Here is a 70,509-nt window from a genome sequence, read left to right on the forward strand (position 1 = left end):
TAGTGTCGCAACTTTCGCCGTGTCAGAATCACTGCGTACAGTAGCTTCTAGATTTGTGGGTAGCGGATCTTGGTCTCGGATAGCACCTCGCTGATGAAGTAGACCGGCCTCTAGATGAGCAGTGCATGCCCCTCTTCTCGTCTCTCGACTACGATCGCGGCGCTGACCACCTGAGTGGTTGCAGCTATGTAGATCAAGAGGGCTTCTGCCTCAGCGGGTGGCACCAAGATGAGCGCATTAGTAATGAGTGTTTTAAGGTTTCCGAGGGCTTCTTCGGCCTCGGGGGTCCAAGTGAATCGCTCGGCCTTCCTTAAGAGGCAGTACAAGGGCAATCCTTTCTCGCCGAGGCGCGAGATGAAGCGGCTCAGAGCCGCAAGGAATCCCATGACTCTTTGTACTCCTTTTAAATCTTTGATTGGTCCCATGTTGGTGATGGCTGCGATTTTCTTCGGGTTGGCCTCGATGCCTCGTTCAGAGACGATGAATCCCAGGAGCATGCCTCGGGGGAATCCGAAGGCACACTTCTCGGGATTGAGTTTTACGCCCTTTGAACGCAGGCACCCGAAAGTTACTTCGAGGTCGGAGAGGAGGTCGGAGGCCTTCCTTGTCTTGACAACGATGTTGTCGACCTAAGCCTCGACCGTTCTGCCGATGTGCTCCCCGAACACATGGTTCATGCACCTTTTGGTAGGTTGCACCTGCATTCCTCAAGCCAAATGGCATAGTAGTATAACAATACATGCCAAAAGGTGTGATAAAAGAAGTCACGAGCTGGTCGGACTCTTTCATCTTGATTTGGTGATAGCCTGAATAGGCGTCGAGGAATGACAGGGTTTCACACCCAGCAGTGGAGTCCACAATTTGATCGATGCGAGGCAGAGGGTAGGGAACCTTTGGACATGTTTTGTTTAAACCAGTGTAGTCTACGCGCATCCTCCATTTCCCACCTTTTTTCTTTACAAGCACAGGGTTAGCTAACCATTCTGGATGGAATACATCTTTGATGAACCCTGTAGCCATCAGCTTGTGGACCTCTTCGCCTATGGCCCTGCGCTTTTCTTCATCAAAGCGGCGCAGGGGCTGCTTCACGGGTCGGGCACCGGCTCGGATGTCCAGTGAGTGCTCGGCGACATCCCTCGGTATGCCGGGCATGTTCGAGGGACTCCACGCAAAAATTTCAGCGTTTGCGCGGAGAAAGTTGACGAGCACTGCTTCCTATTTGGGGTCGAGCTCGGAGCCGATCCTGACTTTCTTACCAGCGTCGTTGCTGGGGTCGAGAGGGACAGACTTAACCGCCTCGGCCGGTTCGAAGCTGCCGGCATGGCGCTTCGCATCTGGTGCCTCCTTAGAGAGGCGATCCAGGTCGGCGATGAGGGCCTCGGACTCGGCGATGGCCTCGGCGTACTCCACGCATTCTACGTCGCACTCGTAAGCGTGGCGGTACGTGGATCCGACGGTGATAGTTCCGTTGAGGCCTGGCATCTTGAGCTTAAGGTACGTGTAGTTGGGGACGTCCATGAACTTGGTGTAGCACGGTCTTCCCAGCACCGTGTGATAGGTCCCTCGGGACCCAACCACCTCGAAAGTGAGGGTTTCCTTTCGGAAGTTGGAGGGAGTTTCGAAGCAGACAGGCAAATCAAGTTGCCCAAGCGGCAGGACGCGCTTACCGGGGACGATCCCATGAAAAGGTGCAGCACCGGCCCGGATCGTGGGCAGATCGACCCCAAGAGCCCTAGGGTCTCAGCGTAGATGATGTTGAGGCTGTTGCCTCCATCCATGAGGACCTTGGTGAGCCTATTGTTGCCGATGATAGGGTCGACGACGAGCGGGTACCTTCTTGGGCTTGGTACGCAGTCGGGGTGGTCGCCTTGGTCAAAGGTGATGGGCATGTCGGACGAGTCTAGGTAGACCGACACTGCTACCTTCACCGAGCAGACCTCCCGGTGCTCCTGCTTGTGGCGCCGAGCCGAGGCATTCGCCACTTGTCCGTCGTAGATCATGAAGCAGATGTGGACCTCCGGGAACTCCTCTTCCTTGTCGCCCGCATTCTTGTTGTTGCCTTGGTCCTTGCCACCTTCTGCCGAGGGTCCAGCCTTGTTGAAGTAACGCCGGAGCATGTCGCATTCTTCAAGGGTGTGCTTGACGGGACCCCTGTGATAGGGGCACGACTCCTTGAGCATCTTGTCAAACATGTTGGCCCCTCCGGGAGGTTTCCGAGGGTTCCTGTGCTCGGCAGCAGCGACGAGATCCGCGTCAACGGCGTCGCATTTTGCTTGCGCCTTCTTCCTGGCCTTCTTCTTCATGCCACGCTGGACGGACGCCTCAGGGGCGTCTTCCTTCTGTCTTCCCTGAGGCTGCTTATCCTTCGGAAGATGACTTTGACCGCCTCCTGACCAGAGGCGAACTTGGTGGCAATGTCCATCAATTCGCTCGCCTTGGTGGGAGTCTTGCGTCCCAGTTTGCTCACCAGGTCTCGGCAAGTGGTGCCGGCGAGGAATGCCTCGATGACGTCCGAGTCGGTGATGTTAGGCAACTCGGTGCGCTGCTTTGAAAACTGCCAGATGTACTATCGCAGGGATTCCCCTGGCTGCTGGCGGCAGCTTCGGAGATCCCATGAGTTCCCAGGGCACACGTACGTACCTTGGAAATTTCCAGCGAAGGCCTTGACTAGGTCGTCCCAGTCGGAGATCTGCACAGGAGGCAGATGCTCCAACCAGGCTCGGGCAGCGTCGGAGAGGAAAAGGGGGAGGTTGCGGATGATGAGGTTGTCGTCGTCCGTCCCTCCCAACTGGCATGCCAGCCGGTAATCCGCAAGCCACAACTCCGGCCTTGTCTCCCCCGAGTATTTGGTGATGGTAGTCGGGGCTCGAAACCGGGCCGGGAACGGCGCCCGTCGTATGGCCTGGCTTAAGACTCGCGGACCTGGTGGTTCGGGCGAGGGGCTCTGATCCTCCCTGCTGTCGTAGCGTCCTCCGCGCTTGGGGTGGTAGCCTCGGTGCACCCTTTCCTCGAGGCGGGCTCGACGGTCGCGACGGTGTTGTTCGCTGCCGAGGTGGTCCGGGGCTGCAGGCGTCCCGTCCCGTGGGCGCTCGGTGCGGACCGAGGCCTCCCGCATGCGTCGGGAGGACGTTGCGCGATGCTCCGAGGGGCACCCTCGCCTTCGGGAGGCAGAGCTTTCGGCCCGTCGAACTGTAGCATCTTCCAGGAGATCCTTGAGTTCGCCCTGGATACGTCGCCCCTCGGTGGTGGATGGCTCCGGCTTTGTTCGAAGTAGCATCGCCGCTGTAGCCAGGTTCTGGCCGACCCTGCTAAATGTCGGGGGCAGTCCTGCCCTGGCATCGTCAACGATACGACGCTGGACGTCCCGGGCCCGATGATGCGCTCCTCCGGCGAGTTATAGGTGTACATTCAGGCCACCCGGCCCGGCCCGGCCCAAGCCCGAAAAGGCCCGTATTGTTTGAATTTTGGGCCGGCTCGGCTCGTTTGAATTTCGGGCCATGCCGGGCCGGCCCATGGGCCTAGCCCTCGGCCCACGGCCCGGCCCGTAATTGCTTAAACGTGCCGGGCTCATTTCGGGCGGCCCAAATTTATAAAAGCCCGAAATTCACATTAGGGCCCGAAATTCATTTTTTGGCCCGAAATGCAGTTTTTGGCCCGAAATTCACATCAGGGCCCAAAATTCACATCAGAGCCCAAAATTCAAAACAATTTAATAAAACAAATAAAAGATAAGACAAATAAATTTGACCAAAAGCAAACTTAATATTTGTATTAAGTTACTAGAGCTCTGCAATGACTACCTCGTTTACAAATCATTTTGTTAGAAAGAAAAAGAGTATAATCAGCTCTAAATAAAGTTTGTAAGTTCAGTTTATTATCTAATATTCATAACAAAAATAAAATTACATCACATACTCTAATTCAAAGCTACAAAAAACATCTAACTAACATTATCTATAGCTTTGTGTTCTTTATCAAGTACATGAGAGTGCGGAATGAAGTGTGATTTTAATAAATATATGGGCCTTTTCGTGCCTCTATATGGGCCATTTCGTGCCTGCCTTAAACGGGTCGTGCTCGTGCCCGCCCATGGGCCGTGACCTCGGCCCAAACCCGGCCCGATATATCGGGCCGTGCCGGCCTGACACTAAAATATTTCGTGCCATGTCGTGTCGTGCCTGGGCCGTGCTTTTTTACCGTGCTCGGGCCGGCCCATCAGGCCCGGCCCAAATGTACACCTATACGGCGAGTGCTCGGCCTGCCCACTCCTGCTCGATGTTTTGTCAGAGCTGCACGAGTCGCCCTGCTTCTTCGTCAAGCTTGGCCTGCATCTCGCGGAGTTGCTCGAGCTGTGTGTCCTGACCCCCCACAGTGACTCGGACCACAGCTAGCTCCCGCGGGATCTCAACGCGAGACGCAGGCGCAGGGGCGTCGTCATCCTCTGGTATGCCGAGGTGGTTGTCTTCGTCGTGATCCCCCTGATCGATGTGGAAACACTCGCGACTTGGGTCGTAACCCTCGTCGTCAAGGCTGCGGCCATCGTCAGAGCAACCAGAGAGGCAGTAGTCACATGCGGACATGAAGTCTCGCATGCACTGGGATCACTGAGTCCGGAAAAATCCCAACCTAAGTCGAGGTCGTCCTCTTCCTCGGAACCCGCGAGTCTGAAGGTTGAGACGGCCGTCAGTCGGTCCCAAGTTGACCACATATGATACCCTGGAAGGTCAGGATATGCCCTTGCGAAAGCGCTCACCGAAGCGAGGTCGCTTGGTGGATCGAAGCCGAATCTAAAGGGAACAGGGTGGAAAGCGGATGGTACCTCTTGGTTGATGGACGGTGGTGAAGTCGCATCAGGGACGGAATGCACCGTTATCTCAGGTACGAGGCTGACGCCTAATAAGTCCTTTGCGAGGGTGCTGGCGTCATCAGTCCGGTTGGGGTTGGCACGTTGCTAGGAAGCGACACCCGTCGTTGTCTCAGGTGCGAGGACAACACCCGACATGTCCCCCGCAGGGGTGCCGGCGTCATCGACTCGCTCTGGCCCGACAGCCGACGAGGTGCCGCCTCCTGCCTGGCCACGGTTGCCCCGTCTTCTCCTCCTCCGGCGAGGAGGGTGGCAGGACAAACCCGGGTGTTCCTCTTCCGCCACGGGGAGATGCCGTCGTTGAGTTCGCCGCCACTGGGCGAGCCAACGACCGTTGTTGTTGTCGTGCTGCGAGGGGAGGAGTATCATGTCATAGCTACCATCACGGAACATGAACTCGAGACTCCCAAAGCGGAGCACCGTCCTGGGCTGAAGAGGCTGCTGAAGGCTACCCATCTGGAACTCAACGGGAAAGTGTTTGTCAACACGCAGCAGGTCCCTACCTGGCGTGCCAACTGTCGACGTTTCGGACCCGCGAGGACCGTCAACCGACTAGTGAATTTATCGCTGCGTGTCCCTGCCCAGATGGGTTGATGCAAGATGGAACACAAGCGGGAGGATGAGACTTATATTATCTTGCACCGGGGTGCTCGTAGTAGGGGTTACAAGCGTCGCGAGAGAGCGAGAGCGAGAGAGAGAAAGAGAGTCTAGCCCTAAGGTGAGCTGTCTGAGTTAGCCTCCTCTGCGTTTCTCCTACTCTGCCTGCTCTCTTCGCTCGCCCCGTCCCTGTGTCCCTCTCCCCTTAGGAAGGCCCTGGACATCCCCTTTTATAGATACAAGGAGATGCCCAGCTGTACAATGGGGGTGTAGCTATGTGCTAACGTGGCTGGCGGAGAAGTGTCTTGAGCCCTGTACACGTGCTATCGTGGTCGTCGGAGAAGTGCTTGAGCCCCGTAGAAGCGTAGCTGACGGTGCGGCCCGGGGTCCTGCTGACGTTTCCTTGCTTCCGTAAGGAGCTGAGAACCATCGACGTCATGGTCGCACGCGGGGAACCATCATTACCTGCTATCGGAGTAGTTTGATGTGACTCCAGTCTGGTTCCTTTGTAGCAAGGAGTGGCTAGCTAGCGGTAGGGTAATGATGTATCCCCTGTAGCGTAGTCGGTCCGAGGCCGAGGTTGGGCGAGGCGGAGACTTTTCCTCAGGCCGAGGCCGAGGTCGGGCGAGGATGAGACTCCTCCCGAGGCCGAGGCTGAGGCCGAGGCCTAGGGTCGGGTGAGGCGGAGACCTTCTCCTGAGGCCGAGGCTGAGGCCGAGGCCTGAGGTCGGGCGAAGCGGAGCTCCTTGTTGCGCCCGAGGCTGAACTCGGGGGAGGTCGTGATTCAGCTTTACCCTGGTGGTTGGCACATGAAGCGTCCCCAATCCTCTGGGACTCAAATGTGATACAATTACTAGTCCCAGGAGGCTAGTAAACACATTTATACATCAGATGATTACAGATCTGATTAAACGACAAACCTATAAAGGTGGCAAACAACTTTAAGAGTTGGTCCACAACTCGGGACATATCATCAGAGTGGGGCTGAAGCAGCCCGATATACGCAGTGAAGCAAATCAGCGGTCCAACAGCCACAGGCAAGGTTGGGAACAGTCGTAACTCTTACCCGATCTCCTTTTTCTGAAAAACAACAAATAAGCAAGGGTGAGTACAAACGTACTCAGCAGCCCACCTTCACCCACGGAATGGGGAAATCAGATATAATGCATGGAATATGTGGAGCTCAGGATATTTTGCAGAAACAACAATATTTTATGCAGGGTTGTTTTGTAAAACATTTTGTATTTTGCAAAGTGCATCCTCTCCCAAAGGAGCAGGAAGTTTTTCACTATTAGAACAAAAATCCCCTGGACTAAACCATCCAGGTATCTCAGCAGTTTCTCACTGGTTTTCCTTTTCAAAAACAGCTACTGGACTTCCCGTCCACCATAGCTCACGGCTCAACCGCCGAACCTTTTAAAAACCATTTTTCTCAAACGCAGCCTTTTATGAAAACCAAACATTAATTGTCATACCATACCAGACTCGTCCATTCCTGTGGACACGGACTATTCGAATAGGTTTTCAAACTCTGCGCAGAGGTGTACACTTTACCCACTAGTCCGGTTTCTGCGATCTCACCGTCGTGAGGCCCGAATGCCGAATCTCTTTCTTTCCTCGCATGTCCTAACCTTAACGGTTATACCGAAAGGAGTCAGGCCACCGCCATGTCCAAACCGGACAAAACATTCCCCCTCCTTATCCTCCCGGTGCTCCCCAGCCTTCCTAACCCTGGGGTTGGACCGTACGAGTTCAGATTGAGTGACTGCCCACACAGTCTCGAGTGGTTGTACTTATCATGAGTACAGGTAGTGAAAGATGACAAACCAGTCCTTATACGAGGGGACAATCCTTCTGCTCACGCCTAAACCAGCTGAGCCATCACCTTAGGCCCTCCCCTAAACCAGGGAGTCCCTGATTATCCCACTCACAAGGTGATAAGGGTGAAAACCCTTCATCATACACATTTTGAAAAGCATTTTCTTTTGAAAACTCACACCTTTCCTCAAATCATTTGTAACAAATATATCAGGGATTGATTGCAGCAAGCGGCTAGGTGGCCATAATAACTTGTCTCAAAATCATATCATGCATAAAATAACAGGCTGAGGGTTGTGGTTGAAAAACATAGGTAATTTATGCATCAAAGGGATCCAGTGAGCTTGTCGTGCTTATTCGGCGAAGGGGGAAGGGGAGCTCGCGGAACTGGCTTCTGGCTCCACCGCCTGGCGTAGACTTACAGATCTGGCCTCCACGAGACGACACGAACGCTCCGATAACAGGAGGGTGGATTGGAGGCGAAGCGACACTATGCGTGTAGCCGGCAGAGCGGAGTAACTGAGTGGGTGGGGTGTTTTCCTTGGCTGAGGGTGTTGAGTGTGTGTGGAGAGGGAGAGGGTAGCTGGGTGTATTTATAGCTAGGTGTATGTGGTGTAGCACAGTGAAGTTCACTGTTGGTGAGAATAGTGACGAATGAATCGTCTGACTTAGTATGAACAAGAGAGTTATAGGCAGAATATGGGACGAGAGTATTTTGGGAGTTTTCTGGAATATGAACCATGCTTAAGGGATGACATGGTTGGATAGGGAATAGTTTGATAAGAATTTAGAAACGAGAATTATTGGAATCTGAGTTTGGAAGCCTGGTTCGAAGGAATCTCAAGTTAAGCGTGCTCAACTTAGAGAAACCTAGGATGGGTGACCAGATGGGAAGTTCCCACTGGAAGGAAAATCACAGTCACCGGAGTTTGTATAGCTGGAATATGGGTCTGGCTGGTCTTAGGTAGACTGGACAGCATGATGGATGAGTAGTTGAAATTTGGGGTGATTGGATGATCGATGAATAGTAACGGTGAATACTAACGGTAAATAGTGACGGTAAATAGTGATGGTAAATAGTGACGGTAAAAAGTAACGGTAAATAGTGATGGTAAATAGTGACGGTAAAATAGTGACGGTAAATAGTAACGGTAAAATAGTGACGGTAAATAGTAACGGTAAATAGTGACGGTAAATAGTAACGGTAAATAGTAACGGTAAATAGTGACTGTAAAATAGTAACGGTAAAATAGTGACGGTAAATAGTAACGATAAATAGTGACGGTAAAAAGTAACGGTAAATAGTAACGGTAAATAATAACGGTAAATAGTAACGGTAAAAAGTAACAGTAAATAGTAACGGTAAATAGTGACGATGAACGAACGATGAACGATGAATAGGAACTATGAACGAACGATGAACGATCGAATGATCGAACGAACGAATGATCGGAATTTTGGCAGCATAACGGCAGGAAAAGGATTATTTGGACGAACGAACGAACGAACGATCGAACGATCGGACGAACGAACCATGAACGATCGGACGAACGATCAAACGATCGGACGAACGAACGATCGGAATTTCGGCAGCATAACGGCAGGAAAAAGATTATTTGGACGAACGAACGGACGAACGATCGAACGATCGGACGAACGGACGAACGAACCATGAACGATCGGACGAACGATCGAACGATCGGATGAACGAACGAACAACTAAGAACAGGGGGACGAACGATCGAATAACGACCGAACGATCCTTGTGCTAGTGTGTGCTTGTGTGGAACATGGAGTGGGTGTGTGTGTGGGGGGGAGTTGCCATGAAATGGCTTGGGGTGGGATGAGAGGAGGCCCTTGCCCCTCTATTTATAGCCATAGTGGGGGGATTAGGGGGAGGGATGAGAGGATTAGTGGGAGATTAGCATGGATTTGTCTTATATGAGTGTAATTAGCCTGTAGAGCTTAACGTATGACACTGTAGGCATACGTATACGTATGGGCATGAGGAAAGTTATGAAGAAAATATTTGTAGGGACTTGAAAAATGATTCTGAAGGTATTTCTCAAGAGGAAAATACTTGGAGATATATCGGTGGAATATTTGGACAATATTTCTGGAAAGAACTTCAAGGGGATTACTTGGGAAATATCTGGGCGGTATTTCTGGAAATAATTTGAGGGGGGATTACTAGGGAAATATTTGTAGGATATTTTGAGGAGGATTTTAGAGAAAATATAGACCACTATATTTTACTTGCTGATATCAACTTGCAAACAACCATCTTGAAACAAAATTTGAAATTCATTTTGAATTTAGAGCAAGTTTGAGAATATTTCAGAATTTGAATTTTTGGGATGCTACAGCACAGTAGTCGGAACAGGGTGAATAGTGTTGTTTTCCTGTCAGAACGGTCAGTGAAGGGGCGAAGTGACTGCGGTCACTTCGACCTTGCCGACTGAGGCACGCGTGTCAGGATAAGGTGGCAGGCGATCCCCGCATTAAATGCGCATGCGATATGGTCGGTTGGTAAGGCGATTTGGCTGAGGTCGCTGCACGACAAAGTCTGCCCGAGCTGGGCTTCGGGCGAGCCGAGGGTGCGCCCACTGCCTGAGGAGGCCCTCGGGCGAGGCGTGAATCTGTCCGAGACTACTGTTCCCGCCCGAGGTCGGGCGAGGCGAGATCGCGTCCCTTGGTAGACGAGGCCTTGACTTGAACCATGCTTATCAGTATTTGCAGTTTGTTTTGAAGATGTTTTCCAGCCAGGTTAAGGAGCATTGGGGGTACCCCTAATTACTGTCCCCGACACTTAGGTACCCAAACGGTCCTGGGTCCTTTCATATTAGAAACAAGCACCTTGGGTACCCAAACACAAGTCTTTGACCCTTTGTGTTTGCCCCCAACATATTTGGAAACTACTTTGCCTGATTTGTTAGTAAGCACATAAGATGCATCAAAAGTCTTAAATGAAATATTAGGTTCATTTGATGCAATAGGAGTTGTCTTCTTAGGCGATTTAGCACGGGTTGATTGCCTAGAACTAGATGCCTCACTCTTATATATAAAAGCATGATTAGAACCAGAGTGAGACTTCCTATAGTGAATTCTCCTAATTTTATGCTCGGGATAACCGGCAGGGTATAAAATGTAACCCTCGTTATCCTAAGGCATGGGAGTAGTGCTCGTCGACTTCCTCCGCGCAAACACCGAATTTTTTGCGTGGAGTCCCTCGGACATGCCAGGCATACCGAGGGATGTCGCTGAGCACTCGCTGGATATCCGACCCGGTGCCCGACCCGTGAAGCAGCACCTGCGCCGTTTTGATGAAGAGAAGCGCAGTGCCATATGTGAGGAGGTCCACAAGCTGGTGGCTGCAGGGTTCGTCAAAGAGGTATTCCATCCCGAATGGTTTGCTTACCCTGTGCTTGTAAAGAAAAAAGGTGGGAAATAGAGGATGTGCGTAGACTACACTGGTTTAAACAAAGCATGTCCAAAGGTTCCCTACCCTCTGCCTCGCATTGATCAAATTGTGGACTCCACTACTGGGTGCGAAACCCTGTCATTCCTCGACGCCTATTCAGGTTATCACCAAATCAAGATGAAAGAATCTGACCAGCTCGCGACTTCTTTCATCACACCCTTTGGCATGTATTGTTATATTACTATGCCATTTGGCGTGAGGAATGCAGGTGCAACCTACCAAAGGTGCATGAACCACGTGTTCGGAGAGCACATCGGCAGAACGGTCGAGGCTTACGTCGATGACATCGTTGTCAAGACAAGGAAAGCCTCCGACCTCCTCTCCGACCTCGAAGTAACTTTCGGGTGCCTACGCGCAAAAGGCGTAAAACTCAATCCCGAGAAGTGTGTCTTCGGAGTCCCCTGAGGCATGCTCCTAGGGTTCATCGTCTCCGAAAGAGGCATCAAGGCCAACCCGGAGAAAATCGCAGCCATCACCAACATGGGACCCATCAAAGATTTAAAAGGAGTACAAAGGGTCATGGGATGCCTCGCGGCTCTGAGCCGCTTCATTTCGCGCCTTGGCGAGAAAGGATTGCCCTTGTACCGCCTCTTAAGGAAAGCCGAGCGCTTCACTTGGACCCCCGAGGCCGAGGAAGCCCTCGGAAACTTAAAGGCACTCCTTACTAACGCGCCCATCTTGGTGCCCCCGCTGCGGGAGAAGCCCTCTTGATCTACGTAGCCACAACCACTCAGGTGGTCAGCGCCACGATCGTAGTCGAGAGACGAGAAGAGGGGCATGCACTGCTCGTCCAGAGGTCGGTCTACTTCATCAGCGAGGTGCTATCCGAGACCAAGATCTGCTACCCACAAATCTAGAAACTACTGTACGCAGTAATTCTGACACGGCAAAAATTGCGACACTACTTCGAGTCTCATCTGGTGACTATGGTGTCATCCTTCCCCCTAGGAGAGATCATCCAGTGCTGAGAGGCCTCAGGTAGGATAGCAAAATGGGCAGTGGAACTCATGGGCGAAACGATTTCATTCGCTCCTCGGAAGGCCATAAAATCCCAAGTCTTGGTGGACTTCCTGGCTGAATGGGTCGAGACCCAGTTGCCGACAGCTCCAATCCAGGCCGAACTTTGGACCATGTACTTCGATGGGTCGCTGATGAAAACAGGAGCAGGTGCTGGCTTGCTCTTCATCTCACCCCTCGAGAAACATGTGCGCTACGTGCTGCGCCTCCATTTTCCGACGTCAAACAACGTGGCCGAGTACGAGGCTTTGGTTAACGGGTTGTGCATCGCCATCGAGCTAGGGGTTCGGCGCCTCGACGCTCAGGGCGACTCGCAGCTCGTCATTGACCAAGTCATGAAGAACTCCCACTGTCGCGATCGAAAAATGGAGGCCTATTGCGACGAAGTTCAGCGCTTGGAAGATAAGTTCCACGGGCTGGAGCTCAACCATGTTGCTCGGCGGTACAACGAGACTGCGGATGAGCTGGCGAAGATAGCCTCGGGGCGAACGACGGTTCCCCCGGACGTCTTCTCCAGGGACATATATCAACCATCCGTGAAACTCGACGACGCGCCCGAACCCGACGAGACCTCGGCCCAGCCCGAGGTACCCTCGGCCGCCGAGGGTGAGGCCTTGCGCATCGAGGGAGAGCGGAATGGGGTTGCACCAAACCAAAACTGGCAGAACTCGTACCTACAATATCTCCTCCGAGGAGAGCTGCCCCTCGACAAGGCCGAAGCTTGGTGACTGGCTCGGCGCGCCAAGTCGTTCGTTTTACTGGGTGATGAAAAAGAGTTGTACCACCGCAGCCCCTCAGGCATTCTCCAACGATGCATATCCGTCGCCCAAGGACAAGAGCTGTTACAAGAAATACACTCGGGGGCTTGCGGTCACCATGCAGCACCTCGGACCCTCGTCGGAAACGCTTTCCGACAAGGTTTCTACTGGCCGACCGCGGTGGCCGACGCCACTAGGATTGTACGCTCCTGCCGAGGGTGTCAATTCTACGCGAGACAGATGCACCTGCCTGCTCAGACCCTGCAAACAATACCCATCACTTGTCCGTTCGCCGTATAGGGTCTGGACCTCGTCGGTCCCTTGCAGAAGGCACCCGGGGGCTTCAAGCACCTGCTGGTCGCCATCGACAAATTCTCCAAGTGGATCGATGTCCGACCCTTAACCAGCATCGGGTCCGAGCAGGCGGTGGCGTTCTTCACAAATATCATCCATCGCTTTGGGGTCCGAAACTCCATCATCACCGACAATGGCACGCAGTTCACTGGGAAAAAGTCCCTGGACTTCTGCGAAGGCCACCACATCCGTGTGGACTGGGCCGCCGTAGCTCACCCAATGACAAATGGGCAGGTGGAGCGCGCCAACGGTATGATTTTGTAGGGACTAAAGCCGAGGATCTACAATGACCTCAATAAGTTCGGCAAGCGGTGGATAAAAGAGCTACCCTCGGTGGTTTGGAGTCTGAGGACGACACCGAGCTGGGCCACGGGTTTCTCGCCGTTCTTTCTAGTCTATGGGGCCGAGGCCATCCTACCCACGGACTTGGAATACGGTTCCCCAAGGACAAAGGCTTACGACGACCAAAGCAACAGACCAGCCGAGAAGATTCGTTGAACCAGCTGGAAGAGGCTCGGGACGTGGCCTTACTACACTCGGCGCGATATCAGCAGTCCCTGCGACGCTACCACGCCCGAAGGGTTCGACCCCGAGGCTTCCAAGTGGGAGACTTGGTACTTCGACCGCGACAAGACGCCCGAGGGCGCCACAAGCTTACTCCTCCCTGGGAAGGGCCCTTCACCATCGCCAAGATTTTGAAGCCCGGGACATACAAGCTGGCCAACGATCAAGGCGAGGTCTACAGCAACGCTTGGAACATCCAACAGCTATGTCGCTTTTACCCTTAAAATGTTTCAAGTCGTTCATGTATCTCGCTTTCTTTACATGCATAAATAAAGTCTAACCATCAAGGAAGGATCAGCCTTGCCTCGGTAAAGCCCGACCCTCCCTCGGGGGCTAGAAGGGGGGAACCCCCTCTGCGTCAAAATTTTCCTCGGAAAAGTCTTTTACCAGAACGTCTTTCGCGCTTTTCGACTGCGTCGATAACAGAATCCTAAAGACGAGCGAGAGAGACCTTGAACGGCAAGGTCGACCGAGCCGAGGGACTCCTACGCCTCTAGGATACGGGTACCTCACTCATCACCTTCCGCGAAAAGTAACTCACGCTCGGATAAGCGATTCTGCTACCGAACAAGTCCTAACGCTCGAAAACTTTTCTGCCAGAACGACTTTCGTGCCTTTTCGACTGCGTCGATAACAGAATCCTAAAAACGACGGGAGAACACGTAAGCAGCAAGGCCGACCGAGCCGAGGGACTCCTACGCCTCTGGGATACGGATACCTCACTCATCACCTTCCGTGAAAAGTAACTCACGCTCGGATAAGCGATTCTGCTACCAAACAAGTCCTAATACACGAAACGAGAGGAAAGAAAACACAACTTTATAATCCGACGTTAAAATGTTTAGGCCTCAACGGCCGCAAAAAAACATACGCATACTTAGAACAAACTGTTCTTACAGGCTCAGACATTGGCAGGGGAGCCCTCTCCCATGGAGTAAAGACAACGCACACGTGTTCCGTTCCTTGAACAACTCACGCACGCGCAACAGACGCCCCGCGAATCACCCGTCCCGTCGCATTAACTCCTTGGCAGGGCAAGCGACACCTCCGGCAGGAGAAGCGGGCGCTGTTTCGCCTCCGTCATGATGTCCGCATCAAAAAAGGTGTGCCACCTTATTTAAATTCATGTCCTTTTTCTTTCCCTCTATCTCTCTTGCCACACGGACCGGGAAAGGGGATATTTCAAAAAAGGATCCTTCTCAGTGAAGGAAACGGGCCCCGAGCCCTCCTACTGATCAGGGGTTTGAAAGTTGCGCCCTCCGGGGTTCGGCAACCGCCCCAGAGCACCCGGGCTCCGAGCCCTTTACTGATCAGGGGTTCGAAGGCTGGCCCCTCAGAAGGGTTCGACAGCCGCCCCAGAGCATGCAGAGTCAGGGATGACCCTCGGTACGTCCGTTACATGGACGAGGCTCGGGCTATGCTCCCGAGGTACCCTAGGACATTTCCGAGACCAGCAGGAACGGTTTGTAACGGAATCCCACCGGAGGGAGGCATCGAGCCCTCGGACCCTATCGAATGGGTTCGGGTCCGACAAATCACATGCAGGTACTTTTGGAGTGAGCCTCTGGGCCACTAGCCGACCCTTATCGAACGAGGCTCGAGCGTCCACTCGGATCACCCGCTCGCAACTCACTAGAAACACCATGTTCGGTGCCCTCCGAGGGTAACATGGCGCTTTCGCCCCTTCCTCCTTGTGGAAAGGCGACAAAGGGGCGTACAATAAAAGTCGAGACGGTCCTTGATCGTCCTCTCATCACTAGAATTATCCTCATCATCACTAGAATTATCCTCATCACTAGAAGTTGCATACTTAGTGGAGAATTTTGATTTTACCTTCTTCCTTTTGCCGTCCTTTGCCATGAGGCACTTGTGGCCGACGTTGGGGAAGAGAAGGCCCTTGGTGACGGCGATGTTTGCGGCGTCCTCGTCGGAGGAGGAGTCGGTGGAGCTCTCGTTGGAGTCCCACTCCCGGCAAACATGGGCATCGTCGCCCTTCTTCTTGTAGTACCTCTTCTTTTCTCTTCTCTTTCCCTTCTTGTCGTTCCCCCTGTCACTATCACTTGATAATGGACATTTTGCAATAAAATGACCGGGCTTACCACACTTGTAGCAAACTTTCTTGGAGTGGGGCTTGTAGTCCTTCCCCCTCCTTTGCTTGAGGATTTGGCGGAAGCTCTTGATGATGAGCGCCATCTCCTCATTGTCGAGCTTGGAGGCGTCGATGGAGACTCTACTTGGTGTAGAGTTTTCTTTTTTCTCCTCCGTTGCCTTGAATGCCACGGGTTGCACATCGGGTGTGGAGGAGGCGCCTTGCTTGATGATTTTCTTGGAGCCTTTGATCATCAACGCAAAGCTCACAAATTTTCCTATTACTTCCTCGGGAGACATTAGTGTGTATCTAGGATCACCACGAATTAATTGAACTTGCATAGGGCTAAGGAAAACGAGTGATCTAAGAATAACCTTGACCATTTCATGGTCATCCCATTTGGTGCTCCCGAGGTTGCGCACTTGGTTCACCAAGGTCTTGAGCCGGTTGTACATCGCTTGTGGCTCCTCCCTGTTGGGCCCATGCTTCGTTGCGCCGAAGGTCTTGCGTGAAGAAGCAGCTTCGGCTGAAATCGTCCCTAGGAAATGGCCGAAGGTTCCTTTTTATAGAGCTTCGGCGTTGCAAACCGACATAAAGATAGAATGACCTTTTTATCCATAGAGGTCTAAGATAATGTTGTAAACTTTTGTAAAGGGCATAATTGTAATTCGTCACAGGCTGCGTCCTGTGTCTATAAATAGATGAACAGTACCCCCGTACTGTTCACGCGAACCTGTCATTTGCCTTCACATCACACTTGTATTCTTCAAGACCGAAGGTACATTTGTAATTTGGAGTCATTTACATTCATTTATAATAATAAAAATGGAGATGATTTTATGATAACATTTAAGTATTTTCATATCTCATGATTTATATGAATGCTTCGTTCCTCATTGTCACGCTTACGAAGCTACGTCCTTCGTAACCTTCGTCCGAGATGCTTTATATCCCAAAGGGATATAATGTTGTGGAGGACGAAGGATTTTTACACTTAACATTTTCTATGTTGCCTTGTTCTTAATTCTTAGCATTTGAGAACAAGTCCCCAACACTCCCCTTGGTGAAGCATGAAGCGACCGAGCTCCCCCTCGATCGTCTCTCGCTTGGTGATCTTGGTCACCTCGTCTCCTTCGTGCGCGGTCTTGAGCACGTCCCAAATTTCCTTTGCGCTCTTCAACCCTTGCACCTTATTATACTCCTCTCGACTTAGAGAGGCGAGGAGTATAGTAGTGGCTTGGGAGTTGAAGTGTTGGATTTGTTTGACCTCCTCCGAGTCGTAATCCTTGTCTCCCTTCTTTGGTACCTACGCTCCATACTCAACAATATCCCATATGCTTTTGTGGAGTGAGGTTAGGTGATGCCTCATTTTATCACTCCACATAGAATAATCTTCACCTTCAAGCATAGGTGGTTTGCCTAATGGGACGGAAAGTAATGGTGTGCGTTTTGAAATACGAGGATAGCGAAGGGGCATCTTACTATACCTTTTGCGCTCATGGCGCTTAGACGTGACAGATGTCGATTCCGAGCCGGAGGTGGAGGGTGATGAAGAGTCGGTCTCGTAGTAGACCACCTTCTTCATTTGCTTCTTCTTGTCACCCTTCCATTGGGACTTGATGGAGGAAGAGGATTCCTCCTTGTGCTTGTGGGCGGACTCCCTTGAGTGCGTTCTCCCCGAGCTTGCGGACATATCGCCGGTCCCGATCTCCCTCTTGGCGGATGCTCCCGACATCACTTCGAGCGGTTAGGCTCTAATGAAGTACCAGGCTCTGATACCAATTGAAAGTCGCCTAGAGGGGGTGAATAGGGCGAACTTGAATTTTACAAACTTTAAGCACAACTACAAGCTAGGGTTAGCGTTAGAATTAAAATCGAGTCCGAAAGAGAGGGCAAAAACAAATCACAAGCAAATAAAGAGTGTGACACGGTGATTTGTTTTACCGAGGTTTGGTGCTTGCAAACCTACTCCCCATTGAGGTGGTCACAAAGACCGGGTCTCTTTCAACCATTTCCCTCTCTCAAACGGTCACCTAGATCGAGTGAGCCTTTCTCTTCAATCAAATGGGACACTAAGTCCACTATAAGGACCAACACAACTTGGTGTCTCTTGTTTTGATTACAAGTGAATTGAGCACAAGAAAGAAGGAAGAAGAAAAGAAATCCAAGCGCAAGAGCTCAAATGAACACAAGTCTCTCTCTCACGAGTCACTATTTGATTGGAATGATCTTTTGACTTGGGAGAGGATTTGATCTCTTTGGTTGTGTCTTGTATTGAATGCTATAGCTCTTGTAAGGTGTTTGAAGGCTGAAAACTTGGATGTCATGAATGGTGGGTGGTTGGGGGTATTTATAGCCCCAACCACCAAACTAGCCATTTGGTGGAGGCTGCTGTCGCATGGCGCACCGGACAGTCCGGTGCACCAGCCATGTCACTCGACCGTTAGGGTTCGACCGTTGGAGCTTCTGTCTTCTGGGCCACCGGACAGTCCGGTGGTGCACCGAACATGTCCTGTAGACTGTCCGGTGCGCCTTCTGGCGCGTGCCTGACTTCTGCGTGCACTGTAGCGCATTTAATGCTGTTGCAGGCGACCGTTGGCGCTGTAGTAGCCGTTACTTCACTGGCACACCGGACAGTCCGGTGCTACACCGGACAGTCCGGTGAATTATAGCGGAGTGGCTCCCAGAATTCCCGAAGGTGGCAAGTTCAGACTGGAATCCCCTGGTGCACCGGACAGTCCGTTGTGCCAGACCAGGGCGCACTTCGGTTGTCTTTTGCTCTCTTTGTTTGAACCCTTTCTTGGTCTTTTTATTGGTTTGTTGTGAACCTTTGGCACCTGTAAAACTTATAATATAGAGCAAACTAGTTAGCCTAATTGTTTCTGTTGGGTAATTCAACCACCAAAATCAATTAGGAAAAGGTGTAAGCCTATTTCCCTTTCAGTTAGTCTCCTCCTCGGTGTTGCGGTAGGAGAGGGCATCCGCCACCGTATTGAGGGCGCCTGGCTTATATTCGATGCCGAAGTCGAAGCCAAGGAGCTTGCCGACCCAATGATGATGCGGGATTGTGACGAGACGTTGATCCAGTAGAAATTTAAGGATGTAGTGGTTTGTCTGTACTGTGAAACGCCGGCCCCAAAGGTACAACCTCCAATGTCGAATGGCCTGCACAAGGCTGATGAGTTCCCACTCATATGCAGCTAGGGAGCGGTGCCGGGGAGCTATCGACCGACTGAAGTATGTAATGGGGTGTTTATCCTGGAGCAACACCGCCCCAAAGTCGTAGGTCGATGCGTCACACTCCACCACGAACGGGCGCATGAAGTTCGAGAGCACCAAGATCGGAGCTGAGGTCACCGCGGTTTTGAGGGCTTGGAAGGTGAAAGGGAAATAGGGTTAACCTTTTTCCTACAATTAATTTTGGTGGTTGAATGTCCAACGCAAATATATGGACTAACTAGTTTGCTCTAGAATTCATGTATTACAGGTGCATAAGGTTCAACACAAACTAATAAATATTCAAGTTAGGGATCCAATTCAAAAGGAGCAAAAAGGACTTGAGTGTGATGTGGACTGGCGCACCGGACTGTCTGGTGTGCACTAGGCCCGTACAGGGTTGAACCAGCCACTCTCGAGAAAACGCAGGCGCGCTCCACTATAATTCACGGGACTGTCCGATGTGCCACCGGACTGTCCGGTGAACCAACGAGCAAGGGCTATCCAGCGCGCAACGGTCAACTCTGACAGCGGGAACAGTGCAACATAGTGCGTAGCAGAAGTCAGAGCCACGAAGTCAGAGGACACCGAACTGTCCGGTGCCGCATGAGGACAAAGCTCCAACGGTCGACTTCACTCCAAACCCTAACGGTTGGGTGATGTGGCGGCGTACTGGACAGCGCACAGTACCTGTCCGGTGGCGCACCGAACTGTCCGGTGCGCCCATCGCCAGCAGCCTCCCCAATGGCTATGGAAGTGGTTGGAGGCTATAAATACCCCCCAACCATCTCATTCATAACCAATCAAGCATTCCAAACATTGCACTCAATACAAGAGCAAAGACTCCACTCCAAGACACATCAAATAGATTTGATCCTCTCCAAAGCCTCCGATTCAACTCAATCCCATTAGGGACTTGTGAGAGGGTGTTCTTGTGTTCTTTTGTTGCTCTTGTTGCTTGGCTTGGCCTTTTTATTTTCTTTCTCTTATTCTCAAGTGCTTTGTAAGCGAGGCAAGAGACACCAACCAAGTGTGTGGTGGTCCTTGCGGGGTCTTAGTGACCTGTGAGATTAAGGAAGAAGGCTCACTCGGTCTAAGTGACCGTTTGAGAGAGGGAAAGGGTTGGAATAGACCCGGTCTTTGTGACCTCCTCAACGGGGACTAGGTTCTTTGGAATCGAACCTCGGTACAACAAAAATCATTGTGTTCATCCGTTTGATTCCCATTTGATTTGTTTTCGCCCTCTCTCCCGGACTTCATTTTAATTCTAACACTAACCCCCGCTCGTAGTGTGTGTTAAAGTTGTAAATTTCATATTACGCCTATTCACCCCCTCTAAGCGACTTTCGGAAGGCCGCGGCGGCATCGTTGTTCCACGTGAAGCCATCCATCTTCAATAGCACGGTCAGAGGGGCCGCAATAGCGCCTTACTCGTTGACGAATTTGCGGTAGTAGCCTGCAAGACCCAAGAACCCCCGTACGGCCCCGTGCGGACCGGGGTTTGGGCCAATCAGCCACCGCCCACACCTTGGCGGGATCCATGGTGACTCCGGCGCCGGAGATGACATGCCCCAGGTAAGCGATGGAGCGCTCGCCAAACGCGCATTTGGAGAGTTTGGCGATGAGACGATCCTGCTGCAGCACCGTGAGGACGGCCCGAAGATGCCGAAGATGGTCCGCCCATGACACACTGTATATCAAAATGTCGTCAAAAAAATACCAGCACGAAACGACGCAGGAATGACCGTAGCACATCATTCATCAGTGCCTGGAATGTCGCTGGTGCATTGCATAAGCCGAACGACATCACCAGGAATTCGTAGAAGCCATTGTGGATACGGAACGCTGTTTTGTCGATGTCAGCTAGACGCTTGCGGACTTGATGATAGCCCAAGCGTAGGTCGGGTTTGGTGAAGAACTTGGCACCATGGAGCTCGTCAATCAGCTCGTCCACTATGGGGATGGGGAAGGCATCCTTGATGGTGATGGCGTTCAAGGCGCGGTAGTCGACGCAGAACCGCCACGGGCCATTAGGTTTCTTGACGAGGAGGACGAGCGAGGAGAACGCCGAGGAACTCCGGCGGACGAGCCCTTGCTCGAGCATGGCGATGCACTATCGCTCCAGCTCGTCCTTGTGGGACACTGGATAGCGGTAGGGGCGCATCGCGACAGGCTTCGAGCCGTGGACGAGAGTGATGTCGTGGTCGTGGGAGCGTGGCGGTGGGAGCCCCCGTGGTTCAGAGAAGACGTCGGTGAAAGACGCGAGTAGCTCGTCTAGTAGGGATGGTGACGCCGAGGTGGTGCGGAGGGTGGGCGCCACATTCCCTTGGACGCCATGCCAGCAGATTGGCTGGCCCTGCCGATAGAATGTTAGTTTCTGGGCGCCGAAATCCTAGAGGACCGACCCCAACGTGGCCAGCCAACGAGTGCCCAACACCATGTCGAAACCTGCAAGTGGCATTACAAACAGGTCAGCGTGCAAGGTGGCGACATGGATAGTGAATGCGACCTGCCGGAGGACGCCCACGCAGGTGACGCGTTCACCGTTCGCCATTGTTGCCGTAAGCCGCGACCGACTTTGGAGAGGCAGCCCGGTGCGTCTGGCCGTGGACTCGGATATGAAGTCATGTGTCGACCCGGAGTCGAGTAGCGCTAGAAGAGGGGAGGCTCCCAACATGACGGCGACCTGCATCGTGCCGCTGAAGCGGACGCCTGCGAGGGCGTGCAGGGAAAAGACGGGAGTCTCCGCCTCCGTGGTGTCGTCACCGTCGTCGATGTCCACTCCATGGACGTAGAAGAGTCGCTTGCAGGTGCGGTTGTGCCCCCACGTATATTTCTCGTCGCAGTTGAAGCACAGGCCTAACCAGTGACGCTCCTGCTCCGGGCGCGATAGGCGCTTCACTGGCTGGCCCTCCGTGGCCCGCGGTGTAGCCGTCCGGTCTCCTGGGCCCACAGAGAGGGCGAGACATCAACGATCACCAAAAACTCTAAGGCCATCTCAGTTGGAAAGTACTGTACTTATTGAACTTTAATCAACGATCACCAAAAACTCTAAGACTATCGTAGGTGTCTGAGGACAGGGAGCTAAAATAGTTTTATATGGCATTCTCAAGAATGGTAAAGTAGATTAGGAGTCATTAGGGTATTGATTAGTCACTACATATGGGTCCATTGTGGTATGAGATTTTGGAGTTGGTAATTGGAGTCGTGACAAGGCTGATTGAAGAAACAATTATGTCAGAGGTAAACTTCAGCCGGGTGTCGGAACACACCCGCCTAATGCCAAGAACAAAGGGGGTTGTCCAGGGTTAGCCTAATGAGGTGTAAGAACACACGGAGGATTTAGAGTGGTTCGGGCCACCAGAGTGTAATACACTACGTCTATTATGAGTTGTATTGCTAAGAGTTTGAGCATGAATGAAGATGTGTATGAGCCTAAATGAGGATGTCCCTTTGTAACACATGTGCACTCTCTTTTATAACCCAATGGTGACTCTCTAGAGTGCAAACAAGATATAGAAAAGTTAGAAAAGTTACTAAAAATTAAAAAATATAGAAAATAATTTTTATACATATGACTCAAAAAAATAATTAGAGAGTGAAATTTAGAATAATTCTTGGAGATGCTCTAAAGTTATAGGACTCTATTAGGCTTCTATTATATTTCATTTTTTCTGTTAATCTGATTTTCTAAAACATAAAATTGAAATAACTAATGGTTAATTCGGTTTTGATTAATTAGATTTTATTTTTCGGTTTCAATTTATTTTGTCGTGCTGGTCGCTGCTCCGTCTTCTCCAAACTTCTTGGCTAGCGCTGTGCCTAGACCTCGACGTGGACCCGATCTAATAAAAAACCCCACATGGCGGTGCACATCCACCGTCCGTTCCAGCCCAACAAACCCTAACGCCATGGATCCGCTGTGCCATACCGTACACGCGCCGCCCCCATATACCCGCACGGCGCACGATCATCCGATTCAACCGCTTGCCGAACCCACCGTTCGCGGGTCGTCACTTTGCACCGGATCCGCGTTTGCGGGCGAATCAAAATGCCTGGCCTGGGACCACCCGCATATGGCCCAGCGCGCCGGGAAGACGCGGATCCACCGGTCCCGCCCGATCGGACGGCCGGCCCGGGCGCGAGGAGCCACTAGGCGTGGTGGCGGCGTCGCGGAGATAAAAAGGCTTTACCCAGGAAGGCATCGCCCTCTCTTTCTCAAAGTTCGGAGTCGAGGCCGCCGCCCAGACCGCCTCCCCTTCCCCGCCTCCGGTGCCCAAGGCCAGGGTGAGTCTCGTGTCCCGCCAGGCTTCTTTCCCGTCCTCTGTTCCCGATTTAGGCTCGTGTTCTCGTTCCTATTTGTGGCGATCCGTCCGGCATGCCTTCTGTTATATAGATCTGCTCTCCCCGTCCGTGTTCGTCACGTAGATCGATTATTTCCGGTTTAGGCTTGGATTGTTTGTGGTAGCCTCGGCCTTTGGAGTTCATTCAGATCGGTGATTCCTGCGTCGGGTAAGGGCGGTTGATACTCTCCTAGTTCATCTATACTTGAGATCTACTCCGTTTCTCCATAGGTGTGTGCGTCGCAGTGGATTTAATGCTCCGTTTTTCCTGGAGCCTTGGAATATTTAGATCTTTATGGAGTCTTTTTAGATCGTGAGATAATTGGTTGGTAATCAGGTAAGTGGGAAGAAAAAATTGTCGTATTTTGACCGCTGTTTTGTCATAGTGTCGGTGCCGCGTTAGATCTGTCTGTTATGAGCCGTGGATGGCGATCTGACGGCAGGCGCCCGTCTCATTAGTACTTGGATAACTACCATTGTTTCAGTTTTTTTTCAGTTCTTGAAAGTACTGAGTAATAGAGTGCACACCTATACTTTTGACATGCTATGATGTTCTTCGCTGGTTTTGTAATTAGATTTGTAAATCATGGTAATCTTTGAATGTTAAATTTTCTGAACTGTTTGAGCATGCTACAATGGGCTGTCTTGCTGTAAATTTTATTGATTCATTTTTATGCATCTGTTCTATTTTGATGATTGTTGTCAAAACTAGAGTTATGGAACATGAAAAATATAAATGTGTATGTTTGTATAGTTGCATTCATTGTTTATTTCTGTCTAATAGTTTATCTGTTAGTGTTTGCACGGAGGCTCTCTGCTTCAGTTAGATGTGTCTAGCTTTGATTTGTTCTTACTCTATATTGAAACTGTAAAATATACTCATCCTTTTTTGCACAGGTGCGGAGGTCTTATTTTGTTTCTCTTTATGTAATGTCCTAAGTTTTGTGTGTTGACATTATGTTGCAGCCAACAGTTTTGAGGTGGTAATGGCGGACCAGGCTAACCAACCCACTGTCCTTCATAAGCTAGGTGGCCAGTTCCACCTGAGCTCCAGCTTCTCTGAAGGTGTACGGGCCCGTAACATCTGCCCTTCTTTCTCACCTTATGAAAGGAGATTTGCCACGAGGAACTACATGACCCAGAGCCTTTGGGGCCCTTCAATGTCTGTTAGCGGTGGCATCAATGTTCCAGTGATGCCGACTCCGCTTTTTGCCAATGCTCCAGCCGAGAAAGGTGGCAAAAACTTCATGATTGATTTCATGATGGGCGGTGTTTCAGCTGCTGTTTCGAAGACTGCAGCTGCTCCCATTGAACGAGTGAAGCTGCTTATTCAGAATCAGGATGAGATGATCAAGTCTGGTAGGCTATCAGAGCCGTACAAGGGTATTGCTGATTGCTTCAAACGTACCATCAAGGATGAGGGTTTCTCTTCCTTGTGGAGGGGTAACACTGCTAATGTTATTCGTTACTTCCCTACTCAGGTAGCCCACACATTCCATTATATTTTGTACTGAGTAACTATTGTAAATATGTTGAAACTGCATGGTCTTTCAGTACCTAAATTATTGAATGCTCATTATGGTTTTCCTGATCTTGCCGTGTGTACAAGTTACTGATTATAATTTAACTTATATATTACTAATTGTCTTAATATCTTTGTCCTAGGCTTTGAACTTTGCGTTTAAGGACTACTTCAAGAGGCTGTTCAACTTCAAGAAGGACAGGGATGGTTACTGGAAGTGGTTTGCTGGCAACCTGGCCTCTGGTGGTGCTGCTGGTGCTTCCTCTTTGTTTTTTGTGTACTCCCTGGATTATGCGAGGACAAGGTTGGCCAATGATGCCAAGGCTGCCAAGGGAGGAGGCGATAGACAATTCAATGGTCTTGTGGATGTCTACCGCAAGACACTCAAATCTGATGGTATTGCTGGGCTTTACCGTGGATTTAACATATCTTGTGTTGGAATTATTGTTTATCGTGGCCTGTATTTCGGACTTTACGATTCTATCAAGCCAGTTGTCCTCACTGGCAGCCTCCAGGTTTGCATAATGTCTCTCTCTCTCTCAATGTATTTTGCTTTTGCCTGTGTGAGCTATAAGATGTTTCTCTCTTTTGCAGGACAACTTCTTTGCCAGTTTTGCTCTGGGTTGGCTGATCACCAACGGTGCTGGTCTTGCATCTTACCCCATTGATACTGTCCGCAGAAGGATGATGATGACTTCTGGTGAGGCTGTCAAGTACAAGAGCTCATTGGACGCATTCCAGCAGATCCTTAAGAAGGAAGGCCCCAAGTCCCTGTTCAAGGGTGCTGGTGCTAACATTCTTCGTGCCATTGCTGGCGCTGGTGTGCTTTCTGGCTACGACCAGCTCCAGATCCTCTTCTTCGGAAAGAAGTACGGCTCCGGCGGTGCTTAAATGGAGAAAAATGATGACGAACAAGAGCAGTTCGCTCCCGGTCCAGCCCAGTCAGGATCTGGTCAAGTTTTTGCCTTTCATATCGAAGAAATTAATAATTTATGTAGGAGAATTTTTCCAACATTCGTTTTGGGCGGAGACATTGATCTCAAAACACTCGTAACTGTCCTACTAGGTGGTGGCATGGGTCCCCAAAACATGGTCATAGGGTGTGTCTAGTCTGCCCTTCGTTGCAGCCGGGCAATTTTCCTTACATATATTGCCTTTAATCAAGTATCAGATGAGTGTCAAGTCGCTGCGGTTAATTGTTTGTTTTTCTTATGCTTTGCTTGATTGTGATAGCATTTTTATTATGACTGGGTTTCTTGAGAATGGTGCATTTGGTTTACATGTGCGTCAGAAAGACTTTGTACCAGCCGTTGGGATTGCTGCAGCCGCAATGTAGAAAAAATAGAAGCCGTTTTTAAATAAACTGGAATAAGCCGTAGCGATATTGTAGAAAAATAGGCTTAGGCTCAAATGGTAGAGTACTAGGCAATGTTTCCGTTTGAAGAATGGTTAAACAAGTGTTAACCCCATTTTTAAGGTCAAACCGTCATGTACCGGTTGACATGTACCGGGTCATGTAGCTGTTTGATGAAATGCATAAACAAATGCTCATGACATTTTTAAGCACGAAACGTCTAGGTACCAGGTAGTTGTACCCCGTTTGATGAAATGCTAAACGAAACGAGTACTCATGGTAGATAGAGCATCCTTGGAAGACCATAGATTGTATGATTAAATCGATTGTGGAATTGTAAAGTTGCTTTGTCGAATGGTTTTGTATAATTTAGCATTCTAGGGTCATTCTAAGTTGAAAGTTTCGTAGTGTCCCAGCATTTTATTCAAAACGTGGTCACGTCATTAAAGATGTTTACCTCCTCATTTCTAAAATAAATGTACTTCTATCTCTATTCTAGAAAAATGTACTTCCAGCATTGTTTGAGAATATTGATGCGAGGACTCGAGTACTCAGGGTTGGGTGTGCCCCATGCCCCGGACCCTTGGGTCTATACTTGTGCTCTGTGGTTCGGCTATGAGCAAAATTAATAATATAACCAACTGCTCGTTTGTAGCATATCTTATAACTGATATGTATAATGGTTAGCTCTTTATAATTAATATATGGTCCATTAATCTCTCTCACACATTTTTTTGGTTATCATGTATAGTTGGTTGTTAGTTTATAACTCACTTTTACTCTCTCTCCTCTCTTCCATATCAGCATTTAGCCGCTTTATAGCCAGCTATTATACTTGCTCTGAACGCGAGGGAGTGCCCCGAGGTCTTGAGGCTCCTAGGGGGTTGTTATGGCAGGATATGATGGACATCTTATTCCTTTGTCCTAAGGTCAAGTTTGATAGAGGATTAGGCCTCTGCCCTAGCGGGAGATAGGGTAGGTTCCTAGCTCCATGATGGTTTTTATGATGGAATTCTCGAATGTGTCTTGACAAACATTTGAGGGTATAACCTTCTCTAGATGCTAACATTGGTCCCTAGAGGTTTGTCGCTGGACTGATCCTATAAACATGCTCATATTTCTTATTAGACTACTAATAAAATAGATTTCGAGTAAGCTAATGGATGACAATGAACTCTAAATTTTACAATATAAGATTTGAAGATCGAATCGGATTATTATCAGGCCCTATTTCTATTTATTTTTGAACTAAAATATATTTAGTGCCCTATCATTTTATTAAGAATTATTTCGATCGTGATCCATTATCACCCTAAATAAGCTTCGTACTCACCACATCATTGAGGGTATGCGCAAGTGATGTGACAATCACACCACACCCCCTAGGGCCATGTTCGTTTGATCCCAAAACCATAGGGATTGAGGGGGATTGGAAGGGATTGAAGAGGATTTTGACTTGTAGGGGATTTAATCCCCCTCAATCCCTATGGATTGGCACAAAACGAACATGGCCTAGGTGGGCAAGCGCAAGGGGAGGATTAAAACAGCTAGAAAAATGACCCATCCTGATCCACGGGGCAAGGCCTATGCCTTCTCTTCTCTTGCTATGACCCCGTTTGGTTAGAGAGACTAATTTTTAGTTCCTGATTTTTAGTCCCGTTTAGTCCATATTTTACCAAATAGAAGGACTAAAGTAGAGACTAATTGGTTTTAGTCTCTAATCCCTCACATGAGTGCTAAAAGAGACTAAAGGACAACATTTACTTCAATTGCTCTTGTCTAGAAATCTGGCGCCATACACAGTAAACAAGAAAAAGAGTATTTCGGTCTTTATGTGTCGCATTTAATCTATTTAGAATTTGTTTAGTCCCTATAACTAAACAGGGTATGGACTAAGATTTAGTCTATGGACTAAAGTTTAGTCATAGGACTAATAGAACCAAACTAGGTCTATATCGGGCTACCATTTGGATGTTGCATGGGCTAAAATTGCCGCAGGTCTTTTTCACCGCGTCTTTGTTAATCCACGGGGAAGGAAAAAAACTCCTCTGCCCTCGCGTTTCTCGTTCCCGTCGCGTCAGTCTCGTCTCGTCCGTCTCTCTCTCAGCAGCCATGGCGCCTAGGGTTTGTGCCACCAGCGCCAGCCATGGCCGCTCACTCCATTCGTAGGAAACATGTCCCCATTCTGAGATCCATTGCTGCCCTCCATCCCCACGCGCCCACGGATCAGGAGTGGTCGTTCTCAGCCATTTACAACCGCGTTTCAGGAGCCGTATTTCGAGATCGTATAGCGAAGAATCGCTCGTTCTCAGCCACAGATCAGGAGTGATCGTTCTCAGCCACGGTGCATGGATGTAGAGTGGTCATTCACCAAAGGCCGACATACCCCTACTACCCTCCATTCCGAGATTGGCAGCAGATCAGGAGCGAACGACGTTTGTAGCCAGTCATCACTCCACTCAACGCGGTCTGCAGTCGATCAAGAGCGTAGCAGAAGTTTCAGGTAATCAACTTCTCAGTTCTTGCAGGCGTTGCACTTTGATGTCTCCATTGGTAGTAGTAAGTGTCAAAAAAGCAAATATTTCCTCTCCTCCCGCTCTTGTAGAAGCACCGAACAAGTGCATAGTAATTTAATAAAGAAGGATGCTTCAAGATTTGGTGCCCGCATTTTTTTATCTTCACAGTTTCCCGTCGCACACAACATCTGTTGATCACAATCAGTGGCGGACGCAGGACAAAAATTCAGGGTAGGCCAAAAAATCACATGATAAAATCAAGCCATACCGTAAACAACTACTGTCGCATAAAATTCAAGTTTTATATCAATACATGATACAAAATTCAAAGAAAAAACCATATAAAAAAAACAAACATACCATTAAGTTCTTGTTGACCGAGGCAATTGCATCCTTCTAGTTTTGAGTAATAAGCTCATCATCAACGGATTTGAAGATCTCTTTCTCAGTGTAGCAAACCATTAAATCATTCAACCAATCATCTTCAATCTTGTTACGCAATTCTCTCTTAATTATATTCATAGCTGAAAATGTTCTTTCAACACTTGCTGTTGACACAGGTAATAATAGGGCCAACTCAATTAGCTTGTAGACTAAAGGAAACACAACATGCTTTCCAGCCTGAACCATCTTAATAGAAAGAGATGCAATATCTTCACAAGTACTAAAAGCAGCATGCCTTCTCACATGAACAATATATGTCTCGAGTTGCTCTCTTAACATTGCACGATCAACAACTGTGAAATCTTGATCATATAACTTAGCAAGCTTAACAAGCTTCTCCAAATTGAACATAGAAAATGACTTCTTTGGATCAAGGCAAGCAAAACCAACTAGCAACTCACTTGAAACTTCACTGAACCGATGACACAACTCTGTATTGATTTTATCAAGAATAACAAAAAAATATCTCGGTGCGGTAGTAGTGAAGATTTGTGACTGTGAATCCATCTCGCCTTGATCGACCTCTAATAGGTACTTCTGCATCCATGTCTACCACAAGAATACCCTTATTAGCACATCAAGTAACTCCATGGCAAGAACAATATCAACACTCTTCCTTTGCAACATTTGAGAGAGCTAGCGGAGGGCGAAAGGAGCAGCGCCTGCAGCCTGCAGTTGGGGGCGGCGGCGGCGGCTTCTCCTAGAGGCTAGAAAACCACAGGCTTCTAGAAAACCACGGCAAAGCTAACATGCCTCGATCAGGTCTCAAATGCAGTTAGCTAACGGGCCTGAAGACTCAGTTTATTTTGGCCCATCATACATTTTATTATTTATACACTTTTACAGTAAACTATATTATATATATAAGTAGTTTCAAAATTTCAGGGGGGGGCATGGCCTACTTTGCCCCCCCTGTACGTCCGCCTCTGATCACAATTGCACGAGCTTGTTGCATGAACTCAAATGACGGGGATATGTGATCATCAGAGCTGTGTTGTGCTGTGCCATCAATTTGTTTACTAGTCACTGGCGCGCGCCCTGCGCGCGTTAGAATATTTTTTCTAATTTGATTACTGCAGATGTTATATGTTTATATGAAATAGAGTTACATGAGTTGTGATCAGAGTCAACATTTTTGTTCATTACGTAGAATTAGGCTGTTATATTTACATAAATTGTTTTCAAAGAGCTGAGCAGGTCATAATATATAATTATACATATGTTGCAAAATAGACATTATGCAACTCAAAAGGTGTCTGAGTGAAAATTTAGTCCTCGGAGGATTTGATGTCCATTTCTTTTCCGATGCATATCGTCCCTTGTTTGAATATGTAAACGAATTTTAGAATTTAATAGTCAGTCTAGTATGTAATATATTCCATAGGAAAATATAAGATTTTTATTATTCTGAAATGCAGCCGGGACCTTTTTCTCTTTTTTCCTGACGGCAACATGACATGTGCAAGGACCTGGAAGTATCCAGTTGAATGTGTTGACCCTAGATGCTACGGGAAGGTTCTAGTCGCTGCTGCAGGCCGTGCGATACCTTCCCAGCCATTGACAGAATATCGAATGGCTGTAAGAATTTAAGCCGACGTGGACGCACGTATTTCCTCCTTTGCTCCCCGCTCTTTATCTATAGAATTGGCATCATTATATATTATTATTTTCCTAATTTCTTGCCATGACATTTTGTCAATTCATCAGACAGCAGAATTATAAGAATCTTGGTGCAGTGGTGGACCGATTGTTGTATGACATGTACAAGAATCTGGGTTGTTTCATACTGATACTTAGGTACAACATCACGTTGACTTGTCCACAATTTAGGAATATAATTCTCACAATTTAGGAATATAATTCTGTGCATTTAATGTTTTTTGGTAATAGAAGGAAAACTATTTTTATACATCAGCAGGTCTATAGTTATTTTGGTGCAGCCAGAATTTGGTGTCGTTTCAAAGCATGGGATTGCAGACTCACCGAATTTCCTAATCCATTTTGCAATGCTTCTTCTTGTTGTAATGCTTTGCAGAATGATTAAGCTTCTGTTACATGGCTTTGATGCATGGTGAAGTGGTCTAGGTATTGCAGATTCATGAATGAAGACTACAACAATTTAATTACTTCACATAGATCCTTGCTTAATAGAACCAACGACACATAATCCTGATGAATGCCTTCTTTGAATCGGAACCCTGATGAATGTTATTGCGAGCGAATTTCTTTGTATTTGCTGTCTGCATTTGCTGCACACATATTAATCCAAGAATTGCTTACTAGAACAACAGCGACGCTTACAATTTTATGTAACTGTTTCACTTTTATGTAACTTCAGGCCTAATCTACATTTTTGGCTTCTTTGTATCGTGGCTGCTGATGGTTCTTACAAGCTGATGGCTACTGATGGTGCTTACATTTTCCGCTTCTTTGTATTTGGATTTTGAATATTGTAGTGAAGGTTCACATGAGGAACTCTTGTATGAACTTTGGAATGGTTAACTTTGGTGTACCTTGTGGCAATTAGCCTTTTATGAACTTTGGAATGTTTTCATTCAATGCATGTATTTATACTGAACAAAGTTTATCTTTGCTACTAATTTCATGTATTGCATCAACATTTTACAATCATTTGCTTTACCCTATTTTTTCTAATTTTCTTTGTTGGTCAGGATTTTAATCCCTGCCTCTCCCAAATGGACATCGGTTAAAATCACCCCTAGTGGATTCTAATCACCTAGTAGGACAGGGGTGTACAGGGTGGAAATTCCCTGCGGGGTATCCATGTGCATTTTGTACCCAAAGAAGCCCTGACAAAGCATATTCATATCGTGATCTAGCTGTTATTCGGCACTAATAACAATGGAGCCGAGGTAAGGATCCATTTCCTAAATTCAAACCAGAAAGTGTGTAGTTGTGAAAAATCTTTCGCAAAAAGGGTCAAAAAGCAAAAAAGACGACAGATAGGACTACATATCCATGATTGGAGCGTGATGAACGGGACGGGGCCATATCGAACATGACCCTGGTCACTAGATAATGCTGCCCTCGTAGTCGTACATAGGGAAAGACACCGTTCAGATCTTTAACACGAGATACTCTAAAGTCTCTTCTACCCTAAATTTTAGAGAGAATTCTTCTCAAGCCTCTAAATATAGTGTACGCTACTAGATTCTCTTTATATAGAGTCTCTCTTTTTTTCTCTCTATCTGTTTAAATATATAAATCACCAGAATTAATAAAACTAAAATATGTACTATATATGTGAGTGTATAACAAATACGTATATACAAAGATAAATAAAATATGTCTATAATATAAGCATTTACATATAAAGAACGAGAGAAAATATAGGGAAGATAATCTCTACATGATGTTGTTGAAGACAGTATGAATGCGACGACCAGTTAATCTGCAGTTAAGAGTGAACCGAAGTTTCCAGCAGCAGTGTTCTTATTAGTTTTTACACAGCGAAAAACCGCCGATGATCAGAGCTTTATCCTGTTTCGTCGTACGTGCTGCCAGAAAATTCGAAACAGCCGATGATCTCATCCCCATCGCTATTCGCGCCACCTTCTTGAGAATTAAGGCTATCCGCACTCATTCAACTCTAAAAATCCACTCTAAAAAGAATATTCCGTCCTAATCAGCAATATTCTCTACTCTATACAATAATTCCATACGCTCATGTTTACTCTACATCTCAACTCTATACCAACTCCCAAGTTTTATATTATTTTTCCCACTCTCCTACCCCGCCTACCTACCTCCCCGCTCGGCACTCCGCCTCCCCCGCAGACAGCAGCCGCTCGCCTCCCCTCCACCCGCTCGCTTTTCGTCCTCCGCCTTGCCTCCACCTCCCCAGCCTCCTTCCCTCCGGCCGGCCACCGCGCCTCCTTCCCTCTTCCTCCTCCCCGGCGTCGAGCGGATCCGGGCCGGCGCGTCGCTCTCCTCTCCCACGCCGGCGCGCGCGGATCCGGCGAGGAGGCGCGCGGATCCAGCCCGGCGGCTCGCGAATCCGGCTCGGCCACGCGCGGATCCGGCCAGGCGGCTCACGAATCCGGCGAAGCCACGCGGATCCGGCGAGGAGGCGCGTGGATCTGACCCGGCGGCGCGCTGTCATCCTCCACCGGCTCCAAGACGTGGCCGCCTGCTCCTCCGTCCAAGTCCGGCATCGCGCGCGAGGAAGAGGTGGTTGTCCACGTGGAGGAATAGGGTATCCACTGCAAGACGCCATATCTGAGGTTCGAGCTCGTCTTGGGCCCGATACAGTTGGTCATACAGTCACCGCTGCAGGGATATTTTACTGTAAATGGCGATGCATCCAGTTTGCAGTCCGCGAGTGCAGATAGCCTAAAACTCCTAACAAACGCCACCACAGTTGTGCAACCTGTAGCCTGTAGAGGTTGAATTGAATCGCGTCGCGTCGGATCGTGCCCGTCACGTTGTCTGGTCTCCACTACGTCGCTTGGGGCCCGCGGGGGGAGAATTAAAGTCTCCTTATCCTCTCCGCCACCGGCGCCTGTCATCGCTGATCGTCGGATCCAAACCATCCCACCTCGCCGTCCGGCGTCCGCTCTGCCTTGCGCCGCGGTCCGTTCCCCCTTGTCCGAATCCGCCTCGGCGTGTCCGCCCTCCCTCTCCCCTCCCCTCCCCTCCCCTCCCCTCCCCTCGTGTCGTGTGCGCTCTCCTTTAGTCCTTTTGGTGTGCTCTTGGTATCTGTGCTCGCCTCTCCTCGTCTTCCTTCCTTCCTTTCCGTCCCCACCGCCCCTGCGACTCCCCGCGTGCAGCGTGCGCGCTCATTCGCCCGCCGCTCCCTGCTCGTACGACCCGCTCTTGTCTGTCTGTCTGACGCCACGCGAGAGCAGTGCCCCGATGTCGTCGGCGGTGGAGCCCGTCTCCTGCTCCAAGGTCGACGTCCCCGCCGCCGGCCCGGATCCGGAGGACGCAGCGGCGCCCGCGGGGCACGGCGAGGCGGCTCCGTGTTGCCACGAGGAGGAGGAGGAGGAGGAGGAGGAGAAGGCCCCCCAGGCCATCGACCTCGGCCCCATGGTCAGCATCAAGGAGCAGCTCGAGAAGGACAAGGTACGGGCGCTCGCTGCCAGGCACTCCCTCCAGCCGCCAGCCATTGATGCCAAACTTCTTTCCCGACGAGGAGCTAGCTCTATTCTCAAGCGCGTTTCTTACTCCTTGGGGTGGTGCGTCTGACTTGCAGGACGACGAGAGCCTGCGGCGATGGAAGGAGCAGCTCCTCGGCGGCGTGGACTTGAATTCCGTGGGAGGTAAAACTCGCAGCTGCTTAAAATTTGGAGATTTTTAAGCAAATTTTGCTGGGCGCGCGCGTCTGATTGGCTCGCGCTCGCTCGTCCGTCCTTTCGGCGCATGAATCACCCACGCGTGTGAGCTGAGATGAGATGGTCTCGTAGAAAACAAAGCCGCGGGCAAAAGCGAGAGGCGGTGGCCGGTGGGCTCGGTCGTTGAACACTTGAATTGGTCGGCCGGCCGGCGCCCCGACTTGCCGGTCGCTTCTGAAGAAAAGTGTGGAGGGGCACCGCACCGGCTATTGTTTGGTCTTCTGCAAATGATAACTGGAATAGTGCAGCTGGGGGATACCATTGCCAGCATCTTCCGGTCCTGGAAAGTGGCATACACCGGTTGTCGTTGCTGTTCTCAACTTGTGGTGTAGTTTTATCTGGTGCTTTTGGAGACATTGGCAATTTTGTCATTACGATTTGTGGGCTTCGCCAGTATGGCATCGAGCTCACAAATCATAGACACACAGATGGTCCTACCAATTACCAATCATAGATACGAGATGACATAATAACAGACAACCAAAATTAAGAGTGGCACAATCAGAAATTTCTCGGTGCTTTTGCTGCTTCTAAGATCAGCACATTGTCCTTTCGTTTATTATTAGGCTTTTCAGACGAATGGTAGTGCACATGTTCATGGCTGCATCGCGTGCGAATTACGTTGACGCCTGGAAATCTGAATTTCGAACGTCGCCTGTGCAAATGTCATGTTCGCAGAGACGCTGGAGCCGGACGTGAGGATAACGAGCCTGTCCATCCTGTCGCCCGGGCGGCGCGACATCGTCCTGCCGCTGCCGGTGGACGCCACCAAGGGCGTGTGGTTCACGCTCAAGGAAGGCTCCCCGTACCGGCTCAAGTTCACCTTCTCCGTCAGCAGCAACATCGTCTCCGGCCTGCGCTACACCAACACCGTCTGGAAGACAGGCCTCAAAGGTGAGACTGAGACACCCGCCGGACGAAGAAAGGCTGAAAGCCACCGTTTGTTATTTGTACGCACGAGAACGACCACGTCCCCTACTTGAGCTCACGGTCCGCTGGCTGTCGCGCGCGGTGCGGTGGCGCGTGCAATGCAGTTGACAGAGCCAAGGAGATGCTCGGCACGTTCAGCCCCCAGCCGGAGCCCTACACGTACGTGACGCCGGAGGACACCACCCCGTCGGGAATGTTCGCCCGGGGGTCCTACTCCGCCAGGACGAAGGTACGTACGTACCTGGATTCAGAACGAGTCAGTCAGTTCAGAACCCTTAGCTTCAGTCTTGAGAGCTGAGTTGACGAGGTCGTCTGGCATCTTGTTTTGACAGTTCCTCGACGACGACCGGAAGTGCTACCTGGAGATCAACTACGCCTTCGACATCCGCCGGGAGTGGCCGTCGGCGAGCTGACCGATCGGCCTTCGCCGGGGCGCCGGAGCAGATCGATAATCGTTTCGCTGCTCTGTGTCTTCGCTTCTCTGTGTTGGCTCGTCTTGTCCTGTCCTGTTCTATGCCTAGGTTTCGTTCACCATGTTGCTGCGCGCGCGCGCGTGTGTGTGTGAATACACCCCCGTTCCACGTGACAATTGAATGCTTTGTTGAGCTTTTGTCAGGCTCTCGTTTTTTTCTTTTTCGAATTGCATGTTGAGTTGAGAGGAATGAGAGCAATGAAGCTGCGACCCGGGAAGTGGACGGTCTAGGCACTGGGCCAGAGCCAGCCCGGAATAAGAATGGTCCAGTAGTGGGCAGGCATGAGGCTGACGAGAAGTGGACGGTCTAAGCACTGGGCCAGGCCGACCAAACACATAAAGTCTGGCTGGCCCAACACTCATACTCTTCACCAGAAAAGAAAAGGTCCGTTGGTCACTTGGTCTAGGGAGGAGGACTAGTAGGGCTTGAGTTGACACGGCGCACTGTGAGTCTGTGACGCTGGCTGCTGACCCTTTTCAGCCACACACAGACACAGAGGAGGAGGAGCGAGCCAATGGTATGCGACGCCGCTCCACGTGAGCGGAGTAAAAACCGTCACGCTACACAGGACGTGTGAGACTGTGAGCACGTTCACGCCGCGGGCCCCTTCCACCTCGTCGGTCGGTCGCATGTGCCATGTGAGGTGAGCAAACCCATTGCGAGATGAGCTACTTTTATTCGGGTTCCTGTTCCTCCGAGCTTGGCCATCTGGCCGCGCGGCCTCGGTCGGCGCCCGCGAGATCCATGCCAAGGAAATGTACTGGCGACCGACGCAGGTGAGGTGTGCCGCTCGGCCACACGGCGATTTGGCTTTTCGGCCTCCCTTACTATACGGCGTGCCGCGTGCAAGCCTGGCGATCTGGAATTTTCGGAGACGGGCTAGGTGCGGCGAGGGCATGGGCAGGCACCCCTCTGCCTACAAATTAATGCATTTCTTATTTTTAGAACTTAATAAAATCAAAAAATTGACTATACTTTTTTATAAAAATTATAAATGTCATGATATAAAATAAATACTATCTAATTAGTTATAAAATATAAATTTCTAATAAAATTTATTTGAATGAATTTAAAATAGATTAACCTATAAGATAGTATACGGCTGCACTCTCGGACGGTGCTGCCACGGCTGCAGGCCTGCAGCTGCGTCCTCTGTCCGAGAAGAATGTTGTAGGATCGGCTGGATGGCTGTGGAGCAACTGTCCAGCCAGCAGCCGAACGGAACAGAGTCGGACGGGACGGGACGGGGCGGGGCGGCGCGGCGGGCCTTGTCGGTTCTGAAGCGAGGTACCGCGCCGGAACACGCCAAACCAAGGCCGGTGACCGAGTGGCCCTTTCGGCAGCACAAATCGCAGAGGGACAAAGACGCTGTCAGGCGGTGGGCCTCGCCGAACTGTCGGTCTGATCTAAACGGGACGGATACAGCCGGATACAGGATCATCCCGTATTCTACTCTAACGTATTTCTCTTGGATACGGGACCAAATACATATAGTTAAAATTCGGGACAGATACAGGACGAGACCGGGTAATAATCCGGGTGGGTAAGAAACGGATAACAGATACTACTCGGATAGGTACCGGATAGTTGTCGTGTAGTTCGTCCCGATGATATTAATTGTCCAACCACCCAACAAATACATAAATTAAGCAATATATGATCATGTATATGATAGATCAAATGTAGGAAAGGAAACCAATAAAATTGACATCATGCAGTTCAAAGTTACTAATTACAAGGACATTGTAGAACCAACACCGCAATATTAAAAATTCATAAAATATTCTAATTTCACTCAAAAATTAGAAATAAGTTACAAAAACAAATAAACATTTTATATGAAGATAACTTAAGAGCTCATATGAAAATAATAAAGTAAAGTACTGATTATGTTGAAACTTGGATACTTATAGTGATTTTACATGTAACTTGTCGGCGTTTCGACCCCGGGGGTCCCTGAACCGACGAGTAAATTATCGCTGCGTGCCCCAGCCCAGATGGGTTGGCGCGAGACGGAACACAGAGGGGGGAAAACCACGACTTCGTGTTGTCCTGCGCCAGAGTGGATGCGCTTGCAGTAGGGGGTTACAAGCGTTCGCGAGGGAGAGAGAGAGTCCCGCGCGACCACCCTCCATATGAGGGCCCTGGACCTTCCTTTTATAGATGTAAGGAGAGAGTCCAGGTGTACAATGGGGGTGTAGCAATATGCTAACGTGTCTGGCAAAGAGGAGCCATAGCCCTATGTACATGCCAATGTGGCTGTCGGAGAGGTGCTAGAGCCCTGTGCATGCGATGTCGTGGCCGTCGGAGGAGCGCTTGGGCCCTGTAGAAGCACAGCTGTCGGGGCTGCCGGGACCTTGCTGACGTCTCCTTGCTTCCGTAGGGGGCTGAGAACTGTCGTCGTCATGGGCGCACGCGGGGTGCCATCATTACTTGTTTACCGGGGCGAGCCAGATGGGACGCCGGTCTTGTTCCCCGTAGCCTGAGCTAGCTAGGGGTAGGGTAATGATGATCCCCCCTGTGGCGTGGTCGGTCCGAGCCCGAGGTCGGGCGAGGCGGAGACTCCTCCTGAGGCTGAGGCTGGGGTCGGGCGAGGACGCGATTCCGCCCAAGGTCGAGGTTGGGGCCCTGGGGTCGGGCGAGGCGGAGTCCATCTTCCGAGGTCGAGGTCGAGGCCGAGCCCTGGGGTCGGGCGAGGCAGAGACTATCTTCCGAGGCCGAGGCGGGGGTCGAGCCCTAGGGTCGGGCGAGGCGGAGACTTCTCCTGAGGCCGAGGCCCAGGGTCGGGCGAGGCGGAGCTTCCTGTGGCGCCTGAGGTTGGACTCAGCTGCTGTCAGCCTCACTCTGGAGGGTGGCACAACAGTCGGAGCGGGGCAGGCGGCGCTGTTTTCCTGTCAGGTCAGTCAGTGGAGGGGCGAAGTGACTGCGGTCACTTCGGCCCTGCCGACTGAGGAACGTGCGTCAGGATAAGGTGTCAGGCGATCCTTGCATTGAATGCTCCTGCGATACGGTCGGTTGGCGAGGCGATCTGGCCAAGGTTGCTTCACTGCGAAGCCTGCCCGAGCTGGGTCTCGGGCGAGTCGGGGGTGCGCCCGTTGCTTTGAGGAGGCCCTCGGGCGAGGCGTGAATCCGCCTGGGTCTACTGTTCCTGCCCGAGGCTGGGCTCGAGCGAGGCGAGATCGCGTCCCTTGAGTGGACGGAGCCTTGACCTGAATTGCGCCCATCAGCCTCTGCAGTTTGCGCTGATGGTGATTACCACCCGAGTTTAGGAGTCTTGGGGGTACCCCTAATTATGGTACCCGACAGTAGCCCCCGAGCCTCAAAGGGAGTGCTGGTACTCGCTTGGAGGCTTTGTCGCAGTTTTTTGCAAGGGGACCGGCCTTTCTCGGGTACATTTTGTTCTGGTGGGTGCGCGCGAGCGCACCCGTCGGGTGTAGCCCTCGAGGCCTCGGAGGAGTGGTTTGACTCCTCCGAGGTCTTAATGCCTTTCGTGATGCCTCGGCCGGTCTGGTTGTTCCCTCATGCGATCTGATCGTAGCCCGGGTGCATGGTCAGGTTCCGAGTTCTCGGGCTGGTTTGTTGACGCTGTCAACGGTTTGGCCGGAGCCGGGTTTGCGAGAGCAGCCCCCGAGCCTCTGCATAGAGCGAGAGGACGATCAAGGACTGACTCGGCTTTTATCATACGCCCCTTCGTCGCCTTTCCGCAAGGAGGAGGGGGGGGGGGGAAGCGCCATGTTGCCCTCGGAGGACACCGAACATGGTGTCTCCAGTGAGTTGCTAACGGATGATCCGAGTGGACGCCCGTGCCCCGTTCGATAAGGGTCGGCTAGTGGCCCAGAGGTGCGCTCCAAAAGTACCTGCAGGTGATTTGCCGGACCCGGTCCTGTTTGATAGGGTCCGAGGGCTCGATGCCTCCCTCTGATGGGATTCCGTTACAAAATCGCTCCTGCTGGTCTCAGAAATGTCCTTGGGTACCTCGGGAGCGTAGCCCGAGCCTCGGCCATGTATCGGACGTACCCAGAGTCATCCCTCGCTCTGCATGCTCTGGGGCGGCTGTCGAACCCTTCGAGGGGCCAGCCTTCGAACCCCTGATCAGTAGTGAGCGCAGAGCCCGAGTGCTCTGAGGCGGCTGTCGAACCCTTTCGAGGGGCCAGCCTTCGAACCTCTGATCAGTAATGAGCCTGAAGCCCGAGTGCTCTGGGGCGGCTGTCGAACCCTTCCGAGGGGCCATCCTTCGAACCCCTGATCAGTAGGAGGGCTCGGGGCCCGCTTCCTTCGCGGAGAAGGATCCCTTTCAAAATATCCCCTTTCCCGGTCCCTGTAGCAAGAGAGAGAAAGGGGAAGAAGAAAAGGTGAAAGTCGCCTAGAGGGGGGGTGGATAGGCGAAACCTGAAAATTAAAACTTTATCCCCCAACTAGATCCTTTGATTAGTGGTTAGAACAAGATGAACAATTATCGGAGTATAAAAACTAAGTTCTTGCTAGTAAAGAGTATAGCTTTCAAATAATGCGGAAGTGATAAATCAATACAAATAATTCTATGATAACAAAGCAAGAAAGCTTAGATGAAAAAGAGCACTAACTCAAGTTCTTTTCTTGCGGGGTGTTGCTTCACTTAAATGAGATTTTAACTTGAAGCAACACCAAATGATATGAGCAAAGAATAGTGCAAGAGAACTTAGAGTAAGGGAAGGCAAACAAATCACAAGCAAAAGCACAATGAACACGGGTGATTTGTTTTACCGAGGTTCGGCCCTCGAAGGCCTAGTCCCCGTTGAGGAGTCCACTTAAGGACGGGTCTTTTTCAACCCTTTCCCTCTCTCCCGATCACACAAGGATCGGCGAGCTCTTCTTCTTCTCAAGGATCACTCTCGATCCCACAAGGACCACCACAATCTTTGGTGTCTCTTGCTAGCTTTTACAAGCCTCCAACACTTTGGAGGAAGTTCGAATGGGAGTCAAAAACTCCACGCGCAAATGAACACAAAGATGTAGCACACACTATCTCTCAATGAATCTCACAAGACGCTAGGGCTAAACTCAATTGAGTAGCTCTCAATTGCTTGCTCTCTCTTTTGTGGCACTTGTGTTGGTTGTAGTGGACTAAATCTTGTGTATAGGATGGATCAATGAATATAGGTGGTTGGGAGGGCTTGAGTATGTCAACTAGATGACTTGGAATGTTGCTTGGACTCCCACACCTTGAAGTGGCCGGTTGGGGTGGTATTTATAGCCACCATCCAATTTTGTAGCCGTTGGAGAAGCTGCTGGCGATGGGCGCACCGGACAGTCCGGTGCACACCGGACATGTCCGGTGCGTCAGCCACGTCATCCTATCCGTTGGGGTTGGAGCTGGTCGACCGTTGGAGGCTTTTGTCCTCATGTGGCACCGGACAGTCCGGTGCACACCGGACAGTCCGGTGCCTCTCTGATCCTCTGCTCTGACTTCTGTCGCGTGTACTGTTCTGCACTGTTTACTGTCAGAGTCGACCGTTGGGCGCAGATGACCGTTGCTCCGCTGGCACACCGGACAGTCCGGTGTACACCGGACAGTCCGGTGAATTTTAGCGGAGCAGTCTTCGTGAAATCCCGAGGCTGCCGAGTTCCTGAGGCCGCGTTCCGTTGGAGCACCGGACACTGTCCGGTGTACACCGGACAGTCCGGTGAATTATAGCGCGCCGGCCCTGGACTTTCCCGAAGGTGGCGAGTTTGAGTCTGCGTTTCCTGGTGCACCGGACAGGTACTGTTCACTGTCCGGTGGCACACCGGACAGGTACTGTTCACTGTCCGGTGGCACACCGGACAGTCCGGTGTGCCAGACCAGGGGTGCCTTCGGTTGCCACTTTGCTCCTTTATCTTGACTCTTGTCTTGTTCTTTTTATTGGTTTTATGTTGAATCTTTGGCACCTGTAGAACATATAATCTAGAGCAAACTAATTAGTCCAATTGTTTGTGTTGGACATTCAATCACCAAAATCATTTAGGAAAAGGTTTAAAGCCTATTTCCCTTTCAATCTCCCCCTTTTTGGTGATTGATGCCAACACAAACCAAAGCAAATATATAAGAGAATAATTGAACTAGTTTGCATAGAATAGGTGCAAAGATTACTTGGAATTAAACCAATATTCATTAAAAAATATGCACGGATGCTTTCTTTCTTTATTTAGTATTTTGGACCACGCTTGCACCACATGTTTTGTTTTTGCAAATTCTTTTTGTAAATCCATTTCAAAGATCTTTTGCAAATAGTCAAAGGTAAATGAATAAGAGTTTGTAAAGCATTTTCAAGATTTGAAATTTTCTCCCCTTGTTTAAAAAGCTTTTCCTTTGACTTCAACAAAACTCCCCCTAAAAGAGATCCACCTCTTAGTGTTCAAGAGGGTTTTGATATACCAGTTTTGAAATACTACTTTCTCCCCCTTTTGAACACAATAAGATACCAAATGATAAATACTTTTGGAAAGCATTAAGTTTTTGAATTTGGTGGTGGTGGTGCGGTCCTTTTGCTTTGGGCTCATTTCTCCCCCTTTTTGGCATGAATCGCCAAAAACGGAATCATTAGAGCCCTTGAAGTGCTATCTTCCCCTTTGGGCATAAATAAATGAGTTAAGATTATACCAAAGGCGAAGTCCGGTCCTTTTAGCTTTGGGCTCTTACTCTCTCCAAAGACGAAGTCCTTTTCTTTGATGCTCATTTCTCCCTCAAAGAATAGAGAGTTGCTTGGAGTGATGGCGAAGTATGATTTACGGAGTGGAAGCCTTTGTTTTCGCCGAAGACTCCATTTCCCTTTCAATCTACGACTTATCATAGTGATATACTTGGAAACATATTAGTCGTAGTCATGGTACGGGAATAATAGGATGTATGCATTTGTACCAAAATGAAAGAGATATGATCAAGAGATATGTTAATTAAGTATGATCATAGTTCTATACAACATAGATTGCTCCCCCTAAATATGTGCATGGAGAGAAAGAACACATAGTTTGGCCTAAAATGCCAATTGCACATAATTAGGTTAATGAGAACATATCTAAATCATATAGAATGTGAAGTGCATTGTGTCATAGGATAAGTGTGATGCTCATGACAGTTTATGCACTACTGAAAGCATGTTACAAATATTTTAAGCATTTTCCCTTAAGGATTTCAAAGAGGCTTAAGGACCATCCACCTTTGAGACAAAGGCAGCTTATCCTCGTTACAAGGTCAAGCTTTAAGCTCTTTTGACAATTAAATTACTTCATCTAGTTTCAACAAAGATGCATTAAAGCATGAATGAATTTTTGAGAAGTTAAACTAGATATGAAGCAGGGATATGCATGGACATGCTTTCTCTTCCTTTTATACAAGATATCTAAAGAGTGTATATAAGAGGAAGATTTAGGTACAAGTTTAAATGAAAGGAAGTGGTTTTACCCTTTTGTACCTTCTCATAGAGACGCTCTCTTCATAGTGCTTTGTCCTTAGTCTTAGTTGCTTAAGACCTATACCCAATGACAATATATGGAAATACTTTGCACAAGAGAGAGTTCTACAACTAGTGATCTTTTTCAAGTTATTGTTAGCATATATCAAATGGATCACAAGTTGCATAAATGAATCATGAATTCTCCTTTTTCCTTAGTGCATATCAAGATAGATGTCAATTAAAATTACCAATTGAGATCAAATTGAAATTACGTGAGGCACTAAGAAACATAAGTGATACTCGAAGTTGTTTAATGATCAACCAATATGCGATCAAAAGAGCAACAAGGACATTAAACTTTCAATCAAGCTTAAAAGTAGGAGAATCCAATAAGCATGCTACTTTAGAAATGAAAGCAACAATCTTTGATAAAAGCGACATTATTTTAACAGGTTGGATTGATGTGAAGTAGCATACTATATGAGAAACATTATTCTCATGCAAGAGACTATATGAAATTACTAAGATAAAGCAATAGTCTCAACATAATCAAAATATAATAATGGACTCCCCCTAAAGATATGCATCAAGTAATTGAGAGAATTGATTTCAATGCATTCAATTTTAAGAACATAAAAGGAGAATCATTATACATCTTGATCAAGGCTCATAAATTTTGCAATAAACAACTTAAGCCGGGTAACTCCATAATGAAAAAGGATTTAGAATGCTTACAACCACACCATTGATTGTTGTAAAACCTTTATTGTCCAAGTAGGTGTTGTTGTTCTTGATGTTCTTTCTTTTTCATTTGAGTGTCCTCCCTTTGTATTTGTCTCTTTTTCCTTCCAAACTTATTGAAAATACTCAAGAGACATGTTAATAGCGCAAGGGAGTATATGGTGAAGGATGATTACTTTAGATAATTAGCATACAAAATTCATCATCCACAAGTCACACAGACATGAAGTAAAATCCTTAACAATAGTGCATTTCACTGAGAAAAATGAGTGAGCACCTTTTAAGCATTTTAATAATCATTGGAGATTTTACTTTATCATATTGAAGTTAGTTAATCATCACTTGGAAGCAAATCAATATGATAACATATATATAAATATCGCAGAGGCATTAAATAGATTCTAATGGACATGAGCATTGAGAAAATGATATTTGAATGCACACTTTAGTTAATTTTGGTTCAATAGCGAATCTATTCCTCACAAGGGTAGAATATGATAATTTAGATTAAATACCCATTGAGATGGGAACTAAACTTAATTAAGAAGATGAGTTCCCATACCTATGCTTTTACCTTTCTTCTTTTGGGTGAAGATCAACCCATGAGGCTTGTGTACTTTCCCTTCTATGCATATTTATAAGTAAGCTCAAGAGATACGTTAGCAACACAAGCACTAGTTTCCATTTAGTAATCATTTTGATAAAGAATGAGAAGTTAGATTAACAAACATGGAAACTCCATAGCATGAACTAGATTATTCATAGATGATGTTATGCTCAATTTTAACTCATAAAACAAGCATAAATAATCCTTTGAGATTATAGGAATAAATCTAAATCATGATTTGGAAAGCGATAAATGTGAAAGAATCATATCCAATTAAGCAATAAGAGATACAACATGAATTATTGGATAGAATTTCCTAGACATGATGAGATACGCATTTCCATAGAGAAACTTATTCTCTACAAGTGAGACTACTTAAATTACTTAGATAAAAATATTAGTCTCACTTTTCTAGCTATAGAAAGAATTTTTCCTTTTATAAGTGTCCTAAGTATTTGAATTTCTTACATGACACTTTATTCTTTTAAGAACATGAAATATCTCTCTATATCTAGAACATGGCAATAATAGAATAGTTAATGTAAAGACATGCCATGTGAACTTGCAACAATTTAAAAACATGTAGATTGTCATAATATAGAATTTGATAAATACACAATCTACCATATGAGAGGAATTTCTTCAAAGAATGATGACATAATTTTAAAATATCCTTAAGTGCTTTCTATTTCTATGTGACTACACAAGACACATGACAAATTAAGATAATTGCACTTAAGAATATAAATGTTACCATCCCTTGACTTTCCTCCATGTTGTAGGCTTTGATATTCCGCACATGATGATTCTTTATTTCCTACAACATTAATATCTTCCCGAGATGATATGAGTTTTGAATACAATAAACTGAAGTAACCTTGGGTCAATCTTGAATATGTAGATCATTTGAAGATTGATAGCTTGAGTTGATAGGAATTGAATTAACTCCCTCAAGCACCCCAAAGGTTCATACCATCTCCTTCTCCTACAAATCTTGTCAAGCACATTTTGGTACCCATCGCTTGATGGGTCCGTTAAGGTTAGTAAACAAAGATCTAGGAACCCAAGTGTCCTTTGTGCTAGCGCTTGGTAAACTTGTTACCTTTCTAGCACAAGTTGCAATCTTGGGTTGCCTAGTTATATATGAATCAAATGACAAGTTAGGAGTGAGATTTTTACCAATGGGACAATCTTTGCATTGATGTCCCTTCTTTCGGCATGTGTAGCATAGGCGTTTTCCAAATTTTGAAGATTTCTTCTTTCCTTGTTTGTTGCCTGCTACATGGTTAGTAAAAACCTTCTTTTCTAACCCTATGCCTTTTTGTTTTAAATGGGGACAAGATCTAAGCAAGTGTCCCTTCTTGGAGCATTTAAAACAAAGTCTATCATCCTTGTTAATAATCAAGCCATTTTTAATGTAGGGACATGACCTAATCAAGTGCCCCTCTTTAAAGCATTCACTACACCTCTTAATGTGAAGTGTGGCTTGATCATTACCTTGGATGTTACCTTTTGTGGAGGCGTGGTTGAGGCTTTTGGAGGAGGTGTTGAATTTCTTCTTTTGTTTATTCCTCTTGGCAATCCTCAAATCCTTGACATTTTCTTCAAGGGATGTAGTGCATGCCACGGTTGTTCCCGTCTCAAGCTTCTTCACCATGTGATCACGGTTATCTTGAGAAGGTTGGGCAATGCATTTCCCTTTAAGTTGTGTCAAGCTCTTCTTTAGCCTCTCATTTTCTTCTTTGAGCTTTTGATATGAATCATCATTTGTTCCTGCAGATTCTAGCTCAAAAGAAGATTTGCTTGTCGACGAACAACAAGCATTAGCACATGGTAATATAGTATCAATTTGAATACATGTGCATGAGTGAGGTTGTTGGGATTTTAAATTTTCTATCACAACCTCATGAGCAATGTTTAATATGATATGATCATCTATAAGATTTTCATGAGAACATAGAAGCATATCATATTTATCTTGAAAAGCTAGATTTTCAACTTTTAGCTTTTCTACTTGGTCCTTTAGCAAGGTATTCTTATTTACTAATTGAGCGATACAATGTAACACGTTATCTTGCTCAATTGAAATAGTTTCATACCTTTGGACCAAATCAACATGAGAGCACTTTAGCTCCTCATGTTCTTTAGTCAACTCGTCAAAGTGTTGCATCTTTATGGAGAGAATATCTTCTAGCCTTTGACGAGCTTCGCTTTGCTCTCTCGCTCTTTCTAGAAGTTTGAGCATGGCCGCCTTATCTTCTTGGCTTAGGCGAGCGTAGAGATGCACAAAGCTTCTTTCTTCCTCCTCATCCTCATTTGTGCTTCCGCTATCATTTTCATTAGCCACACAACACATGTGGGAATCGAAATGGGAAGACAAACCTTTTGGAGAGGTGGATTCATCGTTTGGTCTCCATCGTTCATTCTCTTCTTCTTCCTTGCAAGGGTTAGTATCACAAATACCAAAGGAAGTAGAGACACAAAATGAACTATCATGTTTGGACTCATCAAATTTGCTTCTAATTCTAGTCCAAATATCATGCGCATCATGGACGGATTCGTCATAGTTTGATATGAAGGCATGATAATCTTCTTTGCTAAGAGAATTAGTTAAGATGTCAAAAGCTAGATAGTTTAAGCGATAACATCTTTGATCCTCCTCGGAATTAATTTTTCCATTGAAATTAGAGGGAAAAATACTCTTGTCTATAATTTGTTCTAATCGAGGATCTATGGTTCTAAAAGCATTTATCACACTACTAGATGACCATGAATCATAGTTAGAACAATCATCAAATAAAATCTCAAGAGTTACCTCCTTCCGAGTTGGGTTCTCCTGGGTCTTCTTGTTCTTTTGGGATCTTCTACGAGCCATCACTTCGAGTTGTTAGACTCAAGATGAAGTGCCTAGCTCTGATACCAATTGAAAGTCGCCTAGAGGGGGGGGGGGGTGGATAGGCGAAACCTGAAAATTAAAACTTTATCCCCCAACTAGATCCTTTGATTAGTGGTTAGAACAAGATGAACAATTATCGGAGTATAAAAACTAAGTTCTTGCTAGTAAAGAGTATAGCTTTCAAATAATGTGGAAGTGATAAATCAATACAAATAATTCTATGATAACAAAGCAAGAAAGCTTAGATGAAAAAGAGCACTAACTCAAGTTCTTTTCTTGCGGGGTGTTGCTTCACTTAAATGAGATTTTAACTTGAAGCAACACCAAATGATATGAGCAAAGAATAGTGCAAGAGAACTTAGAGTAAGGGAAGGCAAACAAATCACAAGCAAAAGCACAATGAACACGGGTGATTTGTTTTACCGAGGTTCGGCCCTCGAAGGCCTAGTCCCCGTTGAGGAGTCCACTTAAGGACGGGTCTTTTTCAACCCTTTCCCTCTCTCCCGATCACACAAGGATCGGCGAGCTCTTCTTCTTCTCAAGGATCACTCTCGATCCCACAAGGACCACCACAATCTTTGGTGTCTCTTGCTAGCTTTTACAAGCCTCCAACACTTTGGAGGAAGTTCGAATGGGAGTCAAAAACTCCACGCGCAAATGAACACAAAGATGTAGCACACACTATCTCTCAATGAATCTCACAAGGCGCTAGGGCTAAACTCAATTGAGTAGCTCTCAATTGCTTGCTCTCTCTTTTGTGGCACTTGTGTTGGTTGTAGTGGACTAAATCTTGTGTATAGGATGGATCAATGAATATAGGTGGTTGGGAGGGCTTGAGTATGTCAACTAGATGACTTGGAATGTTGCTTGGACTCCCACACCTTGAAGTGGCCGGTTGGGGTGGTATTTATAGCCACCATCCAATTTTGTAGCCGTTGGAGAAGCTGCTGGCGATGGGCGCACCGGACAGTCCGGTGCACACCGGACATGTCCGGTGCGTCAGCCACGTCATCCTATCCGTTGGGGTTGGAGCTGGTCGACCGTTGGAGGCTTTTGTCCTCATGTGGCACCGGACAGTCCGGTGCACACCGGACAGTCCGGTGCCTCTCTGATCCTCTGCTCTGACTTCTGTCGCGTGTACTGTTCTGCACTGTTTACTGTCAGAGTCGACCGTTGGGCGCAGATGACCGTTGCTCCGCTGGCACACCGGACAGTCCGGTGTACACCGGACAGTCCGGTGAATTTTAGCGGAGCAGTCTTCGTGAAATCCCGAGGCTGCCGAGTTCCTGAGGCCGCGTTCCGTTGGAGCACCGGACACTGTCCGGTGTACACCGGACAGTCCGGTGAATTATAGCGCGCCGGCCCTGGACTTTCCCGAAGGTGGCGAGTTTGAGTCTGCGTTTCCTGGTGCACCGGACAGGTACTGTTCACTGTCTGGTGGCACACCGGACAGTCCGGTGTGCCAGACCAGGGGTGCCTTCGGTTGCCCCTTTGCTCCTTTATCTTGACTCTTGTCTTGTTCTTTTTATTGGTTTTATGTTGAATCTTTGGCACCTGTAGAACATATAATCTAGAGCAAACTAATTAGTCCAATTGTTTGTGTTGGACATTCAATCACCAAAATCATTTAGGAAAAGGTTTAAAGCCTATTTCCCTTTCAAAAGGATACGAATTTAAACGATGTGGCGCACCTTTTTTGACGCGGTCATCATGGCGGAGGTGAAACGTTGCCCGCTTCGCTAGCCAAAGGTGTCGCCTGTCCTGCCGCAAAGTTAATGCGACGGGACGGGAGGTTCACGGGGCAGCCATTGTGCGTGCGCGAGTCGTTCGAGAAACGGGTGTTTCACCTTCGAGTTTGAATTTCGCGGCGGGTTCGGGTGAAGTGTTGAACAGGTCTTGCTCGGGCCTTTATATACCCGGAAGAGGGTCTGGTGGTGGTTCTTTACTCTGCTGCTCGCCTCCTGCTTTGGTTTCCGCAACCTAAGGGAATAGCCAGAGAAAGAAAACTGCGCATCTTGTCCGCTCCGCCGCCACCCCCTTCGCTTGGCGATGGCCGACCGGGTAACCGTCGTTCCGCCGCGCGACCCGTGGCCTTTCTCCACCGTCACGGTGGACGATCTGGAGGCCCTTGACGCCGATGGTTTGCTCTGTCCCCTCTCCGGTGACCCGCAGCCGGAGTGGATGGTCCCTCCGAGCGGGGCTGACCCGACCCCGCCGCCGGGGTATGTGCTGAGTTTCGTCTCCTTCCATGAGTGGGGGTTCGGAGTGCCAGCAAGCCGTTTCATGCGGGCGCTCCTGCATTTCTACGGGGTGGAGCTGCACAACCTCAACCCCAACTCCATTGCGCAAGCGGCCATCTTCGCGGCGGTTTGCGAAGGCTTTTTGGGGGATTGACCTCCACTGGGATCTGTGGACCCATCTCTTCTCCGCGGAGCTTTTTGCCTTGATGACGGGGGAAAAGCAGGTCCGCATGGCGGTGCGGGCCGGTGGCTGCATCCTCCAGTTGAGGCAGGCGCGCGCAACAGTACATCCCCGCCATCCTTGTGTCTTCGAACAAGGGGTGGCATCGTCGGTGGTTTTACCTCTGGAATGGCGATGGGAGGCTCCCGTCGTTTTCTCAACGAGTGGTGACTGCCGCCGGCAGCAACTGGCGCTATGGGGCCGCACGCGAGAAACAGGAGAAACTCCAGCCCCTTCTGGAGGCCTTGCAGGAGCTACGAGATGGGGGGCTTACCGCCGCGAGGGTGGTTGCCACCATCCATCGCCGGAGGGTGCTTCCCTTGGCGGAGCGGCGGTTGCCGCTTTCAGAGATGATGCCAGGAGTCGACTTGGAGGGTTCGCAGATATCCTCGGTCTCCCTCTCCGCCGATGACCTCCGCAAGCGGGTAGCGGGCATGGTAGGGAGGCTGGACGCCGGCGCCCTTACCCAGCCCTTGATGCGTCCCGAGCGTGGGAGCGTGTCCCTGGTGAGTGTCCGCTCCTTCTCCTTTCTTCTGTCAGGTTACCCTTGATTCTCTCAGTCGGGATTTCCGTTTGTCTCCAGGAGTTGGGGTGTTACAAGCCTTCCCTGCCACCGGTCCCGGAGGACGCGGTGGACCGAGCCGCGCGGAGGGTCACTGCAGAGAAGAAGAAGGAGAAGAAGGACTCGAAAAAGGCCCAGGCTCGCGAGCGGATGCGGTCCCGGGACGCCTTGGAGACGCGCCGTCGGAGGCAGGAGAGGGACGGACTCCCGAGGGAGCCGTCGCCGGAGACGCCTGATGATGACGATGATGACAATGATGACGAGGACGATGACATGGCGGCCCGCCTTGGCCTTAGCCCGGATCTAAGGCTGGGCCAGGGGTCATCGAGCCAGCCCCCGAGTGGGCTGACGCCGTCGGTACCTGGGGCCGGGACATCAGGGTCCTGGTCCGAAGAGCAGGGACAGGCCGAGGGGGCACTTGACCCCTTGGCCGAGGTAGATGAGGTGACTCCGGGGAGTCGGGCCGACCTGCCCGTCTCCCCAGAGCGGTCGCTCGTGCCGGCTGTATAGGAGGTTGATCCTCGGGCCGTTGTGACGGTGCATGGGCAGGCTGTCCCTTCGGCGCCCCGGGTGCCCGAAGCGGGAACGACGCCGGAGCCGGCAGCGGGGCGAACCTCGACGGCGCATGGGGGGACCGAGGCCCGAGGGGCCTCCTCGCAGGCACGATTGGCCTTGGTCCGGAGCGGGTAAATATCTGAGGATACCTCTGTTCTGGCTCCTTCTTCGTGTGTCCTGATCCTGCTTCACCTTTTCCTTTCAGCAAACGGAGGCACGGTTCGGCCGGTCTGGCCCCCAGGAAGGCCCTTAAGACGGCGCCGGCTTCTGCAGCCAGTGCCGCACCGCGCCACGCCGGTTGGCTGGCCTCCGCACAAGACGCCCTCAAGCGGGGGGCCCAGGCGGCGCGAATTGCCATGGGGCAAGCTCCCTAGGCCGACCCCTCCGTCGGGGCGACCATCGTGCCAGGGGAGGCTGCTGGCGTGGCCGCGGCCCTGAGCCCTCCTAACGCGTTGCCGGCGCCGGCCCCATCTTCTGCCGAGGCCGTTGCTGTTTTGCCCGTGGAGCCACCCGTCGCCGCCGATGCTGGGATGGCTGAGGTGCCGCTGCTCGAGGCCGTCTCTGACCTTCCCAGTCTCGACCATAAGGAGGGGGCGACCGCTGTTGTCGAGGTCGGTGATTGGAAGCCCACCTTGAAAGTCGCCTAGAGGGGGGGTGAATAGGGCGAAACTAAAATTTACAAAGTTAATCACAACTACAAGCCGGGTTAGCGTTAGAAATATAATCAAGTCCGCGAGAGAGGGTGCAAAACAAATCGCAAGCAAATAAAGAGTGTGACACGCGGATTTGTTTTACCGAGGTTCGGTTCTCGCAAACCTACTCCCCGTTGAGGTGGTCACAAAGACCGGGTCTCTTTCAACCCTTTCCCTCTCTCAAACGGTCCCTCGGACCGAGTGAGCTTTTCTGTTCTCAAATCAACCGGGAACAAAACTTCCCCGCAAGGACCACCACACAATTGGTGTCTCTTGCCTTGGTTACAATTGAGTTTTGATCACAAGAAAAGAATGAGAAAGGAGAAAGCAATCCAAGCGCAAGAGCTCAAAAGAACACGACAAATCTCTCTCACTAGTCACTAAAGCTTTGTGTGGAATTGGAGAGGATTTGATCACTTGGGTGTGTCTAGAATTGAATGATAGAGCTCTTGTAAGTAGTTGGAAGGTGGAAAACTTGGATGACTTGAATGTTGGGTGGTTGGGGGTATTTATAACCCCAACCACCAAACTAGTCGTTTGGTGGAGGCTGCTGTCGCATGGCGCACCGGACAGTCCGGTGCGCCACCGGACACTGTCCGGTGCGCCAGCCACGTCACCTGGCCGTTGGGTTCCGACCGTTGGAGCTCTGACGTGTGGGCCCGCCTGGCTGTCCGGTGGTGCACCGAACAAGTCCTGTAGACTATCCGGTGTGCCACCCGCGCATGCTCTGCTCCTCTGCACGCGCTGGCGCGCATTTAATGCGTTGCAGACGACCGTTAGCGCGAAGTAGCCGTTGCTCCGCTGGCTCACCGGACAGTCCGGTGTGCACCGGACATGTCCGGTGAATTATAGCGGAGCGGATTCCCGAAGCTGGCGAGTTCAGAGCCGCTGTCCTCTGGAGCACCGGACACTGTCCGGTGTGCACCGGACATGTCCGGTGAATTATAGCGAAGCGCCTCTGAAACTTCCCGAAGGTGCGAAGTTTGGCTTGAAGTCCCCTGGTGCACCGAACACTGTCCGGTGGCACACCGGACAGTCCGGTGCGCCAGACCAGGGCTGCCTTCGGTTATCCCTTGCTCTCTTTATTGAACCCATTTCTTGGTCTTTTTATTGGCTAAGTGTGAACCTTTGGCACCTGTATAACTTATAGACTAGAGCAAACTAGTTAGTCCAATTATTTGTGTTGGGCAATTCAACCACCAAAATCAATTAGAGAATAGGTGTAAGACTAATTCCCTTTCAATCTCCCCCTTTTTGGTGATTGATGCCAACACAAACCAAAGCAAGTATAGAAGTGCATATTTGAACTAGCTTGCAAAATGTAAGCGCAAAGGTTACTTGAAATTGAGCCAATATAAATACTTATAAGATACGCATGGATTGTTTCTTCATTTTTAACATTTTGGACCACGCTTGCACCACATGTTTTGTTTTGCAAATTCTTTTGTAAATCCTTTTCAAAGTTTTTTTTGCAAATAGTCAAAGGTAAATGAATAAGACTTTGTGAAGCATTTTCAAAATTTGAAATTTTCTTCCCCTGTTTCAAATGTTTTTCCTTTGACTTAAACAAAACTCCCCCTTGATAAATTCCTCCTCTTAGTGTTCAAGAGGGTTTAAGATATTGATTTTGAAAATACTATTCTCTCCCTCTTTTGAACACAATGAGATACCAATTTGAAAAGCATACCAATTGAAAAACTCTTTCTAAAATTAGTACCAATTGAAAAACCAAAATTTTAAGTTGGTGGTGGTGCGGTCCTTTTGCTTTGGGCTCATGCTCTCTCCCCCTTTGGCATAAATCGCCAAAAACAGAATCATTAGAGCCCTTTACTAACTACTTTCTCCCCTTTGGCAAATAAAGCATGAGTGAATATTATACCAAAGATGGAGAGTTGCTTGGAGCGACGGCGAAGGATAAGTTACGGAGTGGAAGCCTTTGTCTTCGCCGAAGACTCCAATCCCTTTCAATACACCTATGACTTGGGTTGAAATATACTTGAAAACACATTAGTCATAGCACATGAAAGAGATATGATCAAAGGTATATTTATGAGCTATGTATGCAAGACATCAAAAGAAATTCCTAGAATCAAGAATATTTAGCTCATGCCTAAGTTTGTTAAAAGTTTGTTCATCAAGTGGCTTGGTAAAGATATCGGCTAATTGATCTTTAGTATTGATGTATGAAATCTCGATATCTCCCTTTTGTTGGTGATCCCTTAAGAAATGATACCAAATGGCTATGTGTTTAGTGCGGCTATGCTCAACGGGATTATCCGCCATGCGGATTGCACTCTCATTATCACATAGAAGAGGAACTTTGGTTAATTTGTAACCGTAGTCCCTAAGGGTTTGCCTCATCCAAAGTAGTTGCGCACAACAATGGCCTGCGGCAATGTACTCGGCTTCAGCGGTAGAAAGAGCTACGAAATTTTGCTTCTTTGAAGCCCAAGACACCAAGGATCTTCCCAAGAACTGGCAAGTCCCCGATGTGCTCTTTCTATTGATTTTACACCCCGCCCAATCGGCATCCGAATAACCAATCAAATCGAATGTGGATCCCCTAGGATACCAAAGCCCAAACTTAGGAGTATAAACTAAATATCTCAAGATTCGTTTTACGGCCGTAAGGTGAGCTTCCTTAGGGTCGGCTTGGAATCTTGCACACATGCATACGGAAAGCATAATATCCGGTCGAGATGCACATAAATAGAGTAAAGATCCAATCATCGACCGGTATACCTTTTGATCCATGGACTTACCTTCCGTGTCGAGGTCGAGATGCCCATTGGTTCCCATGGGTGTTTTGATGGGTTTGGCATCCTTCATCCCAAACTTGTTTAGAATGTCTTGAGTATACTTCGTTTGGCTAATGAAGGTGCCCTCTTGGAGTTGCTTCACTTGAAATCCTAAGAAGTACTTCAACTCCCCCATCATTGACATCTCGAACTTTTGTGTCATGATCCTACTAAACTCTTCACATGTAGATTCGTTAGTAGACCCAAATATAATATCATCAACATAAATTTGGCATACAAACAAATCATTTTCAAGTGTTTTGGTAAAGAGTGTAGGATCGGCCTTTCCGACTTTGAAGCCATTATCTATAACGAAATCTCTAAGGCATTCATACCATGCTCTTGGGGCTTGCTTGAGCCCATAAAGCGCCTTAGAGAGTTTATAAACATGGTTAGGATACTCACTATCTTCAAAGCCGGGAGGTTGCTCAACATAGACCTCTTCCTTGATTGGTCCATTGAGGAAGGCACTCTTCACGTCCATTTGATAAAGCTTGAAGCCATGGTAAGTAGCATAGGCTAATAATATACGAATTGACTCAAGCCTAGCTATGGGTGCATAGGTTTCACCGAAATCCAAACCTTCGACTTGTGAATATCCTTTGGCCACAAGTCGAGCTTTGTTCCTTGTCACCACACCATGCTCGTCTTGCTTGTTGCGGAAAACCCACTTGGTTCCTACAACATTTTGATTAGGACGTGGAACCAAATGCCATACCTCGTTCCTGGTGAAGTTGTTGAGCTCCTCTTGCATCGCCACCACCCAATCCGAATCTTGTAGTGCTTCCTCTACCCTGTGTGGCTCAATAGAGGAAACAAAAGAGTAATGCTCACAAAAATGTGCAACACGAGATCTAGTGGTTACCCCCTTATGGATGTCGCCGAGGATGGTGTCGACGGGGTGATCTCGTTGGATTGCTTGGTGGACTCTTGGGTGTGGTGGCCTTGGTTCTTCATCCTCCTTGTCTTGATCATTTGCATCTCCCCCTTGATTATTGCCGTCATCTTGAGGTGGCTCATCTCTTTGATCTTCTCCTTCATCAACTTGAGCCTCATCCTCATTTTGAGTTGGTGGAGATGCTTGCGTGGAGGAGGATGGTTGATCTTGTGCATTTGGAGGCTCTTCGGATTCCTTAGGACACACATTCCCAATGGACATGTTCCTTAGTGCGATGCATGGAGCCTCTTATCACCTATCTCATCAAGATCAACTTGCTCTACTTGAGAGCCATTAGTCTCATCAAATACAACGTCACAAGAAACTTCAACTTGTCCAGAGGACTTGTTAAAGACTCTATATGCCCTTGTGTTTGAATCATATCCTAGTAAAAAGCCTTCTACAGTCTTAGGAGCAAATTTAGATTTTCTACCTCTTTTAACAAGTATAAAGCATTTGCTACCAAAGACTCTAAAATATGAAATATTGGGCTTTTTACCGGTTAGGAGTTCGTATGATGTCTTCTTGAGGATTTGGTGTAGATATAATCGGTTGATGGCGTAGCAAGCAGTGTTGACCGTCTCGGCCCAAAACTGATCCGAAGTCTTGTACTCATCAAGCATGGTTCTTGCCATGTCCAATAGAGTTCTATTCTTCCTCTCTACTACACCATTTTGTTGTGGCGTGTAGGGAGAGGAGAACTCATGCTTGATGCCCTCCTCCTCAAGAAAGCCTTCAATTTGAGAGTTTTTGAACTTCGTCCCGTTGTCGCTTCTAATTTTCTTGATCCTTAAGCCGAACTCATTTTGAGCCCGTCTCAAGAATCCTTTTAAAGTCTCTTGGGTATGAGATTTTTCCTTCAAAAAGAATACCCAAGTGAAGCGAGAATAATCATCCACAATAATTAGACAGTACTTACTCCCGCCGATGCTTATGTAAGCTATCGGGCTGAATAGGTCCATGTGTAGGAGCTCTAGTGGCCTGTCAGTCGTCATAATGTTCTTGTGTGGATGATGAGCACCAACTTGCTTTCCTGCTTGGCATGCGCTACAGATCCTGTCTTTCTCAAAATGAACATTTGTTAATCCTAAAATGTGCTCTCCCTTTAGAAGCTTATGAAGATTCTTCATCCCAACATGGGCTAGTCGGCGGTGCCAGAGCCAACCCATGTTAGTCTTAGCAATTAAGCAAGTGTCGAGTTCAGCTCTATCAAAAATCTACCAAGTATAGCTGACCCTCTAACACTCCCTTAAATGCTATTGAATCATCACTTCTTCTAAAGACAGTGACACCTACATCAGTAAAAAGACAGTTGTAACCCATTTGACATAATTGAGAAACGGAAAGCAAATTCTAATCTAAAGAATCTACAAGAAAAACATTGGAAATGGAATGGTCAGGTGGTATAGCAATTTTACCCAAACCTTTGACCAAACCTTGATTTCCATCCCCGAATGTGATAGCTCGTTGGGGATCTTGGTTTTTCTCATAGGAGGAGAACATCTTCTTCTCCCCTGTCATGTGGTTTGTGCACCCGCTATCGATGATCCAACTTGAGCCCCCGGATGCATAAACCTACAAAACAAGTTTAGTTCTTGACTTTAGGTACCCAAATGGTTTTGGGTCCTTTGGCATTAGACACAAGAACTTTGGGTACCCAAACACAAGTCTTTGACCCCTTGTGCTTGCCCCCAACATACTTGGCAACTACTTTGCCGGATTTGTTAGTTAAAACATATGATGCATCAAAAGTTTTAAATGAAATATCATGATCATTTGATGCATTAGGAGTTTTCTTCTTAGGCAACTTAGCACGGGTTGGTTGCCTAGAACTAGATGTCTCACCCTTATACATAAATGCATGGTTAGGGCTAGAGTGAGACTTCCTAGAGTGAATTCTCCTAATTTTGCTCTCGGGATAACCGGCAGGGTATAAAATGTAACCCTCGTTATCCTGAGGCATGGGAGCCTTGCCCTTAACAAAGTTGGACAATTTCTTAGGAGGGGCACTAAGTTTGACATTGTCCCCCTTTTGGAAGCCAATGCCATCCTTAATGCCAGGGCGTCTCCCACTATAAAGCATACTACGAGCAAATTTAAAATTTTCATTTTCAAGTTCATGCTCGGCAATTTTAGCATCTAATTTTGCTATATGATCATTTTGTTGTTTAATTAAAGCCATGTGATCATGAATAGCATTAATATCAACATCTCTACATCTAGTACAAATGGAAGTATGTTCAACAGTAGATGTAGTGGGTTTGCAAGATTTTAATTCTACAACCTTAGCATGCAATATATCATTTTTACTTCTAAGGTCGGAAATAGTAACATTGCAAACATCTAATTCTCTAGCCTTAGCAAGCAATTTTTCATTTTCATTCCTAAGGCTAGCAAGAGAAATGTTCAATTCTTCAATCTTAGCAAGCAAATCATCATTATCATTTCTAAGATTGGGAATTGAAACATTACAAGCATTTGAATCAACCTTAGCTAACAAATTAGCATTCTCATTTCTAAGGTTGTCTATAGTCTCATGGCAAGTGCTTAGCTCACTAGATAGTTTTTCACATTTTTCTACTTCTAGAGCGTAAGCATTTTTAACTTTAACATGCTTCTTGTTTTCTTTAATAAGGAAGTCCTCTTGGGAGTCCAAGAGATCATCCTTCTCATGGATAGCACTAATCAATTCATTTAATTTTTCTTTTTGTTGCATGTTTAAGTTGGCAAAAAGAGTACGCAAATTATCTTCCTCATCACTAGCATTATCATCGCTAGAGGACTCATATCTAGTGGAGGATTTGGATTTAACCTTCTTCTTTTTGCCGTCCTTTGCCATGAGGCACTTGTGGCCGACGTTGGGGAAGAGAAGTCCCTTTGTGACGGCGATGTTGGCAGCGTCCTCGTCGTCGGAGGAGTCGCTAGAGCTTTCGTCGGAGTCCCACTCGCGACAAACATGGGCATCGCCGCCCTTCTTCTTGTAGTACCTCTTCTTCTCCTTTCTTCTTCCCTTTTTGTCGTCGCCCCTGTCACTGTCACTAGATAGTGGACATTTTGCAATAAAATGACCGGGCTTACCACATTTGTAGCAAACTTCCTTGGAGCGGGGCTTGTAGTCTTTCCCCCTCCTTTGCTTGAGGATTTGGCGGAAGCTCTTGATGACGAGCGCCATTTCCTCGTTGTCGAGCTTTGAGGCGTCGATTGGTTGTCTACTCGGTGTAGACTCCTCCTTCTTCTCCTCTGTCGCCTTAAATGCGACCGGTTGTGCTTCGGACATGGAGGGATCATCTAGCTCATTGATTTTCTTTGAGCCCTTGATCATGTACTCAAAGCTCACAAAATTCCCGATTACTTCCTCGGGAGTCATTAGTGTATATCTAGGATTACCACGAATTAATTGAACTTGAGTAGGGTTAAGGAAAATAAGCGATCTAAGAATAACCTTAACCATCTCGTGGTCATCCCACTTTTTGCTCCCAAGGTTGCGCACTTGGTTCACCAAGGTTTTGAGCCAGTTGTACATGTCTTGTGGCTCTTCTCCTTTGCAAAGCCGGAAGCGACCGAGCTCCCCCTCGATCGTCTCCCGCTTGGTGATCTTGGTTAGCTCATCTCCCTCGTGCGCGGTCTTCAGCACATCCCAAACTTCCTTGGCGCTCTTTAATCCTTGCACCTTGTTATACTCCTCTCGACTTAGAGAGGCGAGGAGTATAGTTGTGGCTTGGGAGTTGAAGTGCTCGATTTGGGCCACTTCATCCACATCATAATCTTCATCCCCTACGGATGGTACCTGTACACCAAACTCAACAACATCCCATATACTTTTGTGGAGTGAGGTTAGATGAAATCACATTAAATCACTCCACCTAGCATAATCTTCACCATCAAATATTGGTGGTTTGCCTAATGGGACAGAAAGTAAAGGTGTATGTCTAGGAGTGCGAGGATAGCGTAAGGGGATCTTACTAAACTTCTTGCGCTCATGGCGCTTAGAAGTGATGGATGGCACGTCGGAGCCGAAGGTAGATGGCGATGAGGTGTCGGTCTCGTAGTAGACCACCTTCCTCATCTTCTTTGTTTTGTCGCCACTCCGACGCGACTTGTGGGAAGAGATTTTCTTCTCCTTCCCTTTCCCTTTGTTGCGGGACTCTTCCGATGAAGCTTTCCCGTGGCTTACAGTGGGCTTGTCGCCGGTCTCCATCTCCTTCTTGGCGTGATCTCCCGACATCACTTCGAGCGGTTAGGCTCTAATGAAGCACCAGGCTCTGATACCAATTGAAAGTCGCCTAGAGGGGGGTGAATAGGGCGAAACTGAAATTTACAAAGTTAATCACAACTACAAGCCAGGTTAGCGTTAGAAATATAATCAAGTCCACGAGAGAGGGTGCAAAACAAATCGCAAGCAAATAAAGAGTGTGACACGCGGATTTGTTTTATCGAGGTTCGGTTCTCGCAAACCTACTCCCCGTTGAGGTGGTCACAAAGATCGGGTCTCTTTCAACCCTTTCCCTCTCTCAAACGGTCCCTCGGACCGAATGAGCTTTTCTCTTCTCAAATCAACCGGGAACAAAACTTCCCCGCAAGGACCACCACACAATTGGTGTCTCTTGCCTTGGTTACAATTGAGTTTTGATCACAAGAAAAGAATGAGAAAGGAGAAAGCAATCCAAGCGAAAGAGCTCAAAAGAACACGACAAATCTCTCTCACTAGTCACTAAAGCTTTGTGTGGAATTGGAGAGGATTTAATCACTTGGGTGTGTCTAGAATTGAATGCTAGAGCTCTTGTAAGTAGTTGGAAGGTGGAAAACTTGGATGACTTGAATGTGGGGTGGTTGGGGGTATTTATAACCCCAACCACCAAACTAGCCGTTTGGTGGAGGCTGCTGTCGCATGGCGCACCGGACAGTCCGGTGCGCCACCGGACACTGTCCGGTGTGCCAGCCACGTCACCTAGCCGTTGGGTTCCGACCGTTGGAGCTCTGACATGTGGGCCCGCCTGGCTGTCCGGTGGTGCACCGGACAAGTCCTGTAGACTGTCCGGTGTGCCACCCGCACGTGCTCTGCTCCTCTGCGCGCGCTGGCGCGCATTTAATGCGTTGCAGACGACCGTTGGCGCGAAGTAGTTGTTGCTCCGCTGGCTCACCGGACAGTCCGGTGTGCACCGAACATGTCTGGTGAATTATAGCGGAGCGGATTCCCGAAGCTGGCGAGTTCAGAGCCGCTGTCCTCTGGAGCACCGGACACTGTCCGGTGTGCACCGGACATGTCCGGTGAATTATAGCGAAGCGCCTCTGAAACTTCCCGAAGGTGCGAAGTTTGGCTTGAAGTCCCCTGGTGCACCGGACACTGTCCGGTGGCACACCCGATAGTCCGATGCACCAGAACAGGGCTGCCTTCGGTTATCCCTTGCTCTCTTTGTTGAACCCATTTCTTGGTCTTTTTATTGGCTAAGTGTGAACCTTTGGCACCTGTATAACTTATTGACTAGAGCAAACTAGTTAGTCCAATTATTTGTGTTGGGCAATTCAACCACCAAAATCAATTAGAGAATAGGTGTAAGCCTAATTCCCTTTCACACCTCCTTAGCCGAGGTGGTACCCGATGCGTCGACTGCAGGGGGTCCCGACGCCTTGGAGTAGGGGTGCGCAGGACCGCGGCCCGTCTTAGGGAGCGGCAACCTCATCCCCGCACGGCGCGATCCCAACGAGCGGCGTGGGAAGGCTCTCCGGTTCTGGACCTGTGGCGCCTCGAAACCCCTCTTCGTCCTTGACGACGAGCGGGAGGAGCAGTCTCGGGATGAGCTCCGTGAGTATGCCGAGGCAGCGATGGAGTCGCTTCGGTCGACCATGGAGATCCTTTCCAGGGACGTTCCTAGGGTCCTCCAGGTGAGGGTTTCAAGCATACCTTTCGCGTGACCAGGGAATTCTTTGTGACACCCTGCTTTCCTTCTTCAGGATCTGACGGATCTGAGCACCACCAAGTCGCTGTTCATCCGTCACGAGACTGGTGTCTGGGGTTCGCTGTGGTTCGTGAGGGCCGCTCTTGCCGAGGCTACCGAACGCCTTGCCCAACGGAGCACCGAGGCGGCGGACCTCCGGTTGCTCTGTGATGAGCTGGAGGTGGAGGCAGCGGCGGCGCGGGCAGAGGCGGCGTCGGCACGGGCGGAGGCGCAGCAGCAGCAGCTGGAGCTTGGCCAGGTCATTGGCGAGCGGGACCAATCTCGGAACCAGGCTGCTGAGGCTGTAGGTCAGGCCGAGACCCTTGGGGGCCAGCTAGCCGAGGTGTCCACTCGGGCCGGAGCCCTTGCGGAGGACCTGGCCGTGGCGGTCGGGTCTGCCCAGTCTACCTAAGCCACAGCCTCAGAGCAGCGTGCCCGGGCTGAAGGTATGTTTCGGCCGCTTTGTGACTTCGATTCGTCTTCATTCTTCAACCTGTGTCCGAAGAATTCTGTTTGGTTGTTTGCAGAGTTTGAGACAGCCCTCAGCGAGTCCGTCAAGGCTCTCGCCCAGGCGGCTGAGCAGAAGGAGGCCGACCGCGTGGCCATGTCCAAAGCTATCTCGGCCTTCTGCCAGGTCTTTGGCCTCGATGATGTCCCCTCGGGTAGCTCCCCCCAGAGCCGCCTGCGGGCCTTGGGCGGCCATGTGCGCGGCAGACTCCGCGAGGCGCTGCATCACGGCGTTAGGCGGGCCTTCGCCGTGCTCGCTTCCCACTACGACGTGGATCTAGAGCGGGTCAGCGAAGGGTACTGTCTACCCGACGAAGATGAGGCTGCCTTAGCCGAGGTCCAGAAGCTTGACGCGGCCGTCGCGGGCCCAAGCGTGGTGCTGGCATCCTCCTTCGAGGTGGAGATCCTTCCGCCTGTGTCTTCGTCCGAGGTCGGGCCAGATCTCGCCGAGAGTAGAGGCAGCGCTGAGGGTGGAGACGAAGCCGAGGGTGCCTCTCCTCCCTCGGGTGATGCCTGATTCTGCCGGAGCAGTCTGTTTGGAGCATGCATGTGTCTTTCGTGGCTGTCGAGGCCCAAACACTTTGTTGTTGTATTATAAAGCTGTGTTTCTTTTCCTCTCGTTCCGAGTATCTGGACTTGTTCGTCAGTAGCAAAATCGTTTGTCTGAGCAAGAGTTACTTTTCGCGGAAGGGGACGAGTGAGGTATCCGTATCCTAGAGGCGTAGGAGTCCCTCGGCTCGGTTGGCCTTGCCGCTTACGTGCGCTCTTACTCGTTCTGCTGTTGACGTAGTCGGAAAGCACGAAAGTCGTTTTGGTAGAAAACTTTTCCGAGGAAAATTTTGACGCAGAGGGGGTTCCCCCCTTCTAGCCCCCGAGGGAGGGTCGGGCTTTGCCGAGGCAAGGCTGACCCTTCCTTGACGGTTAGACTTTTTTTGAAAAGAAAACGAGGTATATGAACGACTTGAAAACATCTTAAGGGTAAAAGCGACGTAGATGTCGGATGTTCCAAGCGTTGCTGTATACCTCGCCTTGATTGTTGGCCAGCTTGTAAGTTCTGGGCTTCAAAATCTTGGCGATGATGAATGGCCCCTCCCAGGGAGGAGTAAGCTTGTGGCGCCCTCGGGCATCTCGCCGCAGCCGAAGCACCAAGTCTCCCACTTGGAGGTCTCGGGGCCGAACCCCTCGGGCGTGGTAGCGTCGCAGAGACTGCTGATATCGCGCCGAGTGTAACAAGGCCACGTCCCGAGCCTCTTCCAGCGAGTCCTCTCGGCTGGTCTGGTTGCTTTGGTCGTCGTACGCTCTTGTCCTCGGGGAACCGTATTCTAAGTCTATGGGCAAGACAACCTCGACCCCATAGACTAGAAAAAACGGTGAGAAACCCGTGGCTCGGCTTGGCGTCGTCCTCAGACTCCAGACCATCGAGGGTAGTTCCTTCATCCATTGTTTACCGAACTTGTTGAGGTCGTTGTAGATCCTCGGCTTAAGTCCCTGCAGAATCATGTCGTTGGCACGCTCCACCTGCCCATTTGTCATGGGGTGAGCCACGGCGGCCCAGTGCACCCGGATGTGGTGGTCCTCGTAGAAGTCCAGGAACTTCTTCCCAGTGAACTGGGTGCCATTGTCAGTGATGATGGAGTTTGGGACCCCGAAGCGATGGATGATGTTGGTGAAGAACGCCACCGCCTGCTCGGACCGGATGCTGGTTAGGGGTCAGACCTCGATCCACTTGGAGAATTTGTCGATGGCGACCAGCAGGTGCGAGAAGCCCCCGGGTGCCTTCTGCAAGGGACCGACGAGGTCCAGACCCCACACAGCAAATGGCCAAGTGATGGGTATTGTCTGCAGGGCCTGAGCGGGCAGGTGCGTCTGTCTTGCGTAGAATTGACACCCCTGGCAGGAGCGTACAATCCTAGTGGCGTCGGCCACCGCGGTCGGCCAGTAGAAACCTTGCCGGAAGGCGTTCCCAACGAGGGCTCGAGGTGCTGCGTGGTGACCGCAAGCCCCCGAGTGTATCTCTTGCAATAGCTCCTGTCCTTCGGCGATGGATATGCATCGTTGGAGAATGCCTAAGGGGCTGCGGTGGTAGAGCTCCTTTTCATCGCCCAGTAAGACGAACGACTTGGCGCGCCGCGCCAGTCGCCGAGCTTCGGCTTTGTCGAGGGGGAGCTCTCCTCGGTGGAGATATTGCAGGTACGGGGTCTACCAGTTTCGATTAGGCGTGACCCCACCCCGCTCTCCCTCGACATACAGTGCCTCACCCGCGGCGGCCGAGGGTGCCTCGGGCTGGGCCGAGGCTTCCCCGGGCTCGGGCGTGTCGTCGGTCTTGACGGAGGGTTGATGTATGTCACTGGAGAAGACATCCGGGGAAACCGTTGTCCGCCCCGAGGCTATCTTAGCCAGCTCGTCCGCGGTCTCGTTGTACCGTCGGGCGACGTGGTTGAGCTCGAGTCCGTAGAACTTGTCTTCCAGGCGCCGAACCTCATCGCAGTATGCCTCCATCTTCCGGTCACGGCAGTGAGAGTTCTTCATGACTTGGTCGATGACAAGCTGCGAGTCGCCACGAGCGTCGAGGCACTGAACCCCTAGCTCGATGGCGATGCACAACCCGTTAACCAGAGCCTCGTACTCAGCCACGTTGTTTGACGCCGGGAAATGGAGGCGCAACACGTAGCAGAGGTGCTTCCCGAGGGGTGAGATGAAGAGCAGGCCCGCGCCTGCTCCTGTTTTCATCAGCGACCCATCGAAGTACATGGTCCAGAGTTCCGGTTGGATCGGAGCTGTTGGTAGCTGGGTGTCGACCCATTCAGCCACGAAGTCTGCCAAGACTTGGGACTTGATGGCCTTCCGAGGAGCGAACGAGATTGTCTCGCCCATGATCTCCACCGCCCACTTTGCTATCCTACCCGAGGCCTCTCGGCACTGGATGATCTCCCCCAGGGGGAAGGATGACACCACAGTCACCGGATGAGACTCAAAGTAGTGTCGCAACTTTCGCCGTGTCAGAATTACTGCGTACAGTAGCTTCTGAATTTGCGGGTAGCGGATCTTGGTCTCGGATAGCACTTCGCTGATGAAGTAAACCGACCTCTAGACGAGCAGTGCATGCCCTTCTTCTCGTCTCTCGACTACGATCACGACGCTGACCACCTGAGTGGTAGCGGCTATGTAGATCAAGAGGGCTTCTCCTGCAGCGGGGGGCACCAAGATGGGTGCACTTGTAAGGAGTGCCTTTAAGTTTTCGAGGGCTTCCTCGGCCTCGGGGGTCCAAGAGAAGCGCTCGGTCTTCCTTAAGAGGCGATACAAGGGTAGGCCTCTTTCGCCGAGGCGCGAGATGAAGCGGCTAAGAGCCGCAAGGCATCCCATGACCCTTTGTACTCCTTTCAAGTCTTTGATAGGCCCCATGTTGAAGATGGTCGCGATTTTCTCCGGGTTGGCCTCGATGTCCCGCTCGGAGACGATGAACCCCAGGAGCATGCCTCGGGGGACTCCGAAGACACATTTCTCGGGGTTAAGTTTCATGCCCTTCGCCTTCAGACACTTGAATGTCGTTTCAAGGTCAGAGAGGAGGTCGGAGGCCTTTCTCGTCTTGACCACGATGTCATCGACATAGGCCTCGACTGTTTGGCCGATGTGCTCTCCGAACACGTGGTTCATGCACCTTTGGTATGTCGCGCCTGCATTCCTCAAACCAAATGGCATAGTAATATAGCAGTACATGCCAAAAGGTGTGATGAAAGAAGTCGCGAGCTGGTCGGACTCTTTCATCTTGATTTGGTGATACCCTGAGTAGGCATCGAGGAATGACAGAGTTTCGCACCCAGTAGTGGAATCCATGATTTGATCGATGCGAGGCAGAGGGTAGGGAACCTTCGGACATGCTTTGTTTAGACCAGTGTAGTCTACACACATCCTCAATTTCCCACCTTTCTTTTTCACAAGCACAGGGTTGGCTAACCATTCGGGATGGAATACCTCTTTGATGAACCCCGCAGCCGTCAGCTTGTGGATCTCCTCGCCTATGGCTCTGCGCTTTTCTTCGTCGAAATGACGCAAAGGCTGCTTCACGGGTTGGGCTCCAGCGAGTGCTCGACGACATCCCTCGGTATGCCAGGCATGTCCGAGGGACTCCACGCAAAAACCTCGACGTTCGCGTGGAGAAAGTCGACGAGCACTGCTTCCTATTTGGGGTCGAGCTCGGAGCCGATCCGGACTTGCTTGGAGGCGTCGTTGCTGGGGTCGAGAGGGACGGACTTAACCGCCTCTGCTGGCTCAAAGTTGCCGGCGTGGCGCTTCGCATCTGGCACCTCCTTGGAGAGGCTCTCCAGGTCGGCGATGAGGGCCTCGGACTCGACGAGGGCCTCAGCGTACTCCACACACTCCACGTCGCATTCGTACGCGTGCCGATATGTGGATCTGACGGTGATGACCCCGTTGGGGCCCGACATCTTGAGCTTGAGGTAGGTGTAGTTGGGGACGACCATGAACTTGGTGTAGCACGGTCTCCCTAGCACCGCGTGGTAGGTTCCTCGGAACCCAACCACCTCGAACGTGAGGGTTTCCTTTCGGAAGTTGGAGGGAGTCCCGAAGCAGACGGGCAGATCGAGTTGTCCAAGGGGCTGGACGCGCTTCCCGGGGATGATCCCGTGTAAGGGCGCCGCACCGGACCAGATCGTGGACAGATCGATCTGCAAGAGCCCGAGGGTCTCGGCGTAGATGATGTTGAGGCTGCTGCCTCCGTCCATGAGGACCTTGGTGAGCCTGACGTTGCCGATGACGGGATCGACAACGAGCGGGTACTTTCCTGGGCTCGGCACGCGTGAAAGGGAAATGTACCCTTGGTCCATTTCTAAGTATTTTGGTGATTAAGTGTCCAACACAAATGGTTATGTGTTAAACTATGCCAAATGGTGGACAAAGTGCAAATCAATACAAAGGTATGATTCTAGACTTAGTACATTGGTTTTTGTGTACTAACTATTTGTCTAAGTGCTAGAATCAGAGAAAAGACAAATGGAAAAGACTTGGCTCGAGCAGCCAAGACTCTGCTCAGTCTGGGTGCACTGGACTGTCCGGTGGTGCACCGGACAGTGTTCGGTGTGCCAGGCTGGCGCTGGCCAACTGGCCGCTCTCGGGAACTCGACGGCGGCGTACGACTATAATTCACCGGACTGTCCGGTGGTGCACCGGACTGTCCGGTGAGCCAACGGTCGGTCGAGCCAACGGTCGGTCGCGCAATCCGTGCGTGACACGTGGCCGAGCCAACGGTCTGATGGGGGCACCGGACAGTGTCCGGTGCGCCAACGGCTCAAAATCTTCAACGGTCGGCTGCGCCAGAATAGGAAAGAGATCTGCACCGGACAGTGTCCGGTGGTGCACCGGACTGTCCGGTGCACCAGTCGACAGAAGGCAAGATTTGCTTTCCTGGATTGCTCTCAACGACTCCTAGCTGCCTTGGGGCTATAAAAGAGACCCCTAGGCGCATGAAGAAGCACACCAAGCATACTTTGAGCATTCTTGATCATTCACACTTCGTCTTTGCGCACTTGTTTGACATTCTTAGTGATTTGAGCTCCGTTCTAGTGAGAACTTTGTGATATTCATTTGAGCTCAAGTCTTGGCCGTGTGTGTGTGCGTATTGTTGTGGACTTGTGTGTGTTGCTCATCCCATCCTTACTTCCGTGTTCATTTGTGATCATCTTTTGTAAGGGCGAGAGACTCCAAGTTGTGGAGATTCCTCGCAAACGGGATATAGTGAAAGGAAGAGAAACATTGTGGTATTCAAGTGGGTCTTTGGACCACTTGAAAGGGGTTGAGTGCAACCCTCGTCCGATGGGATGCCACAATGTGGAGTAGGCAAGTGTTGGACTTGGCTGAACCACGGGATAAATCCTTGTGTCTCTTGTGCTTATTTTCACTGTGTCAATTGTGGTTCACAAGAGCTCTCCTTAGTCACTTGATTTCATTGTGCTAACCCTTAATCAAGTTTGTGGCTTTAAGTTTCAAATTTTTACAGGATCACCTATTCACCCCCCTCTAGGTGCTCTCAATTGGTATCAGAACCATTCTCTTCAAGAAAGGGACTAATCGCCCGAAGAGTTGGATCCTAAGGGAAAGGGGATGGTGGTCAACGATAATGAGAAGGAGTCCATCTTCAACGAGCCAAGGGACGACAAAGTCAATGACTCCGGCTCAAGTCAAAAGAAGAAAGACAGAAAGAAGAAGAGGCGCATCAGGAAGGTTGTCTACTACAACAGCGACGAATCTTACTCTTCTCAAAAGGACGACGAATACGAGGAGAAAAAGAAAACGATTAACTCGAACTTTTCTTTTGATTATTCTCGTATTCCGCATAATTCCAATGCTCATTTCCTTTCCATTCCACTTGGTAAACCTCCTCACTTTGATGGAGAGGACTACGGATTTTGGAGTCACAAAATGCATAGTCACTTGTTTTCTCTTCATCCAAGTATATGGGAAATAGTAGAAAATGGGATGCGATTTGATAGTTCAGATAACTCCATGTTTATCAATGAACAAATCCATAAAAATGCACAAGCTACTACTGTTCTTTTAGCATCCTTGTGCAGGGAAGAGTACAATAAGGTGAGTGGCTTGGACAACGCCAAGCAGATTTGGGACACCCTCAAGATCTCGCATGAGGGGAACGATGTCACCATGCTCACTAAGATTGAGTTGGTGGAAGGCGAACTAGGAAGGTTCGCAATGATCAGGGGAGAGGAGCCAACTCAAACGTACAATAGGCTCAAGACCCTGGTCAACAAGATAAGAAGCTATGGAAGCACGAGATGGACGGACCACGACGTCGTCCGACTTATGCTAAGGTCCTTCACTGTCCTTGATCCTCATCTTGTAAACTCTATTCGTGAGAATCCTAGGTACATCAAGATGACGCCCAAGGAAATACTCAGAAAGTTTGTAAGCGGGCGAATGATGATCAAGGAGGCGAGATACGTTGATGAGGCGTTGAATGGCCCAATCTACGAAACTCAAACTATTGCTCTCAAAGCAACAAGTAGCAGGGAGACGCTACCTAGCAAGGTGGCGCAAGTTGAGGCGGCCGGACTAAATGAAGATGAAATGGCCCTCATCATCAAGCGCTTCAAGACGGCGCTCAAAGGTCGCAAGGAGCACCCCAACAAGAGCAAGACGAAGGGGAAGTGCTCCTGCTTCAAGTGTGGTAAGGTTGGTCACTTTATTGCTAACTGTCCTGATAATGATAGTGACCAGGATCAAGAAAAGAAGAGGGAAAAGAAGAAGACTTACAAGAAAGCGAAGGGCGAGGCACACCTTGGCAAAGAGTGGGACTCGGATTGCTCTTCATCCGACGACGAAGGACTTGCCGCCTCGGCCTTCAACAAATCATCCCTCTTCCCCAACGAGCATCACATCTGCCTCATGGCAAAGGAAAAGAAGGTATACACTAGGAATACTAGTACATATGCTTCTTCAAGTGATGATGAATCTAGCGATGATGAAATAGACTATGCAAGTTTATTCAAAGGTTTAGATAGAACTAAAATTGATAAAAATCAATGAATTAATTGATGCTTTGAATGACAAGAATAGATTGTTAGAAAAGCAAGAGGATCTTTTGTATGAAGAGCATGATAAATTTGTAGATGTCCAAAAATCTCTTGCTTTAGAAGTTAAAAGGAATGAAATGCTTTCTTGTGAAATATCTACTTGCCATGAGACTATTTCTAGTTTAAAAAGTGTTAATGATGATTTAAATGCTAAGCTAGAAGTATCAAATAGATCTAATTCTTATGTAGAACATGTAGTGATTTGCAATAGGTGCAAGGACTTTAATGTTGATGCATGTGTTGAGCACCTTACTTCTATTGCAAAACTAAATGGTGAAGTGGCTAGTCTTAATGCCCAACTTAAGACTAGCAAAAATGAATTTGATAAACTGAAATTCGCAAGGGATGCCTACACTGTTGGTAGACACCCCTCAATTAAGGATGGACTTGGCTTTAAGAGGGAAGCCAAGAACTTAACAAGTCATAAGGCTCCCATCTCCGCCAAGGAGAAAGGGAAGGCCCCTATGGCTAATAGTGTTCAAAAGAATCATGCTTTCATTTATAGTGATAGAAAATTCTCTAGAAATGCTTATAGGAATTATTCTTATGATTCATATACTATGCCTGCTTCTAGTTCTTCTATTGTGCATGATATGCCTAGGAAAAATGTTATTCATCATATGTCTAGGAGAAATGTTGTTCATGTACCTAGAAAAGCAAGTAATGAACCTTCTACAATTTATCATGCTTGCAATGCTTCCTTTGCAATTTGTAGAAAGGATAAGAAAGTGATTGCTAGGAAATTAGGGGCAAAATGCAAGGGAGATAAAACTTGCATTTGGGTCCCTAAGGCTATTGTCACTAACCTTGCAGGACCCAACAAGAGTTGGGTACCTAAGACCCAAGCCTAAATTTGCCTTGCAGGTTTATGCATCCGGGGGCTCAAGCTGGATTATCGACAGCGGATGCACAAACCACATGACGGGGGAGAAGAAGATGTTCACCTCCTACGTCAAGAACAAGGATTCCCAAGATTCAATCATATTCGGTGATGGGAACCAAGGCAAGGTTAAATGTCTAGGAAAGATTGCTATTTCATCCGAGCACTCCATTTCTAATGTGTTTTTAGTTGAGTCTCTCGGGTATAACTTATTGTTCATTAGTCAAC

The 70,509-nt window shown here is 49.1% G+C and overlaps 3 protein-coding genes across 5 annotated transcripts; all 3 read left to right on the forward strand.

Moving 5' to 3' along the window:
* The first annotated feature begins 22,988 nt into the window (after positions 1–22,988).
* On the forward strand, positions 22,989–25,886 carry LOC542389 (adenine nucleotide translocator). 2 transcript variants are annotated; one of them, NM_001111964.1, is made up of 4 exons: positions 22,989–23,045; positions 24,068–24,582; positions 24,767–25,138; positions 25,218–25,784. In NM_001111964.1, exons 2-4 carry the CDS (start codon positions 24,088–24,090, stop codon positions 25,512–25,514), a joined length of 1,164 nt encoding a protein of 387 aa, NP_001105434.1. In that variant the 5' UTR covers positions 22,989–23,045; positions 24,068–24,087; the 3' UTR covers positions 25,515–25,784. The 2 variants fall into 2 exon arrangements, with proteins under 2 accessions (NP_001105434.1, XP_008677791.1); XM_008679569.3 differs by having other exon boundaries at positions 23,033–23,270; positions 25,218–25,886.
* A 2,121-nt stretch (positions 25,887–28,007) lies between these two features.
* LOC100194148 (uncharacterized) lies at positions 28,008–31,494 on the forward strand. 2 transcript variants are annotated; one of them, XR_002750544.1, is made up of 4 exons: positions 28,391–28,480; positions 30,356–30,543; positions 30,645–30,734; positions 31,276–31,363. XR_002750544.1 is itself a non-coding variant. In XM_008680835.2 (2 exons), exons 1-2 carry the CDS (start codon positions 28,326–28,328, stop codon positions 31,382–31,384), a joined length of 264 nt encoding a protein of 87 aa, XP_008679057.1. In that variant the 5' UTR covers positions 28,008–28,325; the 3' UTR covers positions 31,385–31,494. The 2 variants fall into 2 exon arrangements, 1 of the variants encoding a protein (XP_008679057.1); XM_008680835.2 differs by lacking the exons at positions 30,356–30,543; positions 30,645–30,734 and having other exon boundaries at positions 28,008–28,480; positions 31,276–31,494.
* Positions 31,495–32,719: 1,225 nt separating this feature from the next.
* Positions 32,720–35,853, forward strand: LOC103654010 (rho GDP-dissociation inhibitor 1). The gene is made up of 5 exons (XM_008680836.3): positions 32,720–34,022; positions 34,153–34,219; positions 34,970–35,185; positions 35,326–35,450; positions 35,554–35,853. The coding sequence occupies exons 1-5, from the start codon at positions 33,813–33,815 to the stop codon at positions 35,632–35,634; spliced, it is 699 nt and encodes a 232-aa protein (XP_008679058.1). The 5' UTR covers positions 32,720–33,812; the 3' UTR covers positions 35,635–35,853.
* Positions 35,854–70,509: the final 34,656 nt, after the last annotated feature.

The sequence above is a fragment of the Zea mays genome, chromosome 4, assembly GCF_902167145.1.
Source record: "Zea mays cultivar B73 chromosome 4, Zm-B73-REFERENCE-NAM-5.0, whole genome shotgun sequence".
NCBI lineage: Eukaryota > Viridiplantae > Streptophyta > Magnoliopsida > Poales > Poaceae > Zea > Zea mays.

Coding starts and splice junctions, on each gene's coding strand:
- LOC542389 (NM_001111964.1), top strand. CDS start 24,088: ATGGCGGACCAGGCTAACCAACCCACTGTCCTTCATAAGCTAGGTGGC. Junction 24,583..24,766: donor TTCGTTACTTCCCTACTCAG/GTAGCCCACACA, acceptor TCTTTGTCCTAG/GCTTTGAACTTTGCGTTTAA. Junction 25,139..25,217: donor TCCTCACTGGCAGCCTCCAG/GTTTGCATAATG, acceptor TCTCTTTTGCAG/GACAACTTCTTTGCCAGTTT.
- LOC100194148 (XM_008680835.2), top strand. CDS start 28,326: ATGGATGTAGAGTGGTCATTCACCAAAGGCCGACATACCCCTACTACC. Junction 28,481..31,275: donor GAGCGTAGCAGAAGTTTCAG/GTAATCAACTTC, acceptor ATGTAACTTCAG/GCCTAATCTACATTTTTGGC.
- LOC103654010 (XM_008680836.3), top strand. CDS start 33,813: ATGTCGTCGGCGGTGGAGCCCGTCTCCTGCTCCAAGGTCGACGTCCCC. Junction 34,023..34,152: donor AGCAGCTCGAGAAGGACAAG/GTACGGGCGCTC, acceptor TCTGACTTGCAG/GACGACGAGAGCCTGCGGCG. Junction 35,186..35,325: donor CTGGAAGACAGGCCTCAAAG/GTGAGACTGAGA, acceptor CGTGCAATGCAG/TTGACAGAGCCAAGGAGATG.